Below are 70,910 nucleotides of genomic sequence, written 5' to 3'. Positions count from 1 at the left end.
GCTGGGGTTGGATCCCAGAGCCATGTATACCAGCTAGAAGGTTCTGCCTTGGAGCTATAGCCCCAGCCCTGGGGCAGAAAGAACTGTCCTCTGGGGGCCTTCTTCCCTCAAAATTTCCTTCACAGAGTCCAGTCCCTCAGGACCCATTCAAAGCGTTTTCATATGGCAAACCAGTGGCGCTGAGGCCCACTAGGAGTCTAGCATACTCCCCAGGGAAGATCCTCAGGTCAAACCTCACTCCATCTCCAGAGTCCCTGAGGCCACTGGGCAGTGGTGACCGGAGGCGGAAGTATAGAGAAAGCAAATGGTGTCTTGGGGACCCAGGAGGGTGGCGACTTCCATCTTATCCCAGCCCCTTCATGCCAGGAGCTGTCATCTTGGGAAAACAGCACACACACCCCATGAGGTCTCCAGACAAGGAGCAAGTTTGAGGCTAGCCTGGGCTACAGGAGGACCTCCCCAATTCACAAACAAGGCTTGTTCATAATTCAGAACAGTGACTGAAGTGGATTCCAAATGACCATCAGGTTGGTAGACCTAGGGGCTGGTGACAGGCTAGCTACAGGTGAGGGCATGGTACACATTGGCAAAGGCCAGGAGTGCCACCCTCAAAGGAAAGGAGAGCCACAAGAGATTCTGTACCATCCTCCCGAGACTTACAGGCCATGTGCTCCCCCCACCCCCCGTGCCTCTGTTCGCTGGACTTTAAGCCTTGGGGATAACAGTGTGGGTGAGGTAGGTTGGCAGGTCGCAGCTCCTGGGGCACCCTGGAGTGAGGCCGGGAGGGACTGTCCGAAGGAAAGCCTTGAACCGCAAGGCTCACAATATCCAGCAGGTGGCGCTGTTGCCTCTGGAATGAGGCAAATCCCACGGGACTGGGGTTGCTGACAGGGACAGTGGACAGAGAGGGGCAGACACTACAAAAATGTTTGTCTCAAGGGACAGGACACTGGATGGACCTTTCTCAGGTCATTGTTATCCCCTCCAAACCATTGGTGCTGTTTGTTGGGGCCCTTGCTGTGGAGGTTTGTCATTGTTACCCACTGCCCCCCACTCCTCTGCTGCTTTTAGCTTGTGTGTCAGGTCTCCCTCACTCTGGGAGCGTGATGTACACAGCTCGTACATCAGCCGAGCGTGAGGGAAAGCGGGCCAGTGTTTGACACCTGGGCCCCTTCCCTGGCCCATTCAGTAATGTCAACTGCAGGGCCATCGCAGGGGAGCCGGGTGAGCACGCCAGCACCCGGGTCTCAGGAACCGCCATCGCAGGGGAGCCATCACTCCAGGGCCAGGCAGGGCCCGTGTCCCAGCTAAGCTGCTGAGTGTGACTGTTTGTGCTCCTCACCCAAGCTGGGAAAACGAGATGCACGACAGTCACCTCTAGCCTGTGAGGGTCCTGCTCTCATGAAGCTTGAGTCCAGAAAGACAGCGAGGCCATTCTAGGAAGTTCTAGGAAGTTCCAGGTGGGCAGTGTCCTTAGACCAGTTGTCGGGGAAAAGGGTGGCTGTGCAAAGAGCTGGGAGGAGCACTGCAGGCAGAGGTGGGGGGCGAGGGGTGCAACGGCTCTGGGGTAGGGACTAGGCAGTACACACACTCACATACAATACTATTTTTTGTTTTTATTTTTTGGAGGATTTCTTTTTTTGCGGGGGTGGAGTGGGATTAAGACAGGGTTTCTCTGTGTAGCGTTGGCTGTCCTTGAACTCAGTTTTTAGACCAGGCTGGCCTCAATCTCACAGAGATCCTCCTGCCTCTGCCTCCCCAAGTGCTGGGATTAAAGGTGTGAGCCACTGCACCTGACTTTACTATTTTGTTATCAAAGGAAAAGGGATGAGAAGTGAGATCTCTCGTTTCCTGTAGTGATGGCTACATTTGCTACTTACTGTGAAAATAGAAGGTCAGGGGTCAGATTTTAGAGCTCATCCTGACATTCCAACACAGACTGCCCAGTGGAGGGGGACTGCTGTCCTTTAGCGTCAGGCAATACCAGGGATTAGTAATGTTAGACAGTTGGGCCCTGCAACCCTAGAACTCAGGAGGCAAGGGGAGGGGCATAGAGGATGGCCAGACTGAGTTATATGAAAATCAAAGGCTGGAGAGAAGCTCACCCTGCGAGAGCACTTACTTCCTTCCCTTCCAGAAGATGGAGGCCTCGTTCCCAGAGCTCTCCATTACTTGTGACTGTCGTTCTTGGGATCTGGCGCCCCCTCCTGGACTCTGAGGAAACTGCACATATGTGCACATCATAGGCCCAGGCACACGCTTACACATGAATAAATAATAAGATAAACATTTAAAAACAAATAATGATGGCTGGGCATGGTGACATACACACCTTTAGTTGTAGCACTGGGAGGCAAAGGCAGGAGAATCTCTGTGAATTTAAGGCCAGCCAAGGCCACACAGTGAGACCTGTCTCCAAATAAATAAATTAAATTAAAATGCTTTTAAAACAATAAAAACTCCAACAATGAGCGAAACTTTCTCTTGAGTAGCCCTGCCCACTCTGGGCTGTGACATACTGCCCTTTTCCTGAGCCTTGCTTTAGTCCGAATGCAAAGTGTCCCCCAGCAGCTCCTGTGTTTGGACACACAGTCTCCAGCTAGCAGCGCTGTTTAGGGCACTGCGGGACTTTGAGCCCTAGAGCTCAGCTGGTAGACGTAGGCCCTGAGGGGTCAGCCTGGCCCTGCCTCCACTCTGCCTCTGCAGCCTGGCCCTGCCTCCACTCTGCCCCTGCTTCCTGCTTACAGAGATATACAAGCAGGGCTGTGAGCTCCCACTGCCTCAGACTGAGCCACTTTAGCAGCCAATGCCTTCTTGAACCTTGAGGAACTGAAATTCCCTGAAATCATGAGCCGACAGCGAGCCTTCCTCCCTCTGCAGTCCCAGCAGCTTCTGTCACAGAGCAAGAAAAAAAAAAAAAAAGAACACTCTTTTGTTTGGTTGGTTTGGTTTTTTGAAAATGGATTTCTCTGTGTAGCTTTGGCTGTCCTGGACTCTATTTGTAGACCAGGCTGGCCTCGAACTCACAGCAATCCACCTGCCTCCCGACACAATCCTCACTCTTAATAGCTGTGCTTCAATGTGTATTAAGAGTTTTTCTTAGTAAACTCTAAATTTGTTTCATTAAATTAAAAAAAAAGAAACGAAACAAAACCAGGGCTGGCTGTAGCTGCGTGGGCCGTTTCCTTAGCTGGCATGAGGCGCTGGGTTCTCTCCCCAGGGTTGCATAAACTGGCATGGTGGCACATGTCAGGAATCCCAGCGCATGGGAGCTGAAGGCAGAGGGACCAGATGGCCAAGGTTATCCTCAGCGCCACACTGAGATCCAAGCCATCCTGGGCTACACGAGAGCTTGTCATTAGGGGGTGGGGGGAGGAAGAGAGGGAAGAGGGGAGGAGAAGAGGGAGGGAGAAGAGGGAGGTGAAAGAGCAGGAGGAATCAGGCAACTCTGTAGCCCCAGTGAAAGAACTGATCCACACACTAGTTCTGACAGACCCAGCAGGAAACTGGATGTTTCCTGTGCCCAGTTGTCACCCTAGATCACCTGACTGTCACAACAGACCTTTAACAATGGGGAAGACTAGCTCTCACCCCCAGCCTCCTGGTGTCTATTAGCCAGGCTGACCCAAAAGTTGAGTGTGAGTCTGATCGTTTCTGGCTTGGCGCTGACACGTACCTCGTGGGACAGTTGGGAGCTTGGTACTCCACTGTCCCCTGGCCCGGCTCCTCCACTGCCATCAAGGCCGTGAGCACAAGTCAGCTTCGTGTTGCTACGAAATATCCAAGGCCAGGTTGTTCATAAACGCACTTACTGTTCCAGCCCGATGCTGGAGTCCCATGCGCGGAACCCAGATAGAAGCCAGAGGTTGGGGTGCACATCTGGAACCCCAGCATACTGTGCTGAGAACTGCCCCAAAGATGGAGGGCTAGCTAGTGATGGCGGAAGTAAGCAATCCTGCCTCAACAAGGTGGAAGGAGAGCACCAACTGTCCTCTGACCCTTCCATGTGCACCATGACACTCCAGCCCCCTCTCTTAGGAATAAGAAATAAAACCTGTCTAAAGAGGCTTATTTGCCTGATGACCCAAACGGTGAAGGCGTCCAGGTAGCATTGCACTCACACGCTGGCACGGCAGAGACGCAGGAGCCACTCCCGTGAGTGGCCTAGTGAGGACTGACTGGCTCCACAAAACCAATTGCAACGACCCCCCAATGACCTGACCCTCATAGGCACCCCCCTGTAAAGTTACATCTCCCCAGTGCCCCCTCCACCCCACCCTCACCCCTCGAGGACCGAGACATAGGACCGAGCTTCTAGCACACAGCTCGCTGGCAGACACACTGCAAACATATCTAAACAATAGCACAATTTCGCCAGGTGGTGGCGCACGTCTTTAATCCCAGCGCTTGGGAGGCAGAGGCAGGTGGATCCCTGTGAGTTCCAGGCCAGCCTGGTCTACAATGTGAGTCTAGGACAGCCAAGGGTACACAGAGAAACCCTGTCTCAAAAAACAAACAAAACAACAACAACAACAAAACAACCCCCCCAAAACAACAAAAAAGAAAAACAAAAAACAATAGCACAATTTCACTCTAGATTAAAGATGACGTGAGCGATGACTACACACCATGCGCAGCCCCAGCGGGGTCCTTTGGGATGAGCAGGCAGCACCAGAAAGAGGCAGATCTGAGTAGACAGTGTCTCAGCAGCACACGTGAGTGTTGACGGTAGCACGGCAGGTAAGAAGACATCATGTTTCAGTTCTTATAATTTTGGGAAGTATTTCTTAATTAGAAAACCATTGTTTTTGCTCTTTGAGACCAGGTCTCATGGGACCCAGGGTGCCCTCGAACTCACAAGGTATCTGAGAATGACTGAACACCCGATCCTGCTGCCTCCACCTCCTGTGTGCTAGACTCACAGACATGCACCACCACACGTGCTTAAAATGTCATTTTTAAAAGCCTGAAAATATTTAGGGGAAAATGTCAAGAAAATGATACCTTATTTTTAATTGAAAAAAAAAAAACCCAGCAAAATGTTAGCAACTGTTGAGTGTAGCTGACAGGTCCAAAGGCACGCGGACTGCCATTCTCTCTGAGGATGTTTGTAATGGAGTTGTTCTTCTAACTAATGCCTTCCCACTCCTCACGGAGGGGATAAATGCTTATGATATTTTTTAGGATTTAATTTTATTTATTTTGTGCCCATGCCACAATTGGCTTATGGGGGGGGGGTTCTAAGGAGTCAGTTTTCTCCCTCGGCCATGGGGGGGCAGGAGTCGAACTCATGCTTGTAAGTATTGGCAGCAAACACCTTTACCAACAGAGCCATCTTGTTAGCCCTGAACCCCTGCCACACTTTTTCTTAAGTTAGTAAAGTCTCCTCAGTGCACAGTACTGTGCACTGTGCACAGCGCATAGTGCACAGTGCACAGCTTCTCTTTGCAGCTGGATCGCCCAGCAGGGGAGGATGACACACAGTCAGCCTGCAGTGATGAGACAATGCCCATTCATTCTCTTATGTTTCCAGAGGCCAGAAGTGCAAAGTCAGTGTCCCTGGGCGGCAGGTCTGCATGGATGCCGTTTCAGTGCTGTTCCCAACACCTGGCGGCAGTCCTGTGGAACCGCCATGGCCGTGAAGAAGGCCCACGACGTCCTTCATGAACAGACCAGAGTCCCAACCCAAAGCACAGCTCATATTTGGGTCAGACCATTCTCTGTCACGGTGGCCTGTCAACCACCTCGGGCCAATCAGCAACCTCCTTGGCCCCAATCTACCTCAGAAACAGTGTCCCCTTCCCCCATGCACTGTGGCAGGCCTGTTTCCAGGTGAAGTGCCACAACTGCTCAGCATAGCTCCTGTAAGAGGGACGTGGAAAGTGGGGTGAAGGGGATCTGAGTTTAACTCCCAGCACCCGCATTGCAGCTCACAACCCTCTGCAAGTCCAGCTACAGGGGATCTGGTGCCCTCTTCTGGCCTCTGAGAGCACCTACACTCACACGTGCACATACCCACACACATGATTAAAAATAACATCACGCTATAAAAGAGGGCATGGGATCTGTTTGGGGTGGTGGGTTGGATTCCCGGGAGCGTGCCACAGGAGGGAGAATAGACCCAGGCTGGAGCAACAGACCTCTCACGGGGGTGGGGGGGCCCTTATTCCACAAGGGTATAGGGAACTGGTTAGATGGTGCATGTCCACCTAGCTGTGGGGATAGCAAGCCGTGGGGCTCCTCGTGAGAATGAGGTAAACCTTGGCTTCTGGTGTCCCTGGAGGGGCTTTGTGCTGGACCCTCAGGTCCACGAAGCTGCATGTGGTCGGCCAAGGCTGCTTTTCCCTTCCTGCCACGTGCCTGGGCCACGTCCTGGGACCAGGAGCTGGCCTACCTGAATGACTGTGGAGCCTGAGCCCTCATGTCTGGTCTTTTCCACTCCTGTCGTCCTTTCCCTTCAAGATAAGGCAGGCCTCTGCTGGCTGTGACAGCCTGTGACAACAGTGCCTGTGCTCATGCTGGTGTCAGCAGTGACTCATGGATCCCAGCTGCAAGCCATTAGCCTCAGAGAGCACTGTGTGTGTGTGTGCCAGGCTGGGTGCTGAGGGCTCGCTGTGTGAGAGCACGGCACCCTGAGCTAACACATGCTGGGCATCTGAGAGTGGTGACTGCATCTTCAAGGTCACTGAGTGGTCACAGGCAGACCGCAGGACAGGAGGCTCCTGGCAGGGAAAGTGACCACTCTGAGGCTCCCATGGCGATGACTGTAGATTCGCCATAGTCTACAGTCAAAAGGCAGGGCTCAGTGTGACCTGAGGTAGGAATATCTGGGGGAAGGGAAACAAAAAACAAAACAAAAAAAAAACACCCATATGCGCGGCTGGCTGCATCCCCAAGGAGGCAGAAGAAGGGGGCTGAAAATAGAGCCAACGCGCTGTCCATTAGCATGTAATTTCCCTCTGATTTGCATATTTTGCACTAGAGCCGCTAAGCGTACAATTATAAAATCAAATGCGTGAATGAATTCCTGTGCCCTTCCTAGAATAGACACACGGCATCTTTAGCATCGTCCTCTCTCCCTGCCCTCTCCCCTCCAGAACTCCCAACTAAATGTGTTCTTGCTTTAAATAAAACTCCCCAGGGATGGGGGGGGGGGCGGGAAAGATGGCTACTTGGGTAAAGTGCACCTGAGCAGGATCCCAGAACCCACATCAAAAAGGCAGCACACACACCTGTAATCCCAGAGACGGGAGGCTCCCTAGGGCTTGCTGGCAGCTGGCATAGTTGAATCAGCAAGCTCCAGGGCCCAGTGAGAGACTCTGAGTCACAGAACTTGGGGATGGTTCCTGAGGAAAGGCCTCTCTCTGTCTCTCTCTGTTTCTGTGTCTCTCTGTCTCTGTGTCTCTCTGTCTCTGTCTCTTTGTCTCTCTCTCTCTGTCTCTCTCTCTCTTACACACACACACACACACACACACACACACACACAGGAAAGAAAGGAAATTCCCCAGCATGCCTCACTTCCATCACTAAACAGAGAGCTAGGAAGTGGTCATGAGCAAAATCTGCCATCATGGAAGGAGTCTCACCAAAGGCTTTAGTTTTTAACAGTTTTTCCCAGGAGACAGGAAAAGGCCCAATGCGACACACCTGGTGGGCTTGGTCCGAGGGAGCTGGCCATGCACCTGGGCTTTCAGGCTTAGGTTTCTGTTGTGAGCACTGATGAGACCGATGCAGAGCACAGAAGCCGGTATACTTACTGGCATTGGCTTGGCATGATTAGACAACTGAGACCTTTGCTTCTGTTCCCTGTTCGTTTGGGCTGTTCTGTCTGGCTGTGGACCATCTGTCTCAGGAGGAACCCCTGAGGTGCCACCAGTGATGTGCCACTGGGTGGGACGGAGTCTATGTGCAGAAAGCACTAACAAAGCTTCCGGAACCTTTGGACGCTCGGGTTTTTTGAGACAATCATGGGGAGGGGGCTGGTGGTGGTGGCGGGGAACTGTCCTGACTACAGTGGCTGATGCTGAGAGCCCCAGCATGACTGGGGCCGGGGTCACTCCCTGCCTGGGATCCTTGGCTGTATAAATGCGGGAAGGGAGACTCGCACACACAGCAGCACGCACTCATCTCCGTCTTCTGATCGTGGGTGGGATGCGCCGGGAGCTTCCACCTCTGCTGCCTTGGCTTACCGCCATGGTGGACGATGAACCACAGTGAAAATAAACCCTTTGCCCCAAGAAACTAAAACCAACGACGGCACTCTATAGTGCCAGGCCATCCCCAAACTGTGTAGCTCGAACTAAAACCAACGACGACACTCTATAGTGCCAGGCCATCCCCAAACTGTGTAGCTCAAACTGGCCTTGAACACGCGGTGATTGCTCTGTTTCGGCATCCCAAGAGCCAGGACCACAGGCTCGTGTCCCCAACACCCAGCTTTCAACTTCTGGCTTGGGAGGGAGGGGCTGGTGTTTAATTGTGGGTGTCTCTTCTAGAGCGAAGGAGATTCACACAGGCTCCCCCTGAGCATCAGGGCTTGCTGGGTGAGAACTTGCCTTTGATTGTTTGTTTGTTTGTTTGTTTGGAGACAGGGTCTGTCTGTGTTAGCCTTGGCTGTCCTGGACTCGCTTTTATAGACCAGGCTGGCCTTGAACTCACAGCGATCCGCCTGCCTCTGCCTCCCGAGTGCTGCTGGGATTAAAGGTGTGCGCCACCACGCCTGTCGAGAACTTTCCTTTGAAGGATTGGGGCTGCACCTGCCATTGAAGTCAGACGTGTCACATCTGCTGAAGCATTTGCTAAGGACAAAGCTGCAGGCTGGAAGCCCCCGAACTCGGGGCCCAGAGCAGACGCCACAGTCCTGGACTCCTGGACTCTCTGGGTAAATGCCTTAACCTTGCTGGACTCTATCTAGATTCTGACTTCCTAGGAAGCCAAAGCTTCTGCTAAGCATCCCCCAGCGTCCAGGGCAGCCCCATACGCTAGGTGACGGAGACCAGCGCTAGGCGACGGAGACCAGCGCTAGGTGACGGAGACCAGCGCTAGGCGACGGAGACCAGCGCTAGGCGACGGAGACCAGCGCTAGGTGACGGAGACCAGCGCTAGGCGACGGAGACCAGCCATCCAGCAGCCCCAATCTGGGGAAACGGGATAAAAAAGACATTCTATCCACCAAATGGGAAGCCAGGTGGTGTTCCTGCAGGGCAGGGACATTCCAGTGGGAAATTCAGTCCTACTCTGGGGACACTAAGGAAGGAGGCGCTGGTCAGCCTGGAGCTCAGACAGCGGACACCAGGAACTCAGCGCACCAATGAGAGGGGCCAGGGGCCTGCCCCGAGTATCAAGGTGACCATGTCCTGAACCCACCTCCTTTCTTTGGCTCTGTTCTTTCTCCTTGGTAAAACTGACCAGCTCCACGGTGTGGGGCAGTCAGATGCCGGGGCTGGCCGGCACTGTAAGTCCTTTCAGCAGAGACATAGTCATTTATCCTGGTCCTTTCACTTAAATTGTTTTTCATGTGCGCAGGTGTTTTGCCTGCACGCACATGTCTGAGTATTACATGTGTGCCTGGTCTTTGCAGAAGCCAGAAGAGGGTGTTAGATACCATGGGACTGGGGTTACAGGAGACTGTGAGCCGCCATGTGGGTGCAGGGAACTGAACCCACATCTTCTGGAAGGGTGGTGAATGCTCCTTACCACTGTCTCAACAGACGGAGGAAGTGATAGTGTGATTCACACACACACACATACACACACACACACACACGTGCACAGCATGCACATGTGGTTTTGTGTTTCTGAGACTGATCTCACATAGCCCAAGCTAGATGTGAATATATTATGTAGCTATTACATATTGAATTCCTTGATCCAACTAAACTCCGTCTCATTTGACTTCACAATTGTTATTTATGATTTTGTGTGGTGGGGGTGGGGTGCATATGCCACGGCACACATGTGAGGTCAGAGCACAGCTTGGGGAAGTTGGTTCTCTCCTTCCACCATGAGGAACTGTAGGACGGAACTCAGGTCATCAGGCTTGGTGGCAAATGCCTTTACCTGCTACGCCATCTTCTCAGCCCCACTCTCCAGCCTCCATGTCTTCGGTGCTGGCATATACCACCATCCCTAGCTTGATTTTCTGTTTATATATTTGTTATTTTCACTTTTGTTGTAGTTATTTTCAAGACAAGGTTTCTCTGTGTAGCCTTGGCTGTCCTGGACTCACTTTGTAGACCAGGCTGGCCTCAAACTCACAGCGATCCGCCTGTCTCTGCCCCCTGAGTGCTGGGATTAAAGGCGTGCGCCACTAAGCCCAGCTGTATTTTTACTTTTTGAGGCAGGGTATCAAGGTATGTAGATGAGGTTGGCCTTGAACTCACAGAGATTTGCCTGTCTCTGCCTCTGAGTTCTAGGATTAAAGACACAGTATTTTTATTTGTTGTTATTGTTGTTTTTTATTAAAGTGTGTGTGTGTGTGTGTGTGTGTGTGTGTATGTGTGTGTGTGTGTGTGTGCGCGTGTGATCTCCTGGAGCTGGAGTGCTAGGCAGTTGTGAGCTAAGTGCAGATGCAGGAGCCAAACTCCAGTCCTTTTAAAGAGCACAAGCACTCTTTACTGCTGTGCTGTCTCTCCATGCTCTTGATTTAAAATAAAATGAAATAAAAGCTCCTCTCCAGTTTGCAGGGTGGAACCCCACACAGGACACATGCTCCTCCCCTTCCAGAGGAGGCGCCACCAGAGCCAATGGTGTTCCGTAAGGGCCAGTCTCAGAGCTAACCCCTCCTCCTTGCTTTTCTCTAGAAATTTGTCAAACTCCACAGTTCTCTGGAGGCATGCAGAAGTGTTTAAAAGAGGAAATAAAAACAAGTGACTTGTTCTGGGAGATATACAGAGTCACTTGCTGGCTAAAAGCTGACACAGGACTCACAGGGCAGCCAGGAACTCTAGTGCTAAGACAGCTCGGAAAAGGGGTCCCTCGCACCACAAAACGTGGTCCACTGCTGAGGGTCACAGGATCACAAGTTCAAAGCCAGCCTATGATCCTAGTTGTGGGGAGTCCCTATCACTATAGACAAGGCTTCCCCTCCAACCTGAAGCTAGCTGCACCCAGCAGGGCCAGGCCATACAGAAGCCTTACACAGGCCTGGTCCATACTTGCTGTCACTGTGGACCTGGCTAGGGACAGACAGAGCACCATCACTCCTACCTGGCCTGAGCCATCTCTTATGAATGCCTGTTCTGGATCCCAGACAGAGAATTGCATCTTGTCCTGTGTCCCAAGGAGGAGAGAAAGGCAAGGGTGGGGCATTTTTTTTTTGGTTGTTGTTTTTGAGACAGGGTTGTATAACAGTCCTGGCTATGCTGGACTCACTTTGTAGATCAGGCTGGCCTCGAACTCACAGTGATCCACCTGCCTCTGCCTCCCGAGTGCTGGGATTAAAGGCGTGCATCACTACGCCCAACTGGCGAGGGCAGGCCTTAGACAGAGCTTGGGGACTGGCAGAGGGGGATACAGGGGTGTGGCTACTGTCAAGCCCTCCAGTCCGTGAAGCACTTCCTGCCTTCCCTGGCTGTGCTTCCCTCCTTCCTCCTTCCTTTGACTGAAGTGGAGACTGTTCCGAGGTGAGCTGTCATGTTAGCTGGGACAGGCCTGGGCTCCTGCTGAGGACGCTTCCTAAGTCGGCCCACCCCCTGCTAGGATCCATCTTGTCCCTCAGGCCCTGGTGGGGAAGAACGCCACGGCCAGCAGTCCTGAGGCACTGCCTGGCTGGCTCTTGTTTTCTCGTTTGTTAGCTGAGACAGTGGGCACAGTCCCCAGGCCCTCGGGGCCTCAGTTTCCCCAATGTGTAATAAGGCTGGAGCTGGGTCGGTGAGTTCAGGGCAGGTCTGGAGAAGGCCTCTAATGAATCGGCAGATTCAGATCGTCTAGTAGGCCATGCATGTCCTGACAGGGCCCCGGGACAGCCGGGCTGAGCAAGAGTGGGTCTACAAGTAACACTTTAATGAGCAGATTTCACAACTATCTTTGGGTTGCACATAAGTCTATGCAAGGCACAGAGGGACATAAAGAGACACTGGCCACTGACTCCCAGGGCCATGGTGAAGGGCTTCCAGGGAGTCCCCTAGGCACAGGGCACCTGGGGGAGATGTGAACAAAGCTGGATCAGCTGACCTGGAGCCGGTGCTGATCCAGCTCAAATCCTTTCACAAATACTGTGAAGCCTCGATAAAGCAGGGATTAGTGAAAGGCCTCTGGGAGTCCAGACCTCCAGCCAACAGAAACGACCCTATCCACTGCTCCTTTGGAGATAGCCCCACACCTCTGAGACAAGTCATGGAGTGGCTGAGGATCCAGAGTGCATCTTACACAAACGATGCTGTGGTGGGCCTCTGTATATCCTGCACAGCGGAAGCTGGTGCCGGGAGGCCCGTCAGTCTATCCTGGGCAGCCCCGGGCCTGGCTGGTGGGGAGGGCTATGAGGAGCAAGCAATGATCACCCACCTCAACCCTTCTCTCTGACCAGCCCCCTCTCAAGCCTAGTCCCCAAATCCTGGCTGTCAGCCATGAGGCGTTAGGAGTCTCACATACACAGAAGTGGAACATTAAGGGGAGATTCAGAGGATGAACATGGGCCGGGCGAGGGGGTGCCTCAGGTCCTCAGTCAACACTTCACGGGAAGAGGTCTCACCAGCCCCAGCTCCACTGAAGAGACTGCGGACACCAAGCCAAGACACCACTGGGCATCCCCAGCTATCCAACATCCGCAGCCATGTTGAAGGGTGAGGCTTGACATCCTCTGAGTCTCCAGAGCCTTCTAGACCATCAGCCCCATTCTGCTTTAATGCTCAAACCAGGCTATGGCCTGTGTTTCCCTGCAGAGCGGCAGTGCCCAACCTTCCTAATGCTGCGACCCTTTCATACAGTTCCTCATGTTGTGGTGACCTCCTTCCCCCCAAATGGGTCACAACCCACAGGTTGAGAGTCACTGCTCTAGGGAGTAATAGATCTATGCCCAGAGGCGCCAGGATGCCCAGGCCCAAGGGAGAAGCTGCGAACTAGCCAGCCCACTCCTTTGGTGGTGGAAGGCCCACTCCTCTCCCAGTCTTCCCTTGGGCAGCTTGCCACTGGTCACAGACCCCATATAAAGAGGCATGGTGCCAGGCCAGGCATGGTAGCGCACACCTTTAGTCCCAGCGCTCAGAAGGCAGAGGCAGGTAGATATGTTAATTCGAGGCCAGCCTGGTCTACTAGGTTCTAGGAGAGCAAGGGCTGTTACACAGAGAAACCCTGTCTCAAAAAACCAACCAACCAACCAACCAACAAACAAAATGGGCTGGAGAGATGGCTCAGAGGTTAAGAGCACTGGCTACTCTTCCAAGGGTCCTGAGTTCAGTTCCCCAGCAATCTCATCTATAATGAGATCTGGCGCCCTCTTCTGGCCTGCAGGAGTTATATCAAATAGAACACTATATACGTAACAAACAAACAAAACCCCAAAAATGGAGGCATGATGCCAAGCTTTGTGCCCATGCAGTGGCTACAGGTAGACAGCAACCCCGAGAACACCTTGGAGGGGTCACTAGGAGGAAGTGCCTCACTGTGGAAATGCCTCTTTTCACCCTGTCCTTGCCCAGTGCTGAGGGTGTGGATAGGCGGGAGGCACCAGCCACTCAGCCTTGCTCCCTGCGGTGAGGAATATTGCCAACTTGGAGTCACTGAGGAGACGCATCTCCAGGTATGTCTCCAAGGTACTTTCTAGACTGCGTTAACTGTGAGAAGACCTACCCTGGACAGACAAGGCGCCATCCTGTGTCCTGGTGCTGTGAACTGCATAAAGAGCAGACAGCGGACCGAGTGTCAGTGTTCACGTGTCTCTGCTTCCTGACTGGGTGCATGTGGTCAGCTGCCTCCCCAGCTGTTGCTATGACTCCCCGCCATTATAGACTGCACCTTAAACTATGAGGCAAAGTAAACCGTCCCCAGCCCTAAGTCATCTTTGTCGGACATTTTGTCACGGCAAAAATAAAAAACAAAACAAAACAAAACAAACCACTCCCCAGAGGCTGGGCGTGGTGGCGCACGCCTTTAATCCCAGCACTCGGGAGGCAGAGGCAGGCGGATCGCTGTGAGTTTGAGGCCAGCCTGGTCTACAAAGTGAGTCTAGGACAGCCAAGGCTACACAGAGAAACCCTGTCTCGAAAAACAAAAAACAAAACAAACAAACAAAAAAAAACAAAAAACAACAACAACAACAAAAAACCACTCCCCATTGCACTGGCCACCGATCTTGATCTTGATGCTGACTGACAGGACCTCCTCCCGTTTCCCCTCTGAGGGGGCCCCGGGGTGCTGGGCCTTCCTTTCCCTGCCTTCTGGATCAGTCTGCCCTCTCCAAGAGTCCATGAAAATATTTTCATTTCTTTTAAAACCAGAAGAAAGCCTTGAGTTTGTTGGACGCCCAGTGTGATGTGAGTCCAGCCCGGGTGGCAGGGCCTTCTACAGATAACCAGTGAAGCACGCTCGCTGACACGTGCTGATGGGGGGAGGGGCCTGGGGAGGCAGAGGTAGCTGGGCCCAAGGCCAGATCACTTCCCACTTACAAGGCTTGGGGCCTACAAGAAACCACTCAACTTGACTCCGCTGGAAAGTCAGGGCAGGCCAGCTCAGGCGCAACACAGGGGCAGAGCCATGACCAGAGCAGATGTCGCAGCTTGGTGAGCTGCACACTCCACAGGGGCTGCTGCCAGCGGTTGACGGGAGGCCAGCCTGTGGACAAGAGACGAGAAAGGCAGAGACTGGGGGCAGCTTTTCCTGACCCACCATCTTCCCCTGTCAGCTCCCCCAGCCCTTGGACCTGGTGCTCAGCCCAACACATGGCCTGCGCTCTCATTCCCAGGGGCTCTGGAGCTGAAGAGCTGCCGGGCGGTGCTGCCATTCCATTCTCCATGGTCATCTCATGTCCTCTCCTGAAGAGAAAGCAAACACAACACAGACCCTTACCAGTGCCCATCGGGCTGGAGGCTGGAAGTGCTGACATTCCAGTCCAAAGCCAGGCCTGAGCTCTTGCCTGGGAGGCAGTCAGGAGAGTCACTTTCCGGGGTGGTGGGAAGAGGGGGGTCAGCCTTTTTATCCTAACTATCCCATGGCCCGATAGCATGGGGCATCTGCTTTACACAATCTACAGAAAAGGGTTAATTCTCCCAAAACACCTTTGCAGAGGCACCTGCTTATCAGTGGGCTTTGGGCCACGATACTGACAGATCTGTGACAACAGACGTAGGGGAAAGTCTCCCTCACAGTTTTAGAGGCTTGAGCCAGAGCTGACTTGGCAGGAAGTGAGAGTAGGGGACTCCAGCGTCTTCTGAAGCATGTGTCTGTGACCTGAAGGCTTCCCAGCAGGCCCCACCTCCTAAGGACCCCATCGCCTCCAATAGTGAGCTGTGAGCACCAGGGCCTCTGGGAGCTCCTGCTTGGTCCCTGGAGACAAGAGCTGGCACCAGATGAGGAATGCCTTGGATGACAGACCTAGAAGCCACCCATCACCAGTGTGAGGTGGCCTAGGCAGGGCAAGAGTGGCAGAGCAGGGCAGCTAGTCTGGGCTTAAATTTCAGCTGTGGGCTGACTACGAACACCGTGATGGGCGGCGTGAGCTGGGATGGAGCTAGGAGGGGCGCAGGCAGCAGTTCTGGCTCCTCCCACTTCTAACCAGGGCACAGTGGCTGGGCTGGCACTATGGTACTGTCTAGGAGCGCTCCTGACTATCTCTGTTTCTGGTTAAGCCCAAAAGCAAGGTCAGGATGAGCAACAGCCCAGTCCTCCCCTGTGAAGAAACAATAGCACGTGACAACAAGGCTCAGCTTTAACTGGGTCAGCAGTGACAGTGAGGGACGGCTTGGTGGCTCAATGCCTCCACCGCAGCTCCCGCCCTATGCTGCTGTCCTTGGCATGGCCGCAGCATGTCCTGGGCCCACTGTGATTGCTCCAGGACGTGTCGCTCTGGCCTACATGACTAGGAGAAGATAAACTGTGTCTTCTTCCTTCAAGGCACACTGACGTGTCTAAAGCTTGTCACACACACACACACACACACACACACACACACACACACACACACACACACAAAACAACACCCTTGCTAAACCGTAATAACGGAAACAGGTTCTACACAAGTTGAACAAACACCGTGTGCTGGAACCAACAGCTGCAATCACAGCAGGCGCGAGAAAGAGGCACTTGTCCTAGTCATCATCAGCAGCCACTTTGTGGATTTTGGTTGTTTTTAAGATGGGGGTCTCGGGCTCAGAGGTTAAGAGCACTGGCTGCTCTTCCACAGGTCCTGAGTTCAATTCCTAGCAACCACATGGTGGCTCACAACCATCTATAATGGGATCTGATGCCCTCTTCTGGCCTACATGTGTACATGCAGGCAGAGCACTGTATACGTATTAATAAATAAATACATCTTAAAAAAAAAAAGATGGGGTCTCACATAACTCAGGCTGGCCTCAAACTAGACATAGAGATGTGAATGACCCTGACCATGTGATCCTCCTGCCTCTACCTTCCTGCCACCCCATTTCTGCTCCCCCTGGGGGTACCCTGCCTGTACTGGAGGGAATGAAGCTTAGCTCGGGGTGGGTGGGTACAATGCAAGGTCTCGGTTGGCTTGAGAAATGGTCTTCTCAGGAGACAGCTTCAGACAGCTCGTTTAATTGGGGAGTGGGAGAGGCAGAAACAAAGGCTATTTAAACCTTTGGGGAGCAGGCTTTTGGGGTGAGTGTACATGACTGGGGGTCAGGGTGCTGGGAATGCCTTATTTGCACAAAAAGGAATTCCAGGTGCTTGCTGGACGCGACCATATAAGGAGAGAGGAAGTTAAAGCCTTAGTCTCTGGGTTATGATAACTCCCTGCCCCACAGCTCACGTTATTGAGGATGGAGGCACACACTTTATAATCTGAGCAACCTGAGAGGCTGAGACAGGAGGATTGCTGTGAGTTTAAAGCCAGCCTGGTTTTACATAGTGAGTTCCAGGCTAGCCCAGGTGAGACCGAGACCTAGGCCAAAAACTAAACAGAAGAAATTTTCCTGCCTTACTATCCGCTTCTGAACCCACAGGACACTCAAAACATTACTCAACACAATGTTTGCACGGCCCCTCCCTCATTCTAAAAGGCTGCTGTGGGCAGCACCTGACCCCAAGCATCCCACCCACCTCTCCAGTCTTAGTTTTGTAGCCAGGCTGGTCACCAGCCACTCAGTGGTCCGCGCAATCACGGGCAGCTTCTCCAGAGCCTCAGAAAGGCACTGGATGCAGGATTCCTGAGTGAGGCCCATGGACAGCGTCACCAGGGCCCCCAAACTCCAGTTTGCTGGCCGTAAAGCGTTCTGTTCACTCTTGCCATGAGGAATCTAATTTCGCTTACTCCTAGCCGAAAGTTCAGTTCTCATCCACACACACCAAGTTGGTTATTTTTAACATTTAAATTGTGTCTATGTTTCAGTATGTTTGTGGTGTGTGTGTGTGTGTGTCTGTATGTGTGTGGTTTGTGTCTGTGTGGTATGTGTGTATGGTATGTGTGTATGTCTGTGTATAGTGTGTGTGTATGTCTGTGCCTGTGTCCATGTATGGTGTGTGTGTCTGTGTGTTGTGCGTGTCTGTGTGGTATGTGCTTATAGTATATATAGCTGTGTGGTATCTGTGTATGGTGTCTGTGGTGTGTGTGTGTGCCTGTGTCTATGTGGTGTGTGCCAGTATGTGGCTGTGTTTGTGTGTGTGTCTGTGTGGTGTGTAGTGGTGTGTCTGTGAGTCTGTGCGCTGTGTGCGGTGGTGTGTCTGTTTGTGTGTGTGTCTGTGTGGCGTGCACTTGTGTGTGGTCATATGTGTCTATGTTTGTGTGTGGTGTGTGCCTGTGTATGTGTGTGGTAGTGTGTGCCTGTGTGTGTTTGTGTGGGTGGTCCTCCGAGGGTATTTTTAGCTCTGTACTTCCACTCAAAGATTTCTTGATTTCAGCTGTCCCAGTCCCGCCCCTACCCTACTTCCATCCTCCTGGCTGTCAATCACGTGTCACTCTTCACTGGGGATTATAGTTTCTCTCACTGTGTGCTCCGAGCTAGTTAGTTAGTGTGAAATAACATATCCTCTCACCTCTGGGAAGCTCTACCCACTGCTGAGTTTCTCACAGGTCACTTACTGACCATCTCGTTGCCCCACTGTCTTCATGTTCTAGTTCACATTTGGGGGAAGGTGTGATGAGTCAGGTGTGGTGGCGCACGCCCTTCATCCCCAGCAGGGAGGCAGAGGCAGGAGCATCTCTGTGAGCTCTTGGATAGCCTGGTCTACAAATGGAGTTCCAAGACAGCGAGGATTATATAGAGATCCTGTCTTGAAAAAAAAAATGTGTGTGTGACATTTTGAGTCACCTTTTGAGTGAGGGTCTCATGTAGCCCAGGCTGTCTCTTAACTCATGATGCACCCAAGAGCCACTTTGAACCCCTGCACCCTCCTGCTTGCCCAGTGCTGGGATTATGGGCACGCACAACCTCCCTGTTTTATGTGGTGCTGTGGACGGAAGCCAGGCTTCCAGCAGGCTAGGCCAGCATCCTATGAACCGCCCCACACTCCAGGCCTAAAATTCAGTTTTTAATGTTGGGTCATCCACTTGGTGGGTGTGGGTTTACTTTGGTGTGAGTGTTCCGAGGCTTTCATAGTTTACATAGGTCCCTTTCCTGTTTTGGTGGCATTTACAGTGGTAGGCCCATCTGCTGCCAGAGCTGCCCCTGGCTGCTCAAGTGTGCATAGCAGATCGGGCAGGCCAGTCACTGCTGCCCCTAGACCCATCTGTCCAGCAAAACCTTGGGCTGTAGAGGCCTTCCTGTTACAGCATCTGCTAGACCACCTCTACTTTCTCCTTAGAGTCCACAGGGCTTGTCTATTGGTTTGTCCAAGACATGGTTGCTTTGGACTTTTTTTTTTTTTTAAAGATTTACTTATTATGCATACAGTGTTCGGTCTGCATGTAATGACTGCATGCCAGAAGAGGATACAGGATACCAGATTTCATTATAGATGGTTGTGAGCCACCATGTGGTTGCTGGGAATTGAACTCGTGACCTTTGGAAGAGCAGCCAGTGCTCTTAACCTCTGAGCCATCTCTCCAGCCCTGCTCTGGACATTCTAACATACATTACTGCCTAGTCTTGTGGCAGAGTGATGTTGACAGGAGCTATTACTATGGGAAAACACAACAAATACGTCATTTTAGCATTTGGGAATGTAGGCTTCAACTGTGCACTGGCTGCAGGTTTTGCCCTTGCTGTATTTATGTGGGGACACCGTTGCTGTCTTCCCAGAATGACTAGCTCTCCCAGTCCTCAGTTTTTTGAATTACATTTACTTGTATGTTCCTGTGTATGGGCACATGCATGGCTCAGCACGTCATGGGGTCAGGGGCCTATTCTTTCTTTACACCATGTGGGACCCTGCGATGGAACTCAGCTCCTCCGGCTTGGCGGTGAGTACCAGACCTGCTGTGCCATCTTGCCAAAGCCCTCACTTTTCAAGCAGAACTGAGTCTAGTTGGTTTGTTTCATGACACTGATGAGAATGCCTCCCCTGGGACTTGAGAAGTGCAGGTCCCCAAGGTCTAGGCTTGGTCAGAGTCCCGCAGGGATCTGGCGTCCAAGAATACATGGGGCTGGGTACGGCGACACACACACTGGTAATACCAGCACTTGGGAGGAAGAGGCAGGATAGTGAGTTTCCAGCCAGCCCAGCCTGCAGAGTGAGTTCTAGAAGAGCCTGGATGACACAGCAAAACCTTGTCAACAAAACACGGAGTCATTCAGAATGAACACATGCTAACAATCTGTCCTGGACTCACTTTGTAGGTTAGGCTGGCCTCGAACTCAGAGATTTGCCTGCCTCTGCCTCCCTAAGTGCTGGGATTACAGGCGTGTGCCACTTCACTGGGCTACATGCTCCCAAGCCTTGCGCATTTTCAGGCTGCTTTCATGTCCGTATGATGTAACGCTGGAGCCAAAGCTAGGAAAGACAGGTTTGCCTTGACCACCCTTGGGAAAGCCTTTCTGGGGTTGCAAGCTCAGCAGGAAGTGCCATGGTGGCTGTGCTGGCAGGCCACTTCCTAGCTTGACTGCCCAGGGCATAAGCATCAGCCAGCAGGGATCACGCACCAGGCTGAGACACACTTGGGAGCCTCCTGCCTCAGACCTTTCATCATCAGACCCCCAGGTGCGTCTCACTAGAGACAGATCAAGGACTCAGCTAGGACAGAGCTTGCCCTTCCCTTTGGGCAGGTTTTGGCTTTCCCCTGCCCTGCTGTCCTGGGCTCTGCTACTTCTGCAGACCCTGAAAAAAGACAGCCAGGATGAGGTCACTCTGGCCTCCCCAGGTCCACAGCTGCCTACAGTCCTGAATTCCAGACACCTGCTTGGAGAAACCCATTTACTACTAAGCAATGTGATGGCGCTGGGAGGCAGGCTGTGCCCATTGTAGCTGTGCCCACTGCAGGGTGCTGAACTGCAAAGGCCTTGGAGAGGCAAGGGGTGACTGCAGCCATCCACTCTGCCCCTGCCTTTGGGCACCAGAAGCCTCCTCTCTCCTCAACCTCTACTCTTCACAGGCCTTCCCAAGAAGAAAATGACACTTTCTTAAACAGTTCACATTTATTATTGTAACAATAAAAAAATCTTTTAAAGACTATCAGTATTGTATTACCAAGAGTGAGGTAATATGTTTACAAAACATTTACAGAATTTGATATGCAAATAATGGATTCAGGAAGGAAAGTGAATTAAGACATTAGAAACAGGGAGAACCCAGAGAGTCGGTACTGGGGGGCGGGAGGGTGAGACAGCAGCATTTTAGGAGTGCCGGGCACTACGAGAAGAGGCTCTAAGAGCCACACGGTCACATCACGCCCAGTTACCCCTTACAAGGCAGCCAGCGCCCTGGTTTTGGGGAAGCTGAAGGTCGGTGAGAGTGCAGTCGTGTGCTCTGAGATCTTAAAGACGTGCTCAGCTCTGAGGGGCTGAACAGGGCCACTTCTGAATGGCCTTAAGGGGACCAGATCTTCAGCCTGGGACATGGCTGCGACTCAGATAGTTCTACAAACACCTCTGGGCACATGTGGGCTGTTGAGTGAAGCGTTTTCTTGGAGGCTGTCAGCAAAACCGCCATCTGGGGCACGGAGAGAGGGAGAGGAGGAGGGAGAAGGAGAGGAGGAGGGAGAGGGAGAGGAGGAGGGAGAGAGGAGAGAGGAGAAAGAGCAGGGGTGTCTTCAGGTCCTTTGACTTGGAGCTGGGAAGCCCTGACTGGATGCGGCACGGATGCAGTAACTACAGCCCTGGTGTGCTGTCTAGAAACAGCTTCCACACACAGGAAATACATGGCTAGGGCCCAGAGGCCCAAGCACAGCCCAGCGCGCCGTGAGCCAGGGGCTCACTGGCCACGCCAGGCTGCTGTGTAATGTCTCCGCGTGCTTGTTGCCATGCCACGGCCCTTACACAGTTCAAGTCATACAGCCAGCCACACAATGCCACAGAGCAGCACCAACACATGATTCCACGCCCGTCTCACTCACGGCCATATGGGGCTGGCACACATCTTTAGACACTCTTACCACCTACACACAGGTCCCGTGCGTGCCCTTCTCTAGGGGTCAGCCACCTGCAGCTTCCAAACAGCTTTGTAAGAAACATGCTTTTCCCACAAAAGCTGTAAAGCGAGGCTCTGCTCAAACAGCAGGCTTTGGGAAGTTGGGAACCAGAAAAGAGAGAGAGAGAGAGAGAGAGAGAGAGAGAGAGAGAGAGAGAGAGAGACCAATCCCAGCCCCTGAGCTGCTTCTATGAAACGCTGAAAGGACAAGTGAAGCTCTACTGCCTGACCCCAGCAGCGCCCACCCCCTCATGCACACACAGCACCTGCTCACACCCACAACATCCACCGATGCACCCAAGGCCACCACAAGCCGTGCGCCACCCTGGAGAGCACTGCTGGAGTCTACACTGCCACGCTTCCAAAGGCAAGTGTGACCTACTGCTTCCAAACACTCTGCTGAGAGCTGAGGCCCCTGGGTGCTGAGGACTGAGGACCCTGGGAGCTGAGGACTGAGGACCTTGTGTTCTAGGACTGAGGACCCTGGGGGCTGAGGACTGAGGACCCTGGGTGCTAGGAGGACTGAGGACCCTGGGTGCTAGGAGGACTGAGGACCCTGGGTGCCAAAGCCTGAGGCCCCTGGGTGATAGAAGGACTGAGGATCTTGTGTGCTAGGAGAACTGAGGACCCTGGATACTGAGGGCTGAGGACCCTGGGTGCTAGGAGGACTGAGGACCCTGGGTACTGAGGGCTGAGGACCCTGGGTGCTAGGAGGACTGAGGACCCTGGGTACTGAGGGCTGAGGATCCTGGGTGCTAGGAGGACTGAGGACCCTGGGTGCTATGAGGACTGAGGACCCTGGGTGCTAGTAGGACTGAGGCCCCTGGGTGGTAGGAGGACTGAGGCCCCTGGGTGCTAGGAGAACTGAGGCCCCTGGGTGCTAGGAGGACTGAGGCCCCTGGGTGCTAGGAGGTCTGAAGACCCTGGGTGCTAGGAGGACTGAGGACCCTGGGTGCTAGGAGGTCTGAGGACCCTGGGTGCTAGGAGGTCTGAGGACCCTGGGTGCTAGGAGGTCTGAGGACCCTGGGTGCTAGGAGGACTGAGGACCCTGGTGCTAGGAGGACTGAGGACCCTGGGTGCTAGGAGGACTGAGGCCCCTGGGTGCTAGGAGAACTGAGGACCCTGGTGCTAGGAGGACTGAGGACCCTGGGTGCTAGGAGGACTGAGGCCCCTGGGTGCTAGGAGAACTGAGGACCCTGGGTGCTAGGAGGTCTGAGGACCCTGGGTGCTAGGAGGTCTGAAGACCCTGGGTGCTAGGAGGACTGAGGACCCTGGGTGCTAGGAGGACTGAGGACCCTGGTGCTAGGAGGACTGAGGACCCTGGGTGCTAGGAGGTCTGAAGACCCTGGTGCTAGGAGGACTGAGGACCCTGGGTGCTAGGAGGTCTGAGGACCCTGGGTGCTAGGAGGTCTGAGGACCCTGGGTGCTGAAGACCCTGGATGCTGGAGGGCCTGGAGCTGCCCATCTACAGAAGGAAAAACAGGGACAGAATCTCCCCACCCCCAAGTTCACGGACAGAAAAATTTTGCTCTGAAAAATATCAAAAGATTTGAAGAGGAGGAAAGAGGAAGCGATGTTTAATGATGGCGGTGTTGTTGGGAGTGCGAGGAGCCTGACAGCCCCTCCTGGGCCCTGAGTGCCTGCTCAGGAGTGGGCTGGCTCAGCCCCAGGACCGATGCTCCTGCTGGCTGCCAAGTCCTCAGAGGAAAGGGCCCTCAAGAGCTGTCCTGAATCCACAGGCCACCTCCACTAACAGGGAGCCGAGAGGACTCCGGTGCAGCTCAAGGGCTGCCTGCTGCAGCTTTCCGATCCGTGGAGGCGGCGGCTCGTCTCTGCAGGATGTCATACAAGTCATTCACTAGTGGACAAGGTGGAGTTTGTTGGAAAATTTTTTGCATCGGCATCTGAGACCAGTCAGTCTCTTATTGTAGATAAACTACTTTTCTTTTGAGAGCCCTTGTGCTCCGGTTTGATTTTGTGCACGCTGTATACAAAATCTATGGCTATTGAGCTAACGTTAGGGGTGGAGCTGGAACTACCTGTCGATAGTCTGGGGAGCGAGTGACTATGTGCCATCTGCAGAGCTAGCTGCTATCTAGAGGGTGAGGAGCCAGCCATCCTGGGGTGGGTGGAGCACGTGGTCGTGGAGGAGGAGGAGGAGGAGAAGGAGGAGGAGGAGGAGGCAGCGGCGGCCCTCCGCACTGGGCACAGGCTTCGGTGCACTACCTGGATATCATGGAGCTGGAGTGCGACTGGCTGGACGAGGTGGTGGCGGCACTCAGCTGGGAGAACCCGCTGTGGCTGGACTCCAGGCTGGTCATGGAGCCTCTGCAGATGAAATCAACAGAGAACCAGGAGTGAGGAGCTGCCAGAGCTACTCAGGTGCCCACAATGCCTGCTGCACCCCCAACTCAGCTCCATCTGCTTCGCCCACATCAGCACCTGCAAAGCAGGGATGGGACATGAATATCCCACTGGAGGAGTCCACGACCTGTGGTTTGTCCACAGGTGACACTGCACGAAGCGAACACCAGGGCTACACCCCCTCTCCTGATGCCCACAGAGGCCCCAGTAGTGAACGAGCAACCCCCCTGCCAGAGCCGCCTTCTCAGGCACCTACCTGAAATCCTCAGACCCGATCACTTCTGTGTAGTACATCACCTTGCACTTGTGGGAGGAGACCTGCAGAGAGGCCAGCACATCATCCACGCGGGGCAGGTTGGTGGCGGCACATGCCGGCATACTGTGAAATTTCCACTGCAGGATGTAGAAGCCCGGCCACCTGGTCACATGGGACCCCTGCAACATGGAGGAGCATCAGCAACTCAGCACAGTCTGCAATCTTCAAACAGGGCTAGGCAAGCTCCAAGGGGAAGGGTGTCCTCAGAGCTCGCCGTGAGCAAACAGCCTAATGATGTCCTTCCACCCACTGAATGTGGCCTGTGCTATCACCTCTGCCAGGTGCTGGGAAGGTAGGATGTGCCGTGCCTACTGCCCTCAGCAGGATCTGTCTCTCCAGAAGAGATGTCTAGGCCAGGGAACAGCTTCTCTGTCACTCCCCTGTCACCTCCCCAGCACACTCTGGCCCAATGGTATTTTCCATTCTGGATTAAAGATCCAGAGGCAGGGGAGCTGGAGAGATAGCTCAGAGCTTAAGAGCACTGTCTGCTCTTCCAAAAGTCCTGAGTTCAATTCCCAGTGGCTCACAACCATCTATAATGAGATATAGTGTCCTCTTCTGGCAGACAGGCACACATGTGGGCAGAATACTATATAAGTAATAAATAAATAAATATTTTCCCCCCTTTGGTTTTTCAAAACAGGGTTTCTCTGTGTAGTCTTGGCTGTCCTGGACTCACTTTGTAGACCAAGCTGGCCTCAAACTCACAGAGATCCACCTGCCTCTGCTTCCCGAGTGCTGGGATTAAAGGCATGCGCCACCACCACCCAACCCAAATATATAAATCTTAAAAAAAAAAAAAAAAGATCCAGAGGCAGAGCCAGTTCCAATGACCAGTATTTCTAAGATGGGCGATTCCCAAGCTGCCTCAAAGACCACTGATGCACTGGCAGCCTGTGCCTGGAAACCAGAGTTAGCGAGAGCAGGGGCCACTGTGGAGACCAGCGGCACTGCAGGGGTGAAAGGAGGCACCTTTACTGGTAGAGGTGCTGTGGAAGCCAGCACAGAGGGAGAGAGCCGCCCGGGGCCAACATGAATACAGTATAGTGCTGACCTGTTTCTTAGTGAGAGCTGGCAGCGCCCTCTGCATTTGTCCCTCCTGCTTCTGTCTATGTGACTTTCCTCTGGAGGCAAAGCCACGTCTAGTCACACATCAGTGAAGTCACCTGAAGCCCAGAGGAGTGTCTACAAAGCACTTCTTGTCACGCTGCACTTGGGTGCAAACCCTCCTGGGGAAACACACTTTTCTACGTTCCCTGCTCTGCTCACAGGCCTCTCCTTCCACTGTGCCCTGGGCGTCCTGAGTCTTCCTGGCTGTGGACCAGACGCCTCCTTGGCAGGACAGCGGGAGCGGTAGTGTGGAGTGCAGGCTTACCTGCACGCTCTCCCCCTCTTTGCAGATCAGAGGGGACTCCACCATGCTGTAGTCCCGGCCCAGCTGCCAGACTTTGTCTATGAGCTGCACGTTGTTCCCGCCTGGAGAAGTGATGCTGTGGGCCCCCAGCGAGTCCTTTTTGGGTGGCTGGGGAGACCTCTTGGAGTGATAAATATTAAAGACGATGTCCCCTTTGCACACGTCAAAATCCCAGGTGATCACTGAGGCGGCGTCCACAATTTGAATGAGAATCTGGAAAGAGATCCGGTCAGCGACAATGTACACGCAGGCCGCAGCGTGGGCAGGGCGGCCTCTAGGGTGTGTGCTCAGATGTGCCAGCTGGCAGACGGCAGGACAGATTGACTGGCAGCTCTCTTAGCCACAGGCCACTCGACCATCTAGATGCCCACCTGGCAACCTAGCTGCCATTCTGGCAAACAGTGCTCCTGCTGGGCATCACCTACCAGCCAGACAGCTGGAGGCCCACTTTTCCTCTTCCCAACACAAGTCAGGAAAACTTACAAGCATGGACATGGGAGCCAGTGGACTGCCTCAAGCTAGGAAGCAGTGACAGGCCCTAAAGAGGGGACAGAGCCTAGCACAGTGCCAGCTGCCTGCACAAGGCTGGTACAGGAAATCATGGCAGACAAGTTGGTGGAGAGAGCAGCTGTGCCCTGGGGGTGATGGTCGAGAGCACAGAGTGCCAATCCCAAACCTGGAATTTATTCTGCATCAATCTGCAGTGTCGCCGAGGGAAGGAGCAGGCACGTGAGGAGGAGGAGCAGGAGCAGCTGTGCAACCCCTCCATGGCCCTCTCAAGGTCAGACAGCAGACCCAGGAGGCACAGGGGCCCCTCTCAAAGCAGAAGGTGGCACTAGAGAGTGCAGACATCTCTTCATCAAAGAAGCGCCCCAAGGACAGACCTCTCCAGGACAGGGCAGCAGGGACTGTGAAGTCAGCCTTGACTCTAGGCAGCAGGCCTCTGATGTGACCTGACTTACACCCAAGGCAGAAGGATGCTGCTGCTGTTTCAACATTGACAGGTGCTTTGTGACAAAAGGCAAACACCGTGAGCCGCTGTGCCTTGCAACAAACACAAGACTGAAGAAAATGAGGGCTCCTCCACCCCAGTTTGCCCCCCAAGAAAGAAATGAAGGCAAGTGATTCTTGGGACAGTCAATGAACCACGGTTCCCTGCAGGGGACTGGACCATGAGGGAGGGAGGCACACAGGATCTGGGCCTGCCTGTTGTCACACAGCCCTAGGAGCTGCTTCAGCGTGCCTCTGTGTAGCTTCTGTGTTTCAGTCAGCTGTCTGGGAAGACATATCACCCATGACAGCTGGCAAGCGGCTGAACAGGGAACTGCCCCAGCAGAGAGTCATCAGCAAAGCCAGTGCTACACTGACGGATGGGCCTGCTCTGTAGAAAGTGCTGCTTCCCACCAGAACACTGAGCACGTGCCTGCCCTAGAGCTACGCAAAGGGTGAGGCAGCCATGCTCACACCACAGGGACAGGCAAGAGGGACAAGTCAGACAGGGACACTGCTGTTTCTGCACCTGCTACCACATGCTCTGCTGCCAAGAAGGAAAAAAGACATGCTCACTTCTCCTTCCACCAGACGTCTGCAAGCCAGCAAAGACTAAGACACAACAGAGCCCAGCCAAGGGAAACTAGTGAGCAAAACCGGTTCCATAAAACTAACTAAACCCAGGAGCTGGAAACAACCCTCCCAGGCAGGAGTCGTTCTGCTCCGGTCAAGGGTCTCCAGAGAAACAGCGACCAACCGACTGGCTAATCTGCTTTCAAAGTCCTCTGATCAGACAGCAGCGTGTCCTGAGCCAGCTCGGCAGTGACGCCACCACTGCCCTAAGACTAAGGAAAGGAGCCAAGAGTCTAAGGGAAGCCCTGCTGCCAGGTGGCAGGTGAGGGCGAGCCAGAGGGTGGGCACCTCGTGCGGGGCTCCTTTGAACACGCTGGCTGACTGGTAGATGGTCTCCGTCCAGAGCGTCAGGTCCTCGTTCTCCAGCTCCTCTGCAGTCCGGTACAGGGACTTGGGGACCAGCCCACCCTCTGGCACGTCACACTGGGAAGGTAAATATGGCAGTGAGAAAGAAGCGTGTGGAAGCCAGGCAGCTTGTCAGCCCCACACGCCCACCTCCTGGAGCAGCTGAGAAAAAAATGGAGAACACTGGCGTTGTTAGCACATGGTCTGTAGCACTTAGCAGAGTCTCTGTAAAGGCCACATAAATACACGTGTTTTCACTGGACTAAATGAAAGCAAGCTGAAGCTGCTTTAGCACAGGTGTCACACTAATAAGCGTGAGCTACAGAACTCAACCACTGGATGATTTACATGAGAATTAAAGAGTTTATAGGCGCTAGAAAGGAGCAGTATTAGTTAGGCAGTCTTTTCCCAACAGCCACAGAAGTTATAATCCCCCAGGGGTGCAGCTCAGCAGCACAGTGCCTGCCTGGTATGCACAAAGCTCTTGGTTTCAACCTTCAGCACCACAAAAAGAGAAAGAAATTAGTCAAGATAAAATAAAGGCAACTTCCTATGTAACGCAGGACAACGATCAATGAATCAACCAAAAATTAACAAAGAATTACCACTTCTTTTGACTTTACTTTAAAAAGCTAAGTTGAATTAGAATTTATTCTTTTTTATTTATTTATTTTTTAATTTTTATTGTATGTGCAGGTTTTGCCTGCATGTATGTCTGTGTGTGGGGGTGGGGTGGGGTGGGGGGGTGTCAGATCCCCTGGAACTGGAGTTATTGACAGTTGTGAGCTGCCATGTGGTGCTGGGAACTGAACCCAGGTCCTCTGCTAGAACAACCAGTGCTCTTAACTGCTGAGTCATCGCGTCAGCTCCTAGAACTTGTTCTTATTGTAAATGTTCTAACTGATCTTAATAAAACAAACTCACATTCGGTGCATAAATTCTAAGCACGCCCTCGATCATCAATCTGGAAGTAACTCCACAGAAAATGAGATTACAACCCTTAGCTTGAAGCACAGGACCAGCGGGACAATGTCCCTGCAGTTACCCAAAGTCACAAGCCTTGGTATGGAACAGGCATGCTATCTAAGCCTTCTCAGCAGGAGCTCAATGCCCTCTGTTCACAGGAAAGGCAACTGAGTTCATAAAAGGCCTCTCTGACAGGCAGCCTGAGCAGCCACTGGGGAGAGTCGAGAGCAGGCCTCAGGAGGCCTCAGCCTGACTGACACATGCAAGCACTGGCATACAGCGTAAGAAGGTGTGACTAACAGCTGTGGGCTGAACTTTCCTCTATCTCAATCCTTGTCATAACTGTCCAGGGTGGCTAGTTTCTCCCGTGACAACAGTCATGGGTGCCACTGCCCCGCCTGCACTCCAACGTTGATTGTGGTCACTGTGGTTGCATCTCACTTGCTTCTTTGTACTGCGATGTCATCTTTAGTCTCCCTCACTGAACTGGAGCTCAACTCTACTGTTTATTAAACTCCTCAAACTACACTGATAGCTCTTCAGCTAAACTCACCAGCCAATCCCAGGGCACACACATCAGAAGACTAATGTCACTGTCATGTGTGACTAGCAAGCCTGTGGAGAACCTTGACTCCCTGTTGCTTCCTGTGGGCTTCCATTCCCTGACCTGTGAGCCTCCACGCTCCGGCACTGGACTCCTGCACCACAGCGCAGGGTCTGCAAGCAGAGGCCTCTGGCTAATTACCCATCACCTCTTTCTTTCTTTCTTTTTTGTTTTTGTTTTCAAGACAGGGTTTCTCTGTGTAGCCTTGACTGTCCTGGACTCACTTTGTAGTCCAGGCTGGCCTCGAACTCACAGCGATCCGCCTGCCTCTGCCTCCCAAGTGCTGGGATTAAAGGCGTGCGCCACCACGCCCGGCCTCTATCACCTCTTTCTTAAAACCCCAAACCTACAAAAGAGAGAAGCAATTCTTTTCAACTTTAAACAGTATATTGGTTTAATTATGTCAGGGAGAAATCGTCTTTGGAGCTGATGCAACATCTTACAAGTGTTTTTCTTTTTCTTTTTCGAGACAGGGTCTCTCTGTGTAGCCTTGGCTGTCCTGGACTCACTTTGTAGACCAGGCTGGCCTCAAACTCACAGCGATCCACCTGCTTCTGCCTCCTGAGTGCCGGGATTAAAGGCGTACGCCACCACGCCCGGCTACAAGTGTTTTTAAAGGCTGAGGAGATGGCTCCACAGATGAGGTGTTTGTCATGTCACCGCGAGGACCAGTGTTCGGGTCCCCAGCACCTCTGTAAACGCTGAGTAGGCAGAGGAGCCCATATGTAATCCCACTTCAGGGGATGTGGAGGGGGACCTGGAGCAAGCTGGCTAGATGGACACGCCTTACCGAGTCCTGGGTTCAAATGAGAGACCCTGCCTCAGCTAACAAGATGGAGAGCAACTGAGTTAACCTTGAGCCTACACACTGACGCACGCACTGACGCACGCACTCACTCACACAGCTCATGCCAGAGTCACGTAAAAAGGGGTAGATTTGAAACATGCACAACTCCTCTGAAGCAGTCAAGAGAGTCACATAAGGCTGAGCGAATAAAGGAAGCTGGGCTGCATGGGACCCTGTGACAAATGCTGCAAAGTGTTAATGTAAATGTGCAGCATCAGCAAAGTCCCCGGTGGCTCAGCCCAGGTCAGCCCCGGCTACAGTGCTATTCAACTACATAGCACCCATAACACAACCAAAGGGTCGGAGAACCTAGTGCCACCCAGTGCCGTGGTGACGTGTGCACCTCCCTGCCGGTACATACCATGCACTCCCCACTCAGGAAATCTGGAATAATCTCTTTATCGATGTAATCCAGCAGGCCTCCAGGGCCCTGGTAGTCATTTCCTGCGTAAATGAGGAATTTCCTTCTGGTGTTGTCATCAATAAATGGACTAACCTGCAAGAGAGGGGACAGAACAGTGATGTCATCTGCTGAGCGACACAGGCAGAGACTGAGCCTGCGCTGTGACATCATGCACAGGTGGGGTGGCGGGTCGCAGCTTTCACATACTTTGTAAAGTCTACTGGCCAAGCACTAGGGTCCTCAGGAAAACCCCACCTCCTTCCCTCTTAAAGAACCAGACGCACTTAGTATCTGTGTTTACTTGCTTTCTCCTGCCTAGCCGAGGCGTCAGTGGGAGGTGTTCGCTGAGCATGCCTGGCTAGCTGCAGAATGACATGTAAACCCACCAGTGTCCAGAGGACAGGGAAGACCCTAGGGGCTCGGAGGATGAGGAGGCGGCCCAGCGTCTCCGGGTAGTTGGCCTCCACCACCTCGATGATGCGCAGCAGGGCTTTGACTCCAGGTCTCCACAGATGGCGCATGTTCAGGCCTTCGAGGTCTACCAGGCAGGTCCACGAGCTATAGGGTGTGTGAAGATGTGTTTTATTTAAAAGATGGTACTTTGCAAATGGGGTCCTACTTCATTTTCTTCTGATGTAAAAGTCATTTACAGCCATTCCTAATATACCAGTTTTAAAAAACTACAGTGCAGCGAGCGCTTATTCCTAGCTCTGTGTATGAAACAGATTTTCAATGTGAAAGGAACAAAGCCTGAACCAAGGCAAAGACCTGACAGATAGCAGCAAGTCTTCCAACTCTAGAAACCCCAGTGCTCAGGAAGCAGAGGCAGGAAGATCAGGAGTTCAAGGGCAGCCTGGGCTAATGAGACCTTAGTCTGAAAACCCCACTAAACAACCAAGAGCCCCATTCAGACCTGCTCAGTGCCGAGCAGGCAGGTGTCACCTCCCAGCCTGTCATCCAGGCAGACCCCTGGCGTTTGATTCAGAGTGTGACCAACAGTAAGAACAATGTGCACAGGTCTACCTGCCTCAGGACCCCAGCATGCCCTGGCCTGGCAGAGCTGACACTGCTCAGCCTGTCAGTCACAGCCCCTTTTCTCTGAGACAGGGTCTCATGTATAGCTCAGGCTGGCCTTGCACTGTGTGCAGCTGGAGATGACCTTGAACTCTGGATCCTCCTTTCTCTGGAACCATCATGCCTGGCTTTTCTTTTCTAAAATGTTTTTTTCTGCCTATTTTCAGAACAGTATTCCACAGTCAGAAGTTGGTTCATGAAAAAAGAACTGGGGGTTGGGAGAAGGAAGAAAACAAAAACAAAAACAAAAACGAAAAAACCCCACCAGGCAAGCCACCTGTAGCCCTGGCTCCTATGACCACACAGACTGGCCCCTTGGGGTGACAAACACCAAGCCTTGGCACTCACCTTATCACCTGCTTTTCAACCTTCTAGATCATGTTGTAAACAGTCAACTATACCAGACTGTGGTGCCAAAGATCAAGTAAATGTATTTAGTGCCTGTTCTTAGCGCTGAGAAGAGACAAGGCCGCACCCACCTGATGGGCCGGCCGCAGACTCCACCCACCTGATGGGCCGGCCGCAGACTCCACCCACCTGATGGGCCGGCCACAGACTACACCCACCTGATGGGCCGGCCACAGACTCCACCCACCTGATGGGCCGGCCGAAGACTCCACCCACCTGATGGGCCGGCCGAAGACTTTAGTGTTCTCCTCGCATCGTCTCAGGCCTTCTTCGTTTATGGAAAGAACCTGTAAGCAGAGGCCATCACGGTGGGCAGGGTCAGTTCCGAGACGAACGTGACCCCAGACTCACTGAGGGGAACAGGGCGGGATGGCACAGGCCCCCTCCTCACACCCCACAAGGCAACCACAAATATGCACTTGCAAAGAACAAACAGGAGCATCAACGGCAGAGGAAGCAGACGGGCCAAAGAGCACCGGCCCAGGGAGTCACCTGACCAGGGAGCACTGGCGTGGGGGTAGGCTTGTCTGCAGAGTGGGCTTGTCTGCGACAGTAGGAGAGGGGTGAACAGAGAGGGACAGGGAGACAGAGTGTGTATATGAGAGTGCGTGTGAGTATGTGTGTGTGAGTGCGTGTGTATGTGTGTGTATATGAGTGTGTGAGCGTGTATGTGTATGTGAAAGTATGTAAATGTGTATGAGTATGTCTAAGTGTGTGTGTGTCTATGACTGTGTGTGAGTGTGTATATGTGTGTATGTGTATGTGAGAGAAAGTATGTGACTGTGTATGTCTAAGTGTGTATGTGAGACTGTACGAATGTGTGTGTGAGTGTGTGTGTGTGTGACACACATGGCTGAGGCACAGGTACCTGTAAGAATACATAGCAAAGGCAGGCATGGTGGCACATAGTACTCAGGGAAGCAGAGGCAGGTAGCCAGGGCTACACAGAGAAACCCTGTCTCAAAAAACCAAAAAAAAAAAAAAAAAAAAAAAAAGAATAGCAAAACAAGGGCTGTGAATACTGGGGGAGATGGGATTTGCTTTTCTAAGTCTTAGCGAAGAACAGGTTCCTCTCTGGGCCAGGGGTGCAGTAGATTTGGAGAGATACAGAGGTGTCCTGGAATCAAGAGGTGATAGCTCAGCAGTCTATAAAGAGGCCATCAGCCTGTAAAAGGGAAGTCAGCAGAAAGAGATCTGGCGAGAGCAGTGATGTGAGTGAGCGCTCTGAGGCTGAGGTGGCAGGAACTGTCTCCTCAGGCTTGTGTTGTGCATCTTCCTCAGATCCTTTACGCAGAGCACATCTCCCCAGGTGTGGAGCACTGCATGAGTGGTCCCAGCAGCCAGCTATGGGGGCCAGGGCTGCGGGCAGCAAGGGAGCCACACGCGGCACTTACGTATCGCAGCAGGGCCTCCTCTCCGAGCGCTCGCACCAAGCCTTTGGTGTCCATCTGCCCCAGCCTGAGCACATACAGAGGCCTCCCGTCTGTAAGGAAGGCGGGAATATGCTGTGATGAGTGTCAGGAGAAGCCACGCACACAGCATGCTTCCCTGTGCTGGAGCATGAAGCTCTGGCCTACTCTGAGGAGCTGACTGGCTTCTGTGTGAGGATTGCATTGGGAGAGGCAATACAGCTCCGAAACAAATACAAAGGGAAAAAGGTTAGCTGATAGCAACCGATAGGTCCTAGGGCTCACGTTGCTAGCAGGGCCAGGCCAAGTGGGACTGAGCTGGGGTGTAGCCTGCCAGACTTCCCCCACCTGTGTGACCATGGGTGCTGCTAAACTACAGGGTCCACTACAGGGGATGTGAGCACAGCCAAGTATTTTCTATGAATACAGTTTTGTCCAGGTTTCTTAAAAGCCAGCCTTCCTCCCTAAGGACACACATCTGGAGACCCTTAAGTTCCACAGGAGCGAATGCTGTGTCTGTGGCTCCCTAGCCTGGAGGGCCAATGAGCAGGCCACTTACCTCACTCTAGAACCCGTCACCACACACCAGAGTAGAGAAGCTCCTGAGCCAGGGTGCACCCTGCAGTGATGACCCTGCACCCTGGCCAGGCTGGAGGGCAGCACTGCGATCGGCCTCCCAACACACCAAGTCTGCTGTCCTCCTGCTGGGACCAACATCTGTCCCTGCAGAACCCCCCGCAGCCCACTGTGTAGCTCTGGCTAGCTTAGACCTCACTCCACAGATGAGGCTGGCCTTGAACTCACAGGGACCCCCTCCTCCTGTCTCTCAAGGAGCAGAGCTGTAAGCATTCACCACCACACCCAGCTCTGCGGACAGTTGTTAATCTGCTGTTTATGACAGTCTCACCAATAACCCTAGCTGTCCTGGAACTCACTGTATTGTCCAGACTGGCTTCCAGATCCACCTGAGTCCTAAATGCTGCATAAAGCAGCACAGCTGGCCTGTCAATATCTTACTGTCAAAACTTTTTAACTTCTCAACGAGTATTCTATTTCCAAAAAAATAAAGCCATGGACATTGCAGTGTCTCTAGCATGTCTCTGCATTCAAGAGCCTAGGGCAGGAGGGCCTTGGTTCAAGGCTAGCCTATACTACATAAAGAGCCTAGGCAGGAGGACCTTGGTTCAAGGCTAGCCTATACTACATAAAGAGCCTGGGGCAGGAGGACCTTGGTTCAAGGCTAGCCTATACTACATAAAGAGCCTGGGGCAGGAGGACCTTGGTTCAAGGCTAGCCTATACTACATAAAGAGCCTAGGCAGGAGGACCTTGGTTCAAGGCTAGCCTACACTACATAAAGAGCCTAGGGCAGGAGGACCTTGGTTCAAGGCTAGCCTATACTACATAAAGAGCCTAGGCAGGAGGACCTTGGTTCAAGGCTAGCCTACACTACATAAAGAGCCTAGGCAGGAGGACCTTGGTTCAAGGCTAGCCTACACTACATAAAGAGCCCCTTGTCAAGCAGAAACTCAAAAGTTACTGTGACCTTAAGTATACACAATATTAAAAACAAAATCAACAGATTAGTGATTTAAAGCCTCTGTAGCTATTTAAAGTTCAAGGCTAGCTTGGGCTACATGAGACTTTTTCTCAAAAAATAAAAACAAAAGCAAAACTTAATATAGCTACAATTAATCTGAGAACTACATTCACAAAGTTTAAAAAACCGAAGATGTCCAGGAGTTTTTGATCTGAAAGGACATGTTCGAAGGCAGGAGGGCCAGTTCCCAGGATCCCTGTCCTGTCTGCAGGGCTACATGCCCGCTCTGCACAGCTAGCTGGCTCTGGGCCACCAGAGGGAAGAATCAACAGTGCTGTGAGGCAGGTGAGGGGGCTGGGGCCGTTTCCTGGGACTGCTTCTTCAGAGGTAGCTGGCTTGCACTGTGCTGTGCCTCAGGCCTCAGCAGAGCCTTCCTCTACTGTCTGTGGCAGGGCCTGGGCCAGGCAGCTGTCAGCCACTATAAAGGTGGAGATGGTGGAGATCACTCTGTGCTGTCAGCACTGCGCCACACACAGCAGTGTTTTCTCAACCAAACTCTCCAAGAACAGAAGGCAAGGCACTGGGCCCACTTCCAAAGCCTGGCTGTGCAGGCTGAGGGGTGAATGGGCTTCAAAAAGGGTCTGGCCAGCTAGTCATGTGGTGAGACAGGCCCACTCACCTTCACAGCAGGGCTACAGGAAGCTATATAGCGTGACGCATAAGACAGCACAGAGGTGACCATGTCAGGCTCACCCTACCTTTGTCATGGTGATGCCAGCCTCCAGCGTAGTAGTCCTGAAGGACCTGGGGTGGGGTCCAGGTGTCTAGGATGTAATCCACCTGGTGCTGTTTCCGCCAAGTTAGAGACTGGCACATGATCTCTCTGGCCTTATCAATATTAAAATCCCGGGCACGCAGAAACCGCAGAATATGCTCATCCTTTGGGATCTGAGAAGAGAGGTTTCTGAGCATCAGGGGGGGAGGGAGGGTCCTCTGGGGAAGGGTCAAACCCACCCAACCAACGGTGAGCTACCCCGTTCACACAGCTGAGAAGCAGCGCTCCTAGGTCGGCGCAGCTTGGGCAGAGTGCTTTCCTAGCATCAACACAACCATGGGTCTATGCCTTGCACTGCCCCCCCCCCCAAAAGAAGCTGCTGGAAGAGTCACCCCAGGTGCCATTTTAATAAAACTACGATTAATTTGGAGAACCACATTCACGAAGTTCAAACACAGCAGTGCTGGAACGACAGTCATCTTGCTGGTTTCAGCTCAGCAAAGTAAAGGAGGCATGCCAATGGCTTTTGTCTGCTGCTTGTGTTTTCAGAGGGGCTCACTATGTAGACACCTGCCCCTACCTTGACTAAGGACAGATTGACAGACACCAGCACACCTGGCTGCAAACAGGCTCCTGAAACGTCCAGCCTCAGTTCTACAGCCTGGCCTCTGTGTGAACTGCAGCGGTACCCAGAGCACTTCAGAGGCTGGTGTGGACAGGACGGTGGTGCTGCCACACTTCTCTAGGGTCCACTACCATCAATCTATAGGACGCTTGCCTGATAAAGAACGAGGCTCGGGCTGTGTTCCAAGCCTGCTCTGCTGAGCCAGGCACTTCCCTCACAGTGCCTCATCCATGAATGAGGGCGGCGGGGCCATCAGGAGCGCAGGCAGTGAGTGGGAGCAATAGCCTCTCAGACCCCTTCCCAGCCATGTGAGGCAAAGCTGGGGCTGATGATGTGGAGCCAACCATTTGAGAAGAATAAAAGTGATACAGAAGTGATTAAGAATGTGGGTGATAGCGTGAGGCGGGGGAGGTACACACACAGTCCTAGCACTTGCTGGCTGACACAGAGGGATCAAGAGGCTTTACTGTTTGGGGCTGGAGAGGCGGATGAGTAGTTAGATGTGCATGTAGATAAACATGTAAGCTAAACTCTCATAAACATAAAATAATTTACAAAAGATAGTTTAAGTTTGCAGCTAGAGTAAGACGCCCCCCAAAATAAAGAGAGAGCTAAAAAGACGGCTCATCAGTTAGGGGCAGTGCCTGTGCAGTGGGAGGACTCAGGTTCAATTCCCAGCTCTCACAGGGTGGCTCACAACCACCTGTAATGGTCCTAGGGGGCCTGATGCCCTCTTCTGGCCTCTGCAGACACTGCATGCACATGGTGCACAGATATACATATAGGGAAAACATGCACATAAAATAAATAATATTTAAAAACTAACTAAATAAAAATAAATTCTTGCCCTAACAAACCGGTTACCTACATTTCTTTAAAAAGGAAAGGGGGCAGGGGAGAGGCAGGATGGGGCCATGGGTGCTGGGTCCAAGTGGCTGGAGTTGCAATCCTACTTTATCACGCACTAAGCCCCAAGACCTCAGCTGGTCTCCTAGTCCTACCTTACATCCCACACTGCACTCACCCACAGGGCTATGAGCATTCCAGGAGCCCGGAAAGCACCTGCCACAGCCGTCACTCAGGGCAGCTACTCTTTGTGGCTGGTGCTGCACGCCTGTAAGCCTAGGCATGTAAGCCCAACAGAGCAGGCTGGCCATCCGTGATGCCTGGGCCCCTTTAACAAAGTCCACCGCTGGCTAGGCATACCAAACAGCCTGTTTCCCATGAGCCTCAAGGCTAGGAGGCTAGATCTCCCCCAGTCTCAGAACCAAAGCTCCCTCGTGATGGGGAACAACACTCTCCTACATGACAAAGTTATGATATGTGTGTATAAAAGTGTAACACAAAGGCTGGAGAGATGGCTCAGTGGTTAAGAGCGCCGCCTGCTCTTCCAGAGGTCCTGAGTTCAATTCCCAGCAACCACACGGTGGCTACAACCATCTATAATGTGATCTGATGCCCTCTTCTGCAGATAAAGCACTCATATGCAATAAATTAAATAAATCTTTTAAAAAAAAAGTGTAACACAAGGCTGGTTCCTTTGTATGCTCCAACATGCCTGGCCTCAGCCCTCAGTACTATGGACACTCTGTACTGCAGCCTGGCATTTCCTGGTTTCTAAGCTAGACCTTTCTGTGAAGTGAAGGACACAGAGCTGGCGAGTGAAGGTAACTTAACCATGCCGTGAGGATCTGGCACTGTAGCAGACACACCGATGGCTTTCAGCCGGGAGGGGCAGGCACAGTGAAGTGCTCAGCACTTAGTAGCCTCAGATGAGACTGGAGGGTTCCACGGTCAGCAGCGCTGACCCAGGAGTCAACACTCACTTTGCCCTTGTGTGTCTCCTGGAGCCACTGGCGCAGTCTGATGAGGCAGCTCTCCTGCAGGGGAGTCAGGTCACCCAGGTATCTCTTGATATAGTCAGCGTCTAGTTTGTCTGGAACGTAAGGAGCAAGGCGTTACTTACTACGGGGAACGCTGAGCCCTCTCCAGGGCTGGTGTGGGCACAGTGTGCTGGAGTGGGGGCGGGGCAGAGCTGGCAGCTCCCCTGGCAGTCTTTAGGGAGGCATCACTGATAACCACAGGTAAGCAAGCAGTCTTTAAGATGAGATCCCTGATAAACACAGGGAGGCCGAGCCTCCTTCCAGACCTCCGCCTGTAATTTCAGTGCTACCCAGGCCGGGCCGGCGGCGCACGCGCACACAGCTCTAGCTTCAACACAGGAAGCGAGTTTACGAACACTGCCCCAGCCAACCGTCCAGGGTGAGCAGAACGAAGGAAAGATAAATACATTATTTCAACAATGGGTCTCAGGGTGACAATCTCCCTTTGTTTTCTAAACTTTTTGTAACTAAAAATTAAAAACTTGTGTTGTGTGTGTGTGCTTAGCACACACACTCTGGGTGCAGCCAGTGTAAATGCACTCCCAAGACCCCACTCACTAGCTGTGTGACCACTTCTCTGTTCTTCATGAACCGAGGTTCTCCCAGCCTGAAGGCAGCCATCATTAAAGGAGCAACCCTGTCACTGAGGGCTGAGAGTGGAGCAGGACCACTGTGATGAAGGAGCTGCCGGCAAGACATACAGTCCTGAAGGGGCCACCAACCCAAACGCCTGGGCAACATCTTCTGGTCTCAAAGAAGGACAACTAGAAATAACCTCTATTTAAAGAAGAAGACTAGAGCGAGTGTGCTCTGTCAGTGAGGGCTCAGGACAAAGCCAAAGCAGATGAACTTCTTTTCTCTGCACGATCAACTGTCACAAGGACACACGCTTGGCTAGAGCCATGGAGGGGAGAGGCCCCATGGGTCCCCCCAGACGTGCCAGGCTCACCATCAGGGGTTCCCACCACGGCCTCAGATGCCGTGCCCGGGCTGCTGAGGCCTTCCCCACTCAGCCCGTCCTTGACAGCAGCAGCGTCTGGGACAAGCACAGCTGGGGATGTGGCTTGATTCTTGCTTGACGATAATGTTTCTGATGAGGGTCCCAGAGAGGGTGGGGTCCAGCGGGGCACAAAGGTGATTCCTTCTTCCTCCAGCTGTCGCAGGTAATATTCAATGATTTCTTTCCCCTGTAAGGTAAGACAGATAGAAGATGAGCATGCATTCAACACGGAGACTTCTGCCCACACCAGTTTACAGGATGTTACGCAAAAAGGGATCTGGAGGCTGTGGGTGCAGCTCTTTGTGGAACGCTGGCTTAACATGCAAGGCCCTGTGTTCAGTTCCCAGTCCCCCACCTACCCACCCACAGAATACTTGTCACTGGGCGTAGTGGCACACACCTGTAGCCCTAATACTTGGAAGGCTGAGGGAGGAGGGTTATGAATTTGAGTGAATATGGAAGTCTTGTGTCAGTAAGTAAACAATCAATTTAAGAAGGCAACTAGCTGTGGCCATCCTCTCAGAGGCTCCTGCTTGGCTCTTCCACACAACCCCTAGGAAGACACTCGCCTTTTTAATGTTGCTTGTATAATGTTTCATGGCAATTTTTTCCACTGTACTTTCAAAACCAAAGAAGGATTTGATGTCTAAACTTGCAGACTGTTCGAAGCAGGTCCAGTCTTCATTCTCAGGGTGAACCTGCAGGCAGAAAGAATCCACGCTCACCACGTTTACCATGGCGACATGACCTGTCTGCTCCCTGGCTAGCTGACCATGACCAGAAGAAACATGTCTAATGACATCACCGCCGTGAGGAAGGAGGAGAGCATGGCAAAGGTAAGTGACTAACACGGCTTCTCACCTCGGCCCCTTCCCCCGCTCACCCAGCAGCTACAGCGGCTCTGCACGGACAAGAGAGCCACGGTGCTCAGGCTTCCAGAGAGACACCTGAGCCACAGATATGAACGGCCAGACAGTCACATGGCTACAGGGGAGGCAGTGCTCTGAAGAAGACTGAGCAGGCTTGAAGGGCTAGAGAGACGGCATGGCTGGCTGCAGGGCACAGCAAGTAGTGGAAAGGCTTGTGCCTGAAGATGGCCGGCAGGGCAGAAACAGGGGGCTGTGAGAACTGTGGGACCTTCTGAAGGGAGGGGGAGATGTTGGCTTAAACCAAGGAATGACAAGTGTGACACTGGCTCAGGGGACCCTTTGGGTTCTGTATAGAAGACGGTGCAGGAGGCCAACAGCTGAGGTACAGACCAGGAGGGGCTAATCCTTATGCTCTGGGGACAGACGGTCCTGAAACTGGTGTGTGCAGTGATGACCAGGGTGAACAGATGGCTCTACCTGCAAACACACACAAACCTAAACACACACACTTCTAAAGTGTCATGCCTGGGCCAGAGAAACGCGGTCACATTTAAAACCAGTTGGGCTTTGGTACTACACGCCCTTAGCTGAGCACTTGGGAGGCAGAGGCAGATGGACCTTTGTGAGTTCCAGCCCAACCTGCTCTACATAGTGAACTCAGGCCAGCCAGGGCTTCATAGTAAGACCCTGTTTCAAAATACAAAACAAGCTAATTCGTCAGGCGTGGTGGTGCAGCCCTGTAATCCCAGCACTCAGGAGGCAGAGGCAGATAGATCTCTGTGAGTTTGAGGCCAGCCTGGTCTACAAAGTGAGTCCAAGACAGGCGAGGCTACACAGGGAAACCAAAGGACACCAATCAGGAGCTGAGTGAAATGGCACACACCTGTAATCCAGCACTCAGGAAGCAAGGCAGGAAGACAGCAGCAAGTTAAGGCTAGCCTGGTCTACACGGCAAACTCCATGGCAGCGAGGGGGCACTGCGTTCTTGTTCATGTCTCAGAGACAAGAACAGCCAGGGCACCAGCTGGCAGCCTTGCCTGTCACAATAATATAACCCTCCCCACAGTGTTCCACACCAACTCCCCAGTGTGCCACTCATCAGAAAGGAGGGACAGCGCTGGTGGTGCACAAAGAGCTGCCCTGTCTCAGTGGCGGCCGCGCATGGCCTCAGAGCGCCGGGAGCAGCAGGCGACTCACCGTGTAGCAGCAGTGCTCGTGGATGATGACCCTGTTGGAGAAGGTCTCGTTGTGGGCCTCGATGTGCAGAGTGCGGTCCCGGGAATTCAGGGAGTTTTTCTGGACAAAATAGACGTAATCGACTCCTGCAATCTTTAAAGGAGAGATAAGGAGGGAAAGCACTTATTACAGCGTGGCTCAGTGGCAAGCACGCCTCACCACACAGCCTCCTACAGGGCCCTTCTCTCGCTACCTTCTTCAACAGCCTGGGAGCATCTATATCCAGCTTGCAGCGTCTCTCGATGACATGAACAGCCCCATCTTCACTCTTGAATTCGCTGACGGTGTCACTGTCCACGAACATTGGAATCAAAGGACACGTAGGAAACCTCCTTTCATAGGCCTGTGGATACATGACAGTGACAAAGAGGAAATGGCAGCTGTCACTGCTGCCACACAGAAACATCCTGTCCATAGGCTGCTGCACAGCTGGTCTTATGGAAACAGGGAGGACCAAGTTCATAGACCGGAAGCTTTGACCTAGTAAGGATGACAACGCTGTGTATGCAAGTTCAACACGGTGCCAAGGCCCAGCAAGCTCTGTTGTAGCTAACTGGAAGATGATTTTCAAATCTATAGGGAAGGCAAAACACCCAGCATAGCTAACATGGCTTTGAAATCAATAGGCAGGAAGGATCACCTCAACCTGGCAACAGAGAGGAGAGGCAGGGAGAGACAGAACGCCCGTGGGCAAACAGCACACACCCAGCTCAGCTCATCGCTCCCTCTTCTCTTTCGGGTGAGAGGATGGACCCAGGGCCGTGTGCCTGCTAAGCAGCTGTTCAACTGACTGCACCTTGGGTTCTGCCTACATCATTTTGGACAAATATAGAAAATGGAAGAAAAAACTAGGATGTTTTTTGTTGTTGTTAAATATTTACCATGATTTAAAACAACAAAGCAACCCCCCCCACAATAATTAAATCCAATCAGAACGTGAACAAAAGCTAGGCATTATGGTGTATGTGTGCAACCCAAATGCTTGGAGGCAGGATTATGGGTTCAAGTCCAGACTGTGCTAAAGAGTGAGACCGCGACCTCAAAAAAAAAAAATCTTCCCAAGGAGCTGGGACACACGGCAAACAGCTCCACACAGAAATGAGCAGCAGAGAGGCCAGCCAGCAGGAGACACAGACAGAACCACACAGGCACAACTGTGCCCCGCAGAAACAAAAACCAGCACACACTAAGTGCTGAGGAAGATGTGGACAGAAACATACTTCAGATACTGCTGGCAGGCCTGTGAACTGACGCAGCTACTCCAGAAAGCAGACATGTTTCTCAGGATCAAACCCTGAACATGAAGCACCACAGCAGCAGTTCCATGGCTTCCAGTGAGTGCACACACATACATACACACACACACCCTCACCCTGATGAGATACATATTTCTGCAATGTGTTACCCCCGTGGAAACGGTATTGAAGAGATCGTGGAGACTCACTACTGTGTTATTTTGAATCATGTTAATATACTATGAACGAACAATGACCTCAAAACAAAAGTCAAGGGAAAAAAGACGTATGATGTGATTTCTGAGCTCTGTAGGATGCTGCTAAGCACCAGACTCAGCTAACTCTGCAGCAATTGAGAGGAGAACTAGAGACATTGCTGGAGACACGCTTACACCCAAGGCCTCTGTCCAGGCATGGAAACCCCGTACTTGCTCTGCTCTCTGCTCGCTCTGTGAAGAACGTACCGCAGGTGACACTCACACAAGACTGGCGGGTGCAGCCCCAAAACAGGGGCATGCTGGAAGCACAGGCCACAGTGGTGAAGGTTGCTGCCACCCACCAGCCAGGCTTGCCCATCTGACTGCAGGGAACCTCAGCCAGGAGTGTAGCAGAACCCTTCCACCTGGGCTGTGGCTAGGACTCAATTCAGTCCCGGCTCTCCAGGATCATGACATTTGTTTTTTAAAAACTGTAGGTCATATCCGCTGAAGTATGGTTACCATGGAGGCACCATGGAAGGCAGGAAGGGCAGGCAGAGAGTGACCACCACACTGCAGGGGTCCAGGAACACACAGGAGCTGCTAGAGGAAGCACCAGCCTGGCAGGGCAGCAGTGTGCAGACACACAGGACAAGGCTTGGGTTCAGTGAAGAGCAGCATGTCCCAAAAGGGCAGGGCCCTGCAGCTGTACCCCAAGGGCCAGGGAAGTGGAGGGACGCAGGCAGCACAGCAGGAACAATGACACTTGGGTCCTAATCTTCTGGCAAGGTCCTCCTTAGGGCCAAGGTACCCAGGCCCTTCCCCTCCTCTTGGGGAAAGAGGAGGAAGTGCCAAGAGCAAGGAGAGCCCCATTTTCAGAAACCGAGCAAGTCATGTGAGGACAGTTTGGCAGGAAGGCAGCCTGCACGTGGCACTGATGGTGCTTACAGTTCTGGCTTCACATGGGCCTCTCCTGTCCTCCAGCCAAACGTACCCCAAGCTCCATGACTGACAGTAACTGTCTCTCCATGAACAACCTGCATCTGAGAAGTCCAGCTGCCTGCTCAGGTCACTCCATGGACACGCCTCAGGAGGCCACAGCCGAACAAGGAGTGAGCCCAGGGAAGAACTGTACTCTCTGCTCCCAGCAATGCTGAAAGCCCTGTATGAGAAGGGGGCTGGGACTCACATTCCATCACTGACAGACCAAGAAATTAAGGACACAAGGGCCCCAAGATACAGCTCTTAAGAAAGAGAGACTAGGAATCTACCAAGAAAGGGCAGAGGGAGGCTTTGTCAACACTTAAGGCAGCCACTTTCAAATACACCATTACGTCCTTGGGGGCTGGGGGCAGTTGAGACAGGGTTTCTGCCTCTGTGGATCTGCCTCTCAAGTGCTGGGATCAAGAGTGTGCACTACCGACCCGAGCCTTACCATTACCTTCCTGAGGCTGACTGGACCCTGCACAGCAGGGCCTGGAACTGAAACCACTCAAGTCCTTCCACTCCCTAGGTGCCACCACTCTGAGCCGTCTTGCACATGGCACCCAGGCTCAGGAGAGGCTAAAGGCTCCAGAGCCTCCTCTTCAGACCGCCTCCCTGCTCCTCCTCCCCTCCTCCCTCCACACTCCTACTCCTTCCCATCCTGCCACTGGGCAGAACCAGCCATGGGCAGAACCAGCCACAGGACAGGGGCCAAATCCCACTTCTCTTTTCGTTCCCAGGAAAGTAATGTCTGAAACAAGGTCTGTTAATATTTTTTGCAGTATGGAATAAAAGTTTCCTAAACTAATCGATGACTCCAACCTTTGTTTCTCACTCACCATGGCCAGAGTCCTATACCCTGCCAGCACAGGAAACTCCCTTCCAAGGCCATGGGGAAAGAGATGCAAAGGCCTCGGTGACCTCAGGTGACCTCAGTCTCCAAGGCTCACAGGCACCAGTGCCTAGTGTTCAACAGTGGCGGCCTCATGTGAGGTTCCTACTGAGCAGATATGCAGCCCCTGAAGACAGAAGCAAGCCAGTCTCATCCAAAACGTATTTTCCTAGGTCTACCCTACAGAAAAGGCCATAGAGAGGGCCAGGAAGCAGGGAAAGGACACAGCACAGTGTGCAGATTCAAGCAATCCTCACAATGGTTAAACCGTCACTGTCCATGAGAAGATGACCAGAGAAATCCTAATTCCATAAAATTCTACAGTTAGAATTTTTTAAAGGAAAAGCACAGGGACAACCAGTAGTCACTAACATGCGCCTTTGATCCCAGCACTCAGCAGGCACAGGCAGGTGGATCTCTGAGTTCGAGGCCAGTCTGGCCTACAGAGTAAGATCCAGGGCAGCCAGGGCTAAACAGAGAAACCCTGTCTCAAACCAAACAAACCAAACAAGCCACCCCCTCCCCAAATTAAAAACATGGGGCTAGAGAGGTGGCTCAGTGGTTAAGAACACTAGCTGTTCTTGCAGAGGACCTGGGTTTGGCTCCCAGCACCCACAGGGCAGCTCACAACAACCCCAACTCCAGTTCCAGGGGATCCAACACCTTCTGACCTCTGCAGGCACTGCACACGTGTGGCACACAGACATACATGCAGGGACTGCACACGTGTGGCACACAGACATACATGCAGGCAAAACACCAAGACACATAAAATAAAGCTTTCAAAAATGAAACAAAATATCAGTGTCTTAAAAGACAACAGACTTGTCTGAAAAGGCTGGCGTCCACAGAGGCTGGGGACAAAGTGGGCTTAGGTCTTTCCCTGGAGTAACAATGGCCAGCAATGAACACTGCCTGGGGATAACTGAGGCAGCGAGGCCTGTGCTACCAACAGCATCACTACCTTTGCAGGCGTGGCTGGGATACATCTCAGTAATTCAGGAGAATGGTCTCTCATGTGCCCACCACAGGCGTGCGGGAGACTGCGGTGGCATTTACTGTTCTTGTTTAGGCGTGGAAAGTTCCCCAAAATAAAAAGCTGGGAGAGTCAACAAACAACAAAATTGGAGAAAACATTTAAAGGAAAAGAAAGCTTTATGAGGGAAACTTCCTCCTCCTCCTCCTCCTCTTCCTCCACTTGTTTTCTTTTTTTGAGACAGTTTCTCTGTGTAGCCCTGGCTGTATTACACCAAGCCAGAGTATACACATACTGACACGAATTAGAGCCAGGAGCCTGCCTGGTACATAATGCCAGGTACTCAGGAGCTGAGGCAGGAGGACCACAGGTCCAGCATTAGTCTGGACAGCTTAATAAGACCCCAACTCAAAATAAAAGGTAAAAGCAGGGCTGAGGTAGAGGCTCATGCAAAGCCTTAGAGGAAAGCACCTTCATAGTGTGCAGGAGGCCCTGCAGTCCATTCACCAGCATCTCAAACAAAACAAAAAACAGAAACCAGGGCTAGGGTACAGCTCAACGGTTATGCATGTACTTGGCATGGGCACAGCTCTGAGTGCAAGCCCTGGCATTGCTCGTCTTTTTCTTTTCCGAAGGAAGGAAGGAAGGAAGGACAGACAGATCCCAGGATGTACTGTCTGCCCCTCACACAGCAGGCGTGGCACCTCTCCCGAGGTCTCCTTCCTAGCTCTGGCTCCCAGGCTGGGGGGGGCAAGAGCCTGGGAATGGAGGCTGGGCTGCCGGAGCCTCCTACTGTCAAGCCCGAGGACACATAAGCTCTGCTCTGCATAGGAGGCCAGAGGGGCAGCAGCAACCATGCAAAGCCTTCTGAGTCTCCCCCAAAGTCTGTAGCACACCCAGGATTCAGCAACATGGAAGGCAGGAGGAACAAAACCAAGGAGGACAGGTGACTTCTTCAGAGAGAAGACTTGCTTTTTGAGACTCCCTCTCAGGGGAGGGCTGGCTTTGCAAAGAGAAAGCTATTGTGATCGTCTGCACTTTGTTTAAAGCAGTAATTGTCTGAATAATAAACACAACACTAGACCTGTATCAACTCCCTCCCCAGGAGGAAGCTGCCTGCTGGAGAGCCCTCCCCCCCCCCACACCCACTCTTCCCCTTCACGGGCTTAGGAGGTGGCAACAGAGCTTTCAGCTCTTACCCAACTTCTGGATACAATGCTGACATATTAAAAGCAAGCACTGTGCTAAAGAAAACTGTATTAGTGAAGGCGGATTGACTTCGAATTAATGAGCTGAGTACTGCACGGGTGCCAGGAAAACTTATTTAAAAGAAATTCTGTTTAAAGAACAACCCCCTCCAAACTGAGCTGTGTTCACACCCGATTCAGCTAACAAAGCAAGCTAGTGTGTTCCTGACAAGTGAGATGTTCTGGGGCACTAGATATGACCAAACACTGATTATCAGACATAAGCTTCAGTGGAAAAAAGTCAGTGAGTATAGTTATACCATAACCTACTCAAAGGCACCAACAAAGAAACAAACACCCAACACACTCAAAAGACGCAGACGACCAAGTTGTCCAAATTCTTGTGCTGCTACAACCCCCTGCCGATGGAAATAGCAAACTGAGGTAGGCTCCCGGTGCTCATCCGTCCTCCCAGTGCTCATCCATCCTCCCGGTGCTCATCCATCCTCCCAATGCTCATCCATCCTCCCAGTGCTCATCCATCCTCCCGGTACTCATCCGTCCTCCCAGTGCTCATCCATCCTCCCAGTGCTCATCCGTCCTCCCGGTACTCATGGCAACAAACCAGGACCCGAAAGATGCCTCAGAGGCCTCATAACCTCACTTTGGTCCCCAAACTCCATAAGATACCAGAAGAGAATCCAACGCCCTGAGAATTGTCCTCTGACCTACACACACACACACACACACACACACACACACACACACACACAAACTGGGACACATAGGCCCTAAGCTATGGATTCTGGAAGACGTAGGGGAAGACCCAGGAGTGTTAGGTACCTAGATAAGACTTGAAGACCTATGTAACAATAACGGACAGCTTTAGCTATTGGCCACAGCACACACTTGGGGCAGCGCTGGCTAAAGCAGCCCTATGGAGGAGGGGCCCCATGGAAGTGTCCGTGGACAGCCCTGCAAAAGGCAGCTAGGGAGAATCACCCAGAAAAGAAACAGCAGTATTGATGGCCCAGGCCAACTCCAGAGAAGTGTTTCAGATCCCTGCAGAGACATAGCATCCCAGGAGGGACCACAACGCTGCAGGTGACCTGGCCCATGGCTGCAGCTCCAAAGCATAGACTGCAGGGCAGCCCAGAGCTGGAGCTCTTGCCTACAGGAGCAAGGCCCTGGGTTTGACTCCAGTAATACAGGGCGGGGGGGAAGGTCTATGGACACCTAAGTCTAGACACTTATATTGGCAGCTCCCATGGAAACCGCTGTAGATCACAATTCATTCTTCTGTGGACTTGTGTGTTCCTGACAGAAACACTAGAAAAACTTACCTCTTGCCAGGCTTGGTGGCACACCTTTAATCCCAGTTCTCAGGAGACAGAGGTAGGAGAATTTCCATGTGTTTGAGGCCAGTCTCTCTAGCCTACGTAGACAGTTCTGAGCCAACCAGGACTATACAGTAAGAGCCTGCCTGGAGCAGAAAGAAAGAGGAAGGAAGATGGAGGGAGGGAGGGAACTCTGCTCAGTGCCAACAATCCAAGGGTCCCAGTCACTAGCCGTCCTAGTGCTCATGCTCAGTGTCTGTTTCTGAGATGGTGTCTCATCAGGTAGCCCAGGCTGGCCTCAAACTCTTGATCCTCAACTTTGTGTTCATACTTAACAATATATTTAAAGAAACTAACATCCTAAACACGTGAGCCCCTGAGAATGTTATGACTAATTAGTTACAGCACACTTAACTATGCAGCCCAATTGGAGGCGCTGGTTCCAAGCTCAACTCAACACTGTTGACTTCACAACTGGAAGTCGCATGAGGGGCCGGCCAGGCGACTACAGTGTCCCCCTCTCCACCATCAGTCCTAGTCTAAAACTAAGACGTGTATGTACATGCTTGAGAGACACCAAGCTATTACCCCAAACCATTTCCTCTAAAATCAAACATATTTGAAGGTTAAACATGAACTTCATCTTAGAAAACCCCCAAAGTCCATGGTGCTGACAAATGCACCTTCAGGTGCTTTAGTTCAGAAAAGTCCTCTGCTCGGCCCACAGGCTGCATGGTAAGGTAAGGGGCACACAGGGTTTGCCAGTGCCCGCCAGGCCATCTCTCGGCTGAAAACGTCCATTAAAATGTGAACGTAAAGGAGCTGGAGAGGTGGCTCAGAGGTTAAGAGCACTGGCTGCTCTTCCAAAAGTCCTGAGTTCAATTCCCAGCAACCACACGGTGGCTCACAACCACCTATAAGATCTGGTGCTCTCTTCTGGCCTGCAGGCGTACATGCAGGCAGAACACTATATACATAATAAATAAAATTTAAAAAATAAAATGTGAAATTAAGTCAGGGTGTGCCAAGGTGGCAGAGGTCAGTGGCATTGTCTGTGATCCTAGCACTCCATTGGTGGAGGCAGGGGGATCAGAAATTCAAGGTTGTCCTCAGCTCTACAGCATGGTCAAGGCTAACCATGAAATACTAGAGAGGGTAGGGGTGGGGAGCTATGAATGAACCAAACATGATCCCACCAAAAGAACTGCTGGAAACCGCAGGTCTCTACCTCCCCTCTGACCAGGAACACCCCAGCATGCACTCCGTTGACTGCCCATGTACAAGCCAGCTGTGCTTGCTTATGGCCCTCAAGGGGAAGGGGCTGCCCTGCAGAGCCAGGACATTCTGCATCAGCACGTCAGAATCCGTCGTGTGCCTGCTCCTTTGCTCCAAGGTTCTAAGCATGGTGTACACTGATCACAGGAAAGGAAATATAAAATTTCTTCTAAAATCCACCAGTATTTTACTGGGAAAGAGCACAGTGAGTTGTGTGGGGTACAGGGTGTGCAGTGAGGTAGGGACGCCCCACTTCTGTGTCTAAGAACGACTCAGGCAGTGCTGCCCTAACTGTTTCTAACAGCAACTCCCTGTGCAGATCTGATATCCAGAGCTCAGTACAGGCTAGCCACTCTAAGAAGCATTCACTTCACATCATGTGACTCTCCACGTGCACAGCAGCAGACACCAGGCAGGCAGAGGCCGCAGCAGCAGCAGCACACAAGCACCACAAGAACGGGACTATCACAGACAGCAGCTTGACAGCTCTGTCCCACATACCCCCCCTGACAGTGACCCTGTGAGGGTAGACAAGAAAACAAAGGCTGCTCCCAGGGAACTGAGTACAGCGCAGCAGGCCCCACCTGCTCAGCAGAGGGCCTCACTGCCACCGCAGGACAGGAGCAGAAGCAAAGGATTGTGGAGGGAAACAAAACTGTTGATGACTTAACGGTTAGGAGCACTGCCTGCTCTTCCAGAGGACCTGGGTTCAGTTCCCAGCACCCACATGGCAGCTCACAACTGTCTGTAACTCCAAGATCTGCCACCCTCACACAGACATACATGCAGGCAAAACACCAATTCACACAGAATAGAAGTAAATTATTAAAAAACAAAACAAGCTGGGCATGGTGGTGCACGCCTGTAATCCCAGCACTTGGGAGGCAGAGGCAGGTGGATTGAAGTGAGTTCGAGGCTGTCTAGGACAGGCAAGGCTACACAGAGAAACCTTGTCTCGAAAAGAAAAAGAAAAAAGAAAAAAAAAAGGAAATCACAAAACAAGACTGCCACTTAGGTCTGAGATAGGGTTTCACTCTGTAGCCGAGTCTGGCTTCAAATCTGTGGCAACCTTCTGGTCTCAGGCTCCCAAAGTGCTGGGATTACAAAGCTACTATGCCTGGCCTTTTGTTGTTGTTTGTTTTTCAGTTTCAATGCCACCAAGGAGGGCTCCTGGCCCTCCAGAGCCCTGGGTGTCGGGTACCACTTAGATCTGCTCCGGAGGTTGCATGGAGCCTGCTTCTCACTGCCTCTGCAGCTTCTAGCTGAACCGAATAGGAACCAAGTAGCTCAACAGCTAAAATCTTGATTTAGCAAGATCATCTAGAGTATTTTATCTTGAAATACTTGCCCTCTTGAGAGCTTGTTAGGAGGCAGAGCAGGGGAGCACAGCTAGCTAGCTATTCACATGCCCTTGAAGGGGCTGGCCCTCCTCTATTCTGGGAAGGCCGTCCCTCTCCACAGCAAACAGTGGGGGAGGAAGGGGACATCCAACTAGCCAGACACATCAGGAGAAATACGTATACTCTTCCTTCAAGAATTCCCTGGCCAGAGGGCTGGAGATGGCTTCATTTGCTGCTCTTGCAGAGGACCTAGGTTCAGTTCCCAGCACCTACATGGCAGCTCCCAACCATCTCTACCTGCAGTGTCAGGGGATCTGACACTCTCTTTTGGCCTCTGCTGGCACCAGGCAAACACACTATGTGCATACATTGATGTAGGTAATCACACATAGATATAACTTCTTTTATCTTATTCAGAAGAAAAAAAGAACTCCCAAGCAAACCCACCAAGAAATGTTCCTAATAGTAACAGGCTAAAGGGAGCTACTGAGTCTTCAAGTAAAATTCAAAGTGCAGCCAAGAAGGCGCTGCTTTTTAACCGTAATTAGAAAACTCGAGCCTCGCCTCAGTTAGGGCCAGTTGCTGTCCGAACAGTTCAGAACCGTCTCAGACAACAGGCGGGAGACACCACAGCTCGCATCTGTTTAAGTCCTGAGGATAACCATTCCCGCAGCTCCAGGCTGGCTGATCTGGGTGTCCTCCAGTACCCCTATTACAGAGCTCTGCTGCAGAGTTCCCAGCACCCTTGTTACCTTAAGACAAAATGCTTGAGTCAAGGTGGGTGCAAACCATTTATTAAGTTATTTGAACAACACTTCAAAAAGTACTGTGCCTAAGTTGAAGGGGAAAGCATTTCTACTTCACTCTTTAATACCCAGGACAGTTGCAACGGCAGATCTACGACACCAAGTCTGCATCGCGCCCCCAGGCGCAGTGGAGGGCCTGGGGAACGGGTGGACCTAAGCCGACTGTAAGTCACCAGTACTCAGCCTTCAGCAGCAAGGATCACACAGGCACTAGCGGGGAAAGCACAAGGCTGAACGAAGGCTCCACAGAAGCTCCAAGGCCAAGTGGGGGTCAATTTTCTGTGAACATAAAAGTGCTCTTAAAAATAAAGCCCACTTGTACGCATGTGGTTGCACACACACACACACACAGCACACATAAAATAAAAATGAAAATAAAGACTGTGTAAAAGGCATCAGAGAGCACCTTGGGCAAAGGTAAAACCCAATTGTTAGTGATCAAGGAAAACAGGCTGAGTGCTTCTCTAGGGCTCTAAGGCATCGCCTGTCAACACACGCTCCCTTCCACACCGCTACAACCCAGGCTGAGCTACTAGCAGCGAGACAAGAGCCCTGGCTACAGGTTTCCAAGGCATGTGGGGTGAGGGGTGGAGGGGAGGGGGAGCTATCTGTGTGTGGGGGAGGAGTTATCAACCCGCACCTAACAAGGCCTATCACAAATGCCCTCAGTTAGCTACACAAAGATGAACACTCGCAACAGGTACAATCTCCCTAAGAAATGGGTGATCTCTATTTTATGGTTATTTTTTATAGTTTTCTCATGTAACCCAAGTAAACCTCTAACCTCAGACTTGCTGTACAAAAGTTCACCGGCCCCTGCGCCCAAGTGCTGGAATTGCAGGGTGCTTACTTCTCTGCAAATTTTAAAAAAGATTTATTTATTTATTATTATGTACAGTGCTCTGCCTGCATGTACACTGCCAGCCAGAAGAAGGCATAAGATCACACTATAGACGGTTGTGAGCCACCATGTGGTCGCTGGGAATTGAACTCAGGACCTCTGAGACACCATCTCTCCTACCCCCTCTGTGCTTGCGCTCTCTCTCTCTCTCTCTCTCTCTCTCTCACACACACACACTGACACATTGCGCGCGCACACACTACCCCGCATGTGCAGTGTCCTGGGGAATGTGTCTGTTCACTGCCATTTCATCTTCCTCAACTCAAAGCACTTGCTGAGAGATTAAGAAAATGCCAAGTGCTTCAGGTCTTGTCCCAGGACGAGCACACTGTGCTCTGACTGCACACTAACCTCCCCAGGGAGGGAAGCCGTGGGAAGTGCAGACATGGTCCACAGCCAGAGGCTGGCCGAGCACTGCAGGCGACTCACATGAAGACTCTGCTCTGGGGGGCGGGGGTCCTTCCCCAAGGTACTGAATGTTCCACATGCTTCCCACAAGCCAGGCAAGCACGCCACTACCACAGCAATGCATCCCAATGCTTTTTCTATTGTTTATTTTGAAACCAGATCCCCTTAAACTTCCTAGGATGGCCTGAAATTTACGATTCTGTTTTAGTCTCCAGAGTAACTGAGATTTCATCCTTCAACACTGGGCCTGGCCAAACTAAGATTTCGTTCAGTGGTTCTCTGAAAATATGCCATATTAAAGCCTGTGTTAACTAAATTAACACTGCAGTTGTCTCCTCATAACCTACAAATGCCAGACGCAAGCCTCATGCTTTGCTGGAATCCACTACTTTAATTCAGAATTCATCAGCCACAAAAAGACGTCAGCTGTGAGCATCACACCCTGGCCTCCTCCATCAGGAGAAGAAGACAGACACTATCTCATTCCATTGGGTACAGAGAGCAAAACTCTCCCTTTCTAAGAGGACAGGCAAGGAGCTAGCATACCCCACCGCTGCTGAAGAACAAAATACAGCCTGAGGGTAAGGATGACAGGAAGAGAAATTTCATAATAAACAGACTGCACGTTGAGTATCGAGTGGTCTCTGGAATGGGACCCTGTTATAGACTGCCCTGAAGCAGGCACTGCTAACGGTACTAACACTCCCTACACAATGGAGAAACGCAACCTAGACTCGTGTCAGGAACCTGACGTTGTGTTGCCTGAGTAAGGGTCCACACTAGCCTGGGTTTCCACAGCCCCAGAAAGCAGACAAAAGCCTTCTGGGCAATCTTGCACAATTGTTCCAAAGACTTGACACCGGCAGCACGCTGAATCCCAATGACTTCTTGAATTTTACTCCCGCCCCCTCCTCCCAGCATCACGATTGTCACTCAGTGGCCCTCCTCCACGGGCCTGTCGCCTGAAGACTAACTGGGAGGCAACAGGACAGGGAACATTAGAGCCCGGAACTCATGAACGGTGCTTCACTGACATATGCTGTACGCCCGAAAAGGCCGAGACCAGGAGAGCCACTGAACAAGAAGGGTATTGACTGGCACTGTAGGGCACAGGTGAGACGGGAAAGATCTGGGGGGGGGGGGATGAGAGCAGGGGCGGGGGGTGGAAAGCCTCTAAATCACGACTATAAACTGGCCCCTGGGCAACTGAGCGCCACACACTGACTAAGGCCAGGAGGAGAGCTCAGAGTCTGATTTGCGGCACACAGGCCATGGCACGGCAGCACATTCCGGTGCTGGCTGCTGTCCTTGCACCTTTGCGCTCTGCTTTTCACAAGCTGGTTCAGCAGCAGGCTCCCTGTCAGCCACACAAGGGCCAGGCTGGTCTCCAGGCCAGATGGGCTCATCAGACAGTCTGTGGGGACAGCTTTGCTGCCCACTGCACAGCTGAGAACCAGCCCAGAGGACTGAGCTGTGTCAACCCTCCAGAAGAATCACAGACTCTTGGAACTGTTTCCCACCCGCAATGACACAGGCTCCCCCTCTACCTCCCCACACACTTAATATTCTCTAAGTTTCTTAAAGTTCTACACTTCCGAGGCACACATGGTGGCTCACATCTTTAATCTCGTTCTGGAAACTGAGGCAGAAGGATCACAAGATTGAAGTCGGCCTGGGCTGTGCTACAAAGGACAACCTCCATGTCCAGCAGTCTCTGAGGACCGCAATCGGATTACCTGTATATGTTCAAGACTCCTCAGGCAACAAACCAGCCATCTGGACACAGGCAAGGCTGTGTCCCCTCCCCTTGCAACTGCTAACCACTGGTTGCATTTCAAACGAAACCCAGTTTAAGGGTCTGGCTGATGTGGATCCCCGAGAGTAAAGCAATGCCCTGGGGCGGGGCGGGGGGGGGGGGCACATACAAACCCTCTGTCAGTTACCTACTGACCGGCAGGGTCTTATGCACCCAGACTGGCCTCAAAGTTTCCATCTTCACATCTCAGATGCTGGCTGCTGAGATTATAGGTGCTGTTTACATAGGAACAAGTAGAGGAGGCTCAGTGGACTGGCGCCGGTACACCCAGCCACTCAGGGGGCTGGCACCAGCACAGCCAGCCACTCAGGGGGCTGGGGTGGTAGGACAACTTCAGCCAATGTGGCCAGACCCTGCATCAGAAACAACACGGCAAGGAAACCAGAGAGCAGGGGCACCTCACATGAGGGCTAACTCCAGTACAACACACACCAGCCATGGCAGGCGGCTGAAGACACTTTCTTTGGGACACAGAACCATGCAGGCCCGGCTGCCCCTTCAGAGAGACCTGAGTTCTGGCTCTCTCTGCCAAGCAGGCATGCAGGCTGCAGACTGCACCTCCCACCACTTTCCTCTGCTTAAGCCCTCATTCCTGCAGCTCAGGCCCAGAAGCAGCTTGTGCTATACTTGGCTCTAACACGCCAGCAGCATGTTAATCCCACTCTTTTGTGTTTGCCTTCAACTATGAAAACAGCATTATCTGCTGTTCATGGAAATGAGCAAAGCAAACCACTGCTGCCTGGCCGTGCCTGGCCACAAACACGGGGGAAAGCCAAAGATCACTGTGTGTTGATGCATATTCTTCAACTATCAAAATAAAAGCCCAACTTTAGTCAGAGAATTAAAGGACGCCAGGGCTGGAGACAACTCACTTTGGAGAACACTCCTGGCATCTTAGCATTTAAGGAATCCCGGGACCCAGCCACCAAAGCCGCATAAGCCAGGCGTGCGGCACATGACTATAATTTTTAGTACCTGAGAAGTGGAGGCCAGAGTATCAATGGGGAATTCAAGGTCACCCTCCCATACATGGGAAGTTGGAGGCCAGAGTGGGTTAGAGATCCTGTCTAAAAAAAAAAAAGGTAAAGTACCGTAGAACAGACTGGGCACAAGCGCACTGCCAACAGTGCCCACAGTCCTTCAAGCCAGGCTCCACTTGGCAGAGCTGTTTGACTTTTCACAGTGTAAAAGATAATCCGTGGCCTTCAGAAAAGCATTTGGTGTTCCTGGGAATTGCAGCTGTCAGCTTTAAAACTGCCACGTGTTTGCCCACATGAAAGAATGCAATGAACTGTGGGAATATTATCTAGTGTCAGGGACCAAAGACAAAGCCTGGAGGAGTCAGAGGCCAGTGCAGGAGCTGTCGTAGCCTGAGGGGTTCAGGCTTAAGTCACAGGCAGCAGAAGACAGGAAGTCAAGTGCAGTCCTGAGTGACACAGACCCTCAGGGGGCGGGGCCACTTATGGAAAGCCATTGCCCTACCACAGCCGGTCCTCTCCCACTCCACCCCAATAAAAGAAAAGAAAATGACAGGGCACCAGTTCCCACCATGAAGGACACGTGTGTGCCACCTTACTCCCATAGCAGGCTGCATGGGAAGCCAATGCCACATGCCACCTGTGTCTGAGCCCCAACATCACAAGAAGAAAAGAGCTGTGTATCACCCCTGGACTGAGGTATTGGAGGTAAAGGATGGGCTGGAGCCAGGCTGGGCTGCTCAAGCCTCAATCTAGTGCTCAAGAAACATGAGACTGGGCTGGAGAGATGGCTCAGAGGTTAAGAATACCAACTGCTCTTCCAGAGGTTCTGAGTTCAATTCCCAGCAACATAGTGGTTCACAGCCATCTATAATGTGATATGATGCCCTCTTTTGGCCTGCAGGAGGTACAGGAAGGCAGAGCACTGTATACAAAATAAATAAATAATTTTTTTTTTAAAAAAAGAAAAGAAAAGAAACATGAGTCTGAGGTCAGATTGGCCTACAGAGCAAGACCCTGTCCTTAAACAAGTAAGTAGTCTTAAACAAAACACACCTCGAGAGGCACACAGTTACTCTTAATTTTGGTTAATATTACAGTAAAATTGTTTTTAAAAGTGTACAGTAGGGAGCCGGGCATGGTGGTGCATGCCTTTAATCCCAATATTCAGGAGGCAGAGACAGGCAGATCGCTGTGAGTTCGAGGCCAGCCTGGTCTACAAAGTGAGTCTAGGACAGTCAAAGCTACACAGAGAAACCCTGTCTCTCGGAACCCCCCCCCAAAAAAAAGACTGTACAGTAGGGGCTGGAGAGATGTGAGTGGTTAAGAGCACCCACTGCCTTGTTGCAGGCCCACAGAGTGGCTCCAACAGCTCATAACCCTTCCAAGGGATCTGGACTCTCTGGACTCTGCCAGCATCAGGCACACACACAGGACACAGATGCAGGCTCAGTCAAAACACTCACACATAGAACAAAACTAAATCTTAACAAACTCAGAAGGACAGTGCAGAGGGTGACACTTCCAATAACTCAGAAGGTAAAGGCATTTGACACGGTGTAATCCCCGACTGTCATGGTGGAAGAAGTGAAGAACTCCTGTCAGCTGCCTTCTCACTGCCACACACATAACAGACACACAGAATAAATTCCTTAGAAAATGCTTGAAGTGTACACTACACCTCAGAGGCAAAAGGCAGAAGTAACCAGCCAGGCGGTGGTGGCACTCGCCTATAATCCCAGCACTCAGGAGATAGAGGCAGATTTCTGAGTTCAAAGCCAGCCTGGTCTACAGAGATGAGTTCCAAGACAGCCAAGGCTACATAGAGGGACCTTGTCTGGGGGGGTGGGGGTGGGCAGGGAGGCAGTAGCAACCAAAATGTTCACTGATAAATAGTTGTATGTGTACACACACAATGAACTCTTTTTGTTTGTTTTTTGAGACAGGGTCTCTCTGTGTAGCCTTGGCTGTCCTAGACTCGCTTTGTAGACCAGACTGGCCTCGAACTCACAGCGATCCACCTGCCTCTGCCTCCCGAGTGCTGAGATTAAAGGTGTGCACCACCACACCCAGCCTCACACAATGGATTCTATTCCAAGTGTGGTGGTAACATCTTTGGAAGGAAGAGGCAGCCAGAGCTCTGAGTTCCAGCCCAGCCAGAGAGTTTCAGGTCAGCTAGGGCTACATGGTGAGATCCTGTTTCAAAAACAAACAAACAAAGAAAAAAGAAGAGGGAAGGGAATTTTTACCCAACATGGATGAGCCTTGAAAACATTAGGTTAAGTAAAATAAGTGAGTTATAAAAGATCAAAACTGCTTCCACCTCTTGGTGGAACTTAGAGAAGACAGATTTACAGACACAGAGAAGAGAGTAAGGGGTGGGTAGCTCAGTGGTAGGGCACCTGCCCAGCATCTACATGGCCCTGGGTTCCACACTAGCACTGACAACAGAAGGGAGCAGAACAATGTTTGGGATGTGTGTCGGCATTTGCTGGCACAGTGCCGGCTGCAATGATGGTTAAGAGGGATGCACTGTATTTAATTACATCTGTATTCAATACCCTAAACTATATACTTAAAGTGCATTTACATGAATTTATCATATGCATGCTTTACAACCATAAAATTTTATAGTATAAATCTACCTAAAAATTAGCAAATAAAGTCATCCACGTGATGAAGGCAGGGAATCACCATTTGTTAACATAACTTTGGGGTTACTAGCTATACCCCAAAGAGCAGCACTCGGAGAGGCCCACAGAGCAAGGGGACAGTATGCCAGGGTGTGCCCACTCTCCACAAGAAAGGCAGAAGAGCTGACTATGCAGTCTGCTTCAGGGCCTATTTATTCCTTTGAAATTTTAAGTTTAAAAGATTGTAACTGGAATCCACCTGTTTCCAAACTTCCCAAAAAAGGTCTAACCCAGCAGTTCCCCCGCCTGAGCAGGTTTCAGAAGCAAAGTACCTCATGGTGAGACCCCAGACTGTGTGCCTACCCCTAGAAATGGTGGCTGAGCCAAGTGTGAATTTAGCGAGTTAAGAATTAGCATTCTAAACAATGCTGTTAACTAGTAAATGCAGGTGCTGGGGTCTGGGAGCAAGCACTGTAGCACCAACTATCCTTAAGTCAATTTTCTTCTGAATATAATTACCTGCAACTTTGAGCTCTGGCCTTGATTTTTAATATGTGTACAAGCAAGAAACACAGAGGAGAAAAGAAATGCATTTCATGATTAGGACAAACTGACATCACAGAATAACAGCTACTGAGAAAACAGACTCAATAACAACTTCTCAGATGTAGAGAGATCTTTTTGTAAAAAATCAGATTACTCTCTGAGTCCGAGGCCAACCTGGTCTCCAGAGCAAGTCCCAGGATAGAGAAGGCTACATGGAGAAACCCTGTCTCAAAAAACAAAACAAAACAAACAAACAAACAAACAAAAAACGATCAGATTACCACTCTCCCAGCATCAAGAATGTTACTTAAAATGAACCCTGTATCCAGCGGGAAACTGGAGGAAGCGCATGCTGTGTGGCCAGCACATTTCTCAGGCAGCTGCAGCAATGCTCCATGTCAGCCAGAACACACACTCTAGCTGACTCATAATCCCTGACCTGCACCAGAGTCTCTCGGGCCATGATCCAAATCTAAGTCACAGATGCATCTAACCAAAAGTTATTCCAATGTGACCTGTCACAACTTTCATGACCAATGGCTGGGATGTAGCTCAATCCCCAACACAGGAGATAAAATCATTATCAGAAGCAAAAACGATGTGGAGACACTGGTATTCTTCCCAAGACCAACCGGTCCTTAAGACAAATCTATTTAATATACTTTCAGGATAAAGAGCAAGACGGACCTTAGTAACCATCTAACCCCTGGGTGCAAAACAGAGCAGCGTGCATCTGTGAAAGACAGACAGACAGACAGTCTCTTTCCGCTTCCTTCCCATCCTTCCAGTAAGCTCTCACTATGTTGCCCAATCTGTACTCAAATTCTAGGTTCAAGTGATTCTCTGGCATCAGCTTCCTCAGTAGCTGGAACTTACAGGAACTGCATACAATTTTCCTTAAAGGGAAAGGCTGCCACCCCAGCCTCCAAGCACGCCCTTCCCAAGGCTGACAGGCAGTACCCGACATGTTACATTTACCACAGCACCACTGGAAAACACAGTTTTCATTCCTAAACAGACTCAAAACCAAGAAATACAGACCAACTCCAACAGCTGCCAAACTACCCTAACCTGCCCCTCTCTACAGTGGTAGTTTCCATGCAAGGCTAGAATGAAAGACATGTGGAAAAGGGCAGAGCCAAGCAGCCAGCACAAGGGGACACCTGGTCACATCCCACCTCCCACGGACCAGCCTTCCACCAACGGTTTCCTGTGTACACTCCACAGAAACCTGCCAATAAAGCCATGGTGCTCAGAACAAGCATGCAGCCCAAGTCAAAAGCAACTATAAATAGGGCAGCCCAGCTAACCTGAAGGGACTGGGCACTGGGCATGCACATCCACTACATCGGCACTTGGAAGAAGTGTTAAATGGCTGTATTCAGGCTAGGCCCTCTGCCTCCCGGCTTAGGAGAACAATTAAATCAGCAAAGGCTGCAGCGGCAGGGCACAGGACAAAGGACCCAGTTCCCCTAACAAAATCAGAAGTGAGGATGCAAACGAGGAGGAGGGGAGCTCAGAATAGGGCCCCCCACCCCAACAGGGGCCAAGAGCCAGGCACCCAAATGCAAACCATTCTGCTGGAAGCAGAAGGCAGGTGAGGCAGCAGCTCTCAACTTCCCTAACACTGTCATCCTTTACATTCCTCAAGTTCTGGTGACCCCTAACCATAAAAGTATTTTCATTAGCCAGATGTGGCGGTGCATGCCTTTAATCCCAGCACTCGGGAGGCAGAGGCAGGTGGATCTCTGTGAGTCCGAGGCCAGCCTGGTCTACAAAGCAAGTCTAGGGCAGTCATGGCTACACAGAGAAACCCTGTCTTGAAAAACCAAAAAAAAAAAAGTATTTTCGTTGCTACTTCACACCTGTAGTTTTGCTACTGCGTCTGATCCGCAGGACACCTGGTGTGTGACCCTGGCGGGGTTGAGAGCCACTGAAGGAAGCAATAAAACCATTTTCTTTTTAGGTGACTGAAAAAGAGGTGGCACAGGTGATCCCAAGGAAGGATGGCTATTAACAGCAGTGGGAACATGGCTATGTTTAAAGCTGTAGAAATACTTTCCAATAAATCAACAATCTGACTTAGGGTACTAGGGAGAACAGTGGGAAAATCACTGCAAGAAGATGACACTTCAGAACCGGAGCGTGGGTACAAGGCAGTCTGCCATTCTCTGTATTTGTGTATGCCTGAAATTTCCCATAATGCCGTGTTTAGGGATCTTGTTGTTGTTGGAGTTAAATCTGGACCTACCTCATTTCTCTACAGAATGCTACAGCACCCACAACTGGCCCCCACAGTAAACATGACTTGGAGGGCTAAAATGGGAGTGGGGTGAAGGCAGCGAAAGGCCTGGCTCCCCACATACAGACAAGAATGGCCCATTTTTGACAGTCGGCCCAATCGCCTCAGCTTGTTTGAGAGCCACAGGGCATGGTACTCAACCCCAACCTCATCAGGGAGCACAACACGCCACACACATAACCGTCTAGGCCCCTTCATCGCCATCAGAGGAAATGGACCCCACTCCTCCACTACCAGGCTGCACCGATACAGAGCTCTAGCCCAGTCTCCTCTGGAGCAATGTGCTTCTTTGTGAGAGCAGAAATTAACTCTAGCTAGGCATGGTGGTGCTGCCCTGTAATCTCAGCTACATGGGAGATGGAGGCAGAAGATCCAGAGTCTAAGGCCAGCCTAAACCATACATCCACAGGAAGGAGAAGAAAGGAAGTCACCACACACCAGACGGTCTAAAGATCAAACAACAGGTATTACAACATGGTGCCTAATTACCACAAAATTGGAAACCAGAATCAGAAATAGAAAGGACCCAGGGATGAAAATTATGGTAAAAGGAAGAAGTTCAAGATGATAAAAGGGGACTGGAGAGATGGCTCAGCAGTTAAGAGCACTGGCTGTACTTGCAGAGGACCCAGGTTCAATTCCCAGCACCCACCTGACAACTCAACCATTTGTAATTCCCAATCTAGAGTGGATCTAATACTCTCTTCTGACCTCTGAGCATGCCAAGCACATACATGATGTACACACATAAATGCAGGCAAAACACTCATACACACAAAATAAAATAAATATAAAAAATAATAAAAGGTTGGATACCAATATTGTGGGTTCGGCGACAGTCCACCCTACCTATCTACAGGGAGGGAGCCATCTGCTCAGGATGAACTAATAGCTCAGGATTCTGCCCAGCGCCCTACAGAGCCCACAGGGACTCATTAGGGAAATGTAGGCTCCTTTTTCTTCTTGTTTACATACGGCTGGAAGAATAAAGCTTAACTATAAATCTCATTTGATGTAAAAGCTATCTGTGGATAAAAAGGGGCTTTTTTGAGGGGAGGAGTCTGGTACTTGAAGGTGGGCAAAAGCTAACAGAAAAGGGCTGAGGAGGATGCAGCTGTCCACCACTGGCTATCCACTAGGGCGCAAAATTATCGGGGTTGAGGAGTGGGGAGGAATTTGCATCTAGACTCTGAGCAAAATTCTTTTTCATCCTTTCAGCTGTCTAGAGAGAGACTGCGAGATATAAAGCAGGAAATGAGAAGAAGCCTAAGGAACAAGGGGCGGGGACACCCAGGGGCGGGGGCACCCAGGGGCGGGGGCACCCAGGGGCGGGGACACCCAGGGGCGGGGACACCCAGGGGCGGGGACACCCAGGGGCGGGGGGCACCCAGGGGCGGGGGCACCCAGGGGCGGGGACACCCAGGGGCGGGGACACCCAGGGGCGGGGGCACCCAGGGGCGGGGGCACCCAGGGGCGGGGGCACCCAGGGGCGGGGGCACCCAGGGGCGGGGGCACCGCTGTATTTCTCTGCTGGGCTATTTAATCACAACTGCAGCACAGACAAGGCTTCTGGCTCTTCATGTGCGCAGCAGTCGTTCTCACTGATGCTACAGCGTGTGCCAACAGCTCTGCACACCTCACAGGTAACGAAGCACTGGGCTTCATCGCCACCAAGGGGCCTTCTTCGGGCGGCCCTGGACAACATAAGGACCCAGGGAAACACAAAGCCTGTGACAGCAGGTCACAGTTGCAGTGTAGAACCCAGTTCCCACCAAATACAGTCAAGGCCTCATCCTCGGGGTTCAGATGAACAGGCAGAAACCCACTGCTCAGCCCGTGCATGCCTGAGGCTTTCGGGACCCAGGGAAACAACAGGCGACCCCATGCTCTGAGGAACACTCAGGACCTTTGAGGAAAAAAGCAAATGCAATCACAAGCCAAGGACTTAACGCTGACTGACATAGTACTTAGAACAAGTTGGAGGTGTGGGTGAGCCTCAGCAGTGGGGTGCGTGCCCAGGGTGCGGGAGGCCCTGGGCTCATCCCTCAGCAGAGAAAGGGAAAAAAGAAAAAGAAAGCGAGGGAAGGGAAGGGAACATGAGGCACGCCTCGAGACAGGGAAGCAGGGCAGGACACGCTGCACAAGATCTGAAGAGACAGATGGGAAAGGCAAACATGTGAGGCAACGGAATATAAAAAGACATGGAGGGGCAGAGAGGCACCAGGCCCACAGACCAAGCCAGGACAGAGTATCTCAAAGGCCAGGGCTCAGTCAGGAAGGGCCCTGAAGGGATAGCAGGCAGCACAGGAGGTCGCAGGTCTCAGAAAGTCACCTCCAGAGCCAGTGGGGGGTGGGGGTTCCACAGGGTGCCCTGAGGGGCTCAGAGACTGAGAGGAACACGGACAAGTAACTAGGTCACTATTACCTAAGAACAAGGGCTCAGGGTGGCCAGGTGACAGGGCTGAGAGACAGAAGGACAAACTGCATGACCAAAGGCACAATCTCCAGGTGTCTGCACTACAGCAATGAGAGGGCAGCTCTGCAGCAGGGCCACCAGGGACAGGAGGGAAAGGGGAGGGTGCCCAGTGTGCCCCACCCCCACAGGGGGATGCCAGGGCAGGAGCAGGACTAGACATTACGAGTGCTGTAGGGGTTGGGGGGAGCCATCAGAACCCTTCCACCACACATCTCAAGTGTCCAAAGGGACAGCTGTGCTTGACAGAAAGAAACACTAGTGCTCCGTGGCCATGGCCCACCCAGGCTGAATTTGAGATTCCTTTGCCGTCACGTGCACGGCTACCCCTGCCCAGGCTTTAAAGCGCGTGTTTTGTCCTAGGTTTCTCAAAAGGAGACACGGCACCCCAGCACATCAGCCTTTGCCTGGTCCTGACCTCTGATCTGTGGGGGCACACTGGGGACTCCTAGGAAACCACAGCCCTTTGGCTAGGCACGGGGACTGAAGCAAGCAGACGGGAAAAGCCATCCAGGAAATCCACAGGGCTCACACCTGAAGACACGGACACAAGCGTGGGACAGGACCTTCACAAACTATGTTGGAATGCACGTGACCAGGAGTGTGGGTGACAGAAAAAAAACCACTGAACCCCAGAATCTCATCTCCCCCAATAAATCCCCTCCCCTCCCACAGGGCAAGGAGCTGGCATTGCTCCACCTCTGCAGCCTCTGCTTACCTCTCACTAGAACACCACAGAATGTCACAAACGCCTGTTCAAAACCAGCACTTCAGTTGTTTGCTTAAATGCCACTGCTTCATTCAAACGAACTAAAGAAACCTTCAACATTTTAAAAATGTTTTTGATACTCAAGTCAACAGCGAACTTTCATTAATTCAATTAAAATGCGATTAAAACATGTGACCCCAGCCTGGTCTACAAAGCGAGTCCAGGACAGCCAAGGCTAACAAGAGAGACCTTGTCTCAAAAAACCAAAAAAACAAACAAACACACACAAAAAAAACATGTGACCCCACTGTGTGCACCAGGCAGGGCTCACCTGACAATTTTCTGTAATCCATAGTCACAGACCCTGGCTGCACAGGGACACAGGTGTAAGCTGAAGGATCCTCCAGCCTTCTCCTGCTCAGTGCCTCTTCTCCTCTGAGGATGAGCTACACTGCAGCTCTCAGGGAGCTGGCTTACACACTACACAGTATGCTACTGTTTGCCTTAATAAAACAATAAATAAATAAAACAAAGTCGACACCGAGGAGATCACACCTCAGAATCGCAGTTAGGAAAAGGATGAGTGGGGCTGTACAAAACTGGAGCACTTGGCGCACGCCTTTAATCCCCGCACTCAGGAGGCAGAGGCAGGAGGATCACTGTGAGTTTGAGGCCAGCCTGGTCTACAAAGCCAGTCCAGGACAGCCAAGGCTACACAGAGAAACCTTGCCTCAAAAAACATTAAAAAAAACAACAACAACAAACCTGGGGAGCACTGACATCCTAGTTCTGGAAGGAGGAAGGAAATATATTTTATTTTCAGACCTAAGGAAAAAATTAACAATCCAAACGGAAGTTAGTCAGTTCCAAAAACAAACGCAGTTTACAAGTGGCTTATTTTTAAAACTGGAGGTGGCAGACAGGCATGGTGGCACACGCCTTTAATCCCAGCACTCGGAAGGCAGAGGCAGGTAGATCACTGTGGTTCAAGGCCGGCCTGGTCTACAAGTGAGTCCAGGACTGCCAGGGCTACAGAGAGAAACCCTGTCTCGAACCTCCTCCCAAAAAAAAACCCCAAAAAAGGAAAAAAAAACAAACAACAAACTGGGGGTGGCTAAGAATTTGAATTTATGCAAAAGTCATTCATAAAATTTGCAAAGCAAAATTTCTCATTTTGAAAACAGTACAGGGCATTAAGGAGTCTGAACACTCACACAACCAGGACACCTTTATATGAAGTCGGAGTCAAAAGAGGCTAATCTGCCTCTGAACACAGACTCACAGAGATATTTCTTTTTTATTTCTTTAATTTATTAAGGGGGGGGGGGTATTCATGCCACAGTGCAAGTGTAGAGGTTGGAAGTCAGATGACAAGTCATCTGCCACGTGAATCTCAATATTAAATTCAGATTCCTGGGCTTGGCAGCCAATGTCTTCACTAACTCAGCCACCTCACCAGGCCACATTAAGCTTTTTAAAATATAAAGTTTTGGCAAACATAACCTGCCAGCCCCATCCTGGTGCCTCCCCACACACCCTCCCTGACTCCAGCCAGCAGCCTTGCAAACTGAAGATAGGTCACGTGACTCCCAAAGTGGACACCCTGAGCCTCAGTCTAAGGATGAAAGGGACGGGTCTGGTCTCTCTCTGGAATGTGAAGTAGGAAACGTAACAAGAACTGGCCCCTCAAAAACGGAAAGATGCCTCAAGAAATGCCGCAGAGCTGAACTAGCACCAGCAGCTGTGGCCAGCGCGGCAGGCCCACGAGTGGCAGCCACAGGAGAAAACAAAGTAAGGCGCAGGAGCGGGTGGTGGGGCGGAGCGGCTCCGGCAGAGGGGTGGGTTCCAAGCACAGCTAACTGCTTCCAGGAGCGACGCTCCCCCAGCAGGCTCCAGCCTGTCCCGAGCGAATTCCTGAACTTCCGTGTGATTCCTATCACAGTGTGTTGTCCCTATAACAAAGCTCCTTTCAAGCTGACTGAGGGAGGGGGTGTCCTCAGGGGAGAGGGCGGGCTGTTCCACACAACCAAAAGCCAAGTCAGCATACAAATAGAAAGGCGTCATTCACACAAAACATTTAGGGAAATACAGAACTATTTTAAGATACAAAGCCCCCAGCAGTAACTACAGACAAGCCTTACACCTGACAAGGAGCTGTACAAGGAGCTGTCTGTGTAAAAGATGCAAATATCCCTCCCAGACAGAAAAACCAAAAAACAACAGCAAAAACTGACAAAACTGCATGGCTACACAGTCTTTCACTGTGCATAATCAGTAATACTTCAATCAGGAAAAAAAAAACCAAGCTTCTCCCCTTGAGAGCATTTGAGTTTTTATTCTGCTTTTCAAGACTCCCGATCTAGCCGACCTGAAGCATATTGCTGAGTAGAAGTTCCCTGAGCAGCAGAAGCTGAGCTTCTCTACAGAAACAGGTAACGGTCGCCCAGGACTAAGGAGAGGCAGCCGTGCAGAACCGTGCCCAGCTGCAATGCCCAGCCCTGGGGAGCCCAAGGCAGGAAGAGTGTGAGTCCCAGGCCAGCCTGGGCTATTCCTTCTGACAGGAGTGAGCACAGGACCCCGGATACAGCAGAGTTACTCCCTTGCAGTGGCACAGGTGCGTCCTGGGTGTTTATGATAGATGCACTCTCCGGGTGCGTTGGCCATTTCCACATGGGCCTCACATCATAATAGAACCACAAATGAAAAGGCACGGATGGGCTGGAGAGATGGCTCAGAGGTTAAGAGCACTGACTGCTCCTCCAGAGGTCCTGAGTTCAATTCCCAGCAACCACATGGTGGCTCATGACCATCTATAATATGATCTGATGCTTTCTTCTGGACTGCAGGTGTACATGCAGCCAGAGCACTGTATACATAATAAATAAATAAATATTAAAAAAAGAAAGAAAGAAAGAAAGAAAGAAAGAAAGAAAAGGCACAGAGTGCTCACTATAATTTACAAGTGATTGGAAATAGTGCTTAGCTTGTTTTAAATCCAGCAGAATGCTTGTCAGCCCAATTCAGGCAGCTAAAAAGCACTTCAGCTACACTATTCCTGGAATTCTGGTTTGAATCGTGGATTTGCTATTTGGTGGGAAAACTTACTGAACAGAGCTACTTATTAACACGCAGGGAAACCTCCACCCCACAGTGCTCAGTCCTGAGATGAAGTAAAATGAATTCCCTCAGGACCAGCGCTCTCTCCCAAACAAGCAGCAGAAGGAAAGAACTGCACTCCCTGTCTTTACTCCTGTCCGGCAGCTGCTCGAACAAAGAAAAGCAGCCAAGTTCCCAGGTCAGGCTCTGCCTTCTGTGTTCTCCAAGGGGGTAACGATGCAAGCTTACACATCGCCTCAGATACACTGCAAAAACACAGGCTTGCAGATTTGCAGTTTCAGAGGCTTCTATCTTAAAAACGTCCCAGACTCTGGACACAGGTCATAAGCACAGAGACAGCAAGTGAAGCAATGATAACGATGAACATTGTTTGCAGATCATCCAAGTTTAATCTTAAGAAGAAGCCAGAGTAAACGGAAATGTCAAGTACTTACAGCCATAATTAACTCAAAGGGATGTTTATACACCCTCACTGGGGACTGGTATTTTTGCACCATGGTTGTAATTCAATAGCAATCTTCTTACTCCTGAAAAACAGAAATATGTGTAATAAATGACCATACTACAGAAAAAAGTGAGTCTGAATTCACTTATCATATACCATAAAGACCATCATAATCCCAAACTCAAACACACACACACACACCACACATACACACATACCACACACACACTACACACATACACACACCACACACACACATACCACATACACACACTACACACATACACACACCACACATACACACATACCACACATACACACACACACACACCACACATACACACATATCACACACACACCACACATACACACATACCATACACACACCACACATACACACATACCACACCCACACACTACACACATACACACATACCACACACACACACTACACACATACACACATACCACACACACACTACACACATACACACACCACACACACCACACACACACACTACACACATACCACACACACACCACACATACACACATACCACACACACATACAACACACACATTACACACACTACACACACCACATACACACACCACATACACACACCACACACACACACACACACACACACACACACACACACACACGAGATGATACAATGAAACAGTCTGACGGGGTAAGTGCCAAGGCATTAAGAATAATGGTCTGCCCATTTATTGACTCCCCCTGAGTCTCTAGCCTGGGTCAGGAGATCTAGTCCTCCACAGCAATGAAATCTTAGGATTCAATTATTCTAACTGTTTTCTCTAGAACAACTTCTACAAAGAGCCAAATAAAAATAGTACCGTGTTAAGGCATAAGCTCTGAAGATGACACAAAAAGCGGGAGGGGGAGGGCCGACAAAACAAACAAACAAAACCGCTGCTGTTTCTCAAATTATGGGATACTCCTCAAGAGCTGCCTTCAAAGGGAACTTTGTTGTTTCCTGTTTTCTAGCAGCCCGCTCCCATTTCAGAGACTGTCTACAGATGGCAGGGAGGCTGCCCTTCTTGGGCTATAGGGGGTCCAAAACCCTCCAGCCTCCTGAAGCCTTGATCCAGCAAAGTAATCAATGGCCCGCTCAAGCCTGAGGTCAAGGGACCCTCCTTTGCATACATAATCACCCAAATGCTGGCAAGGGTGGCTTTCTCTGCAAACACCCCGGTGCTCAGAGTCATCTGGAACGGTTTGCTCGCCTACTTAAAAGACAGAGGAAAACAAAAGGTGGGGCGGGGTAAGAAAACCTCAGTGAGCCCACCAGTCCCGCTGAGGCTCAGTCAGAAGTAGGATGTTAAGGAAAAGACATTCGAAAGTTCAAAACCGAGTACCTAAAGCATCTCAAATTCTAGCTGTAAAAACAAAAACAAAAACCCTACGCTGATAAACTTCAGGGAATTGGTATCTATACAGCTGCAGTTCTATAATGTTTACATTGCCTTAAACAGGTCTGAAACTTTCTCCGGTATGTTTGCTTGGCACAGGACTCGGAGGGAGCAGGTTATGCTGGAAAACCACCCTCCACCAGCTGAAAAACTACAAAGGCTAGTAACTCTGGGTGACCTCAAAGCATGCCACTCGGCTTTCCTGATTCCAACTCTGTCAGACGATCTTACACTCCCAGCTCTCAAACCAAGAGGCCATGAGCCAAACTCAGCTCTCCTCCAAACTCAAGCCTTCATAAATCTTGATTCAGGCGCTAACGCGTCCTGGAGCGCGGAGACCGCGTTCCATTCGCTCTCGTAAACCTTACAGTGCTGGTGTGCGGTAGGGAATCTAATAATCCTTTACATTTTTTAATTGAGAAAACTAGTTTTCAGGTATCTCCCAAATAAAAGGAGAATGATTACCCGTGTGCTGACGGATAGGGGAGAAGATGCAAGCACTGCGTGATGCCTGTATTATAAGAAACTCTTACCCAAAGTGACTAGACTGGCCTGAACTCGGGCCAGATCTCGGCTTGGAGGGGGACTGGTCCAGATCCACGCCCTGCGCGGGCATCCGGAGTGACCACCGACAAATGGCATCGGAGGCCGAGGCTGCCTCTATTGCATGATAATTGGTATTTGAAAATCAACCCAGGGTCGGCCCCGGTCCGGGCGGCGGCGGTGGCTAAGGGACCCGGCAGGTTCCGCAGTCCCGGAGAGGGCGAGCGCCTCCCGCCGCCGCGGCCAGCAGAGGGACCGGGCCGGGGGTGGGGACCGGGACGCGCTCCTAGCCTTCCACGACGACGATGAGCGCTTACCTCTTGTCAGAAGGACCGGGTCGGGGACGCGGGGCGGCAGGATGCGTTCATGCCGGCGGCTCCGCAGGTAGAGAGCCGTGCCACAGGCTCGGCTGCCGCCGCTGGACCGCCGGTTCCGGGGACGGGGGAAGGGGCGGGAGGGCGGAGGGGCGCGGCGAGGGCTCGAGTGGTTGTTACGGGTGACGGGGAGGGAGGGGCGAGCCCCGAGGGACGCGCGTGCGCACACCGGGCCGAGGGGGGGGCGGGGGAAGGGCGCGGGAGGCGGTTGCTAGGGAGGGGGAGGGGCGACCGCCCGGCTTGAGGCCGTATTGCGCCGGCGCGAGTTACGGATCTGCGCGTGCGTACGAGGAGCTCAGGAAGTAGTTCGCGCTTTCGGGAAGCCAGCCCCTGAGGCTCCTTCCCTGTGCGTCACGGGGAAGGGTGGGGCGAAAGCGGTGGGCGGGGCTTCGCAATTAGCGGCCCGGGACCACGGGAAAAATTCGAATGCGAACCCGGGCTGGGGTCCTGGGGAGAGGATACCCGGACCTCGGCGGGACGTCCGCTAAGCTGGCCCTCCAGCTTGGACACTGCGCGCTTGCGCTGTCTGGATCTTCCCCCGCGTGCTTCATCTTTTTCTTGACCGCTCAGAAGCATCCCCTATAGTGATGGATAAAACAGAGAGGGGAGGAGCTGGGTG

General features: G+C 51.7%; 1 protein-coding gene and 1 long non-coding RNA gene across 7 annotated transcripts; one reads left to right on the top strand and one right to left on the bottom strand.

Moving 5' to 3' along the window:
- Nucleotides 1-13,753: 13,753 nt before the first annotated feature.
- SEC14L1 (SEC14 like lipid binding 1) lies at nt 13,754-70,420 on the bottom strand. 6 transcript variants are annotated; one of them, XM_084749037.1, is made up of 19 exons: nt 70,235-70,420; nt 67,924-68,016; nt 41,572-41,721; nt 41,340-41,471; nt 39,843-39,971; nt 39,223-39,460; nt 38,217-38,326; nt 35,749-35,938; nt 33,437-33,525; nt 32,259-32,329; nt 30,947-31,118; nt 30,519-30,653; nt 27,684-27,818; nt 25,734-25,985; nt 24,299-24,477; nt 23,905-24,006; nt 14,858-14,969; nt 14,604-14,769; nt 13,754-13,830 (listed from the first exon to the last, which is right to left on the bottom strand). In XM_084749037.1, exons 2-19 carry the CDS (start codon nt 67,984-67,986, stop codon nt 13,769-13,771), a joined length of 2,487 nt encoding a protein of 828 aa, XP_084605163.1. In that variant the 5' UTR covers nt 67,987-68,016; nt 70,235-70,420; the 3' UTR covers nt 13,754-13,768. The 6 variants fall into 6 exon arrangements, with proteins under 6 accessions (XP_084605163.1, XP_084605162.1, XP_084605161.1 ...); XM_084749036.1 differs by lacking the exons at nt 13,754-13,830; nt 70,235-70,420 and adding an exon at nt 69,908-70,021 and having other exon boundaries at nt 14,374-14,769; XM_084749035.1 differs by lacking the exon at nt 13,754-13,830 and having other exon boundaries at nt 14,425-14,769.
- LOC311578945 lies at nt 22,153-23,841 on the top strand. Its single transcript, XR_014773007.1, has 2 exons — nt 22,153-23,012; nt 23,087-23,841. It is a non-coding gene; the product is annotated as an uncharacterized lncRNA (long non-coding RNA).
- Nucleotides 70,421-70,910: the final 490 nt, after the last annotated feature.

This window comes from Acomys minous (genome assembly GCF_964271855.1).
Source record: "Acomys minous genome assembly, chromosome: 12".
NCBI classification, from domain to species: domain Eukaryota; kingdom Metazoa; phylum Chordata; class Mammalia; order Rodentia; family Muridae; genus Acomys; species Acomys minous.
The sequence above is the reverse complement of the archived record's forward strand: the minus strand, read 5'-3'. Positions and strand labels throughout refer to the sequence as shown.

What these genes read in the sequence shown, in the direction of transcription:
- SEC14L1 (XM_084749035.1), bottom strand. Translation starts at nt 67,986, where the DNA reads ATGGTGCAAAAATACCAGTCCCCAGTGAGGGTGTATAAACATCCCTTT. An exon ending in CCTTTGAGTTAATTATGGCT is followed by an intron (nt 41,722 to 67,923) that starts GTAAGTACTTGA and finishes ATGTATCCACAG; the next exon opens with GCCTATGAAAGGAGGTTTCC. An exon ending in CTGGCATCACCATGACAAAG is followed by an intron (nt 33,526 to 35,748) that starts GTAGGGTGAGCC and finishes CCTTCCTTACAG; the next exon opens with ACGGGAGGCCTCTGTATGTG.